At 39.9% G+C, this 72089-nt stretch overlaps 3 protein-coding genes across 3 annotated transcripts in view; 2 read left to right on the forward strand and 1 right to left on the reverse strand.

Annotated features, from left to right (window-relative positions):
- Nucleotides 1–325: 325 nt before the first annotated feature.
- On the reverse strand, nucleotides 326–3545 carry LOC148355309 (dead end protein 1-like). Its single transcript, XM_088350217.1, has 3 exons — nucleotides 3265–3545; nucleotides 2477–2598; nucleotides 326–381 (listed from the first exon to the last, which is right to left on the reverse strand). The coding sequence occupies exons 1-3, from the start codon at nucleotides 3543–3545 to the stop codon at nucleotides 326–328; spliced, it is 459 nt and encodes a 152-aa protein (XP_088206343.1).
- A 719-nt stretch (nucleotides 3546–4264) lies between these two features.
- rexo1 (REX1, RNA exonuclease 1 homolog) lies at nucleotides 4265–28365 on the forward strand. Its single transcript, XM_088350168.1, has 16 exons — nucleotides 4265–4568; nucleotides 9557–11301; nucleotides 11393–11488; nucleotides 12556–12769; nucleotides 13815–13936; nucleotides 15190–15327; nucleotides 15401–15521; nucleotides 16496–16621; nucleotides 18184–18324; nucleotides 21223–21336; nucleotides 21404–21477; nucleotides 21574–21684; nucleotides 21761–21876; nucleotides 23073–23211; nucleotides 24634–24754; nucleotides 26921–28365. The coding sequence occupies exons 1-16, from the start codon at nucleotides 4385–4387 to the stop codon at nucleotides 27007–27009; spliced, it is 3651 nt and encodes a 1216-aa protein (XP_088206294.1). The 5' UTR covers nucleotides 4265–4384; the 3' UTR covers nucleotides 27010–28365.
- A 31719-nt stretch (nucleotides 28366–60084) lies between these two features.
- Nucleotides 60085–72089, forward strand: part of dmbx2 (diencephalon/mesencephalon homeobox 2) — a 19452-nt gene continuing 7447 nt past the window's right edge. Inside the window, exons 1-2 of the mRNA XM_088350570.1 lie at nucleotides 60085–60198; nucleotides 66493–66626. Of these exons, the coding sequence (XP_088206696.1) occupies nucleotides 66494–66626 (133 nt within the window). The 5' untranslated portion in view covers nucleotides 60085–60198; nucleotide 66493. The remainder of the gene's footprint in view (nucleotides 60199–66492; nucleotides 66627–72089) is intronic.

A 72089-nucleotide genomic window follows, 5' to 3' on the forward strand; every position in this document is an offset into this window, starting at 1 on the left:
CATTAAGACATTGAATAAGTTTTAAGTTCAACAAATCGTCACCCGCTAAAAAAGAAATTGAGGACAAACCAAACAAAATTCTGCTTTTTTTACTTTTTTGTACCAATGTAATAGTCATAGACGTGAATGGTCTGTGTCATTTGTATCGTAAGATAATAAAACGGAAAATTAAAACGCTTTGTACTTTTATCTATTTAAACCAAAACACTACAAATCAAAAGTAGTCACATGTTCCAGTTTGTCGCTTGAGGGGAGAAAGGACAAGCCTTAGAATGTTTTGATTAAAAAAAAAAAATTATATCACGAGGGACACATAGCCTATTTTCTATTCCCGGAATTTATCAGCAGCATACTGTCCAGGAGATGGCGACATTGAGGCGTCTGTAGACAACATAGTATGGTATGAATAGAAGAACGAGAAAAAAATAATAATTAAAAAAAAATAACATGTTGTTATTGTGATAAGGCAAAGGACATGAAGTTCACATTGCCTGTAAAATATTTACTATTCTTTGTGTACTCAGTGCACAGGAAAAACAGGAAATTGTAGAAGTTAGTGTCACAAAAACCCACTAGATATCACAACTTTTTTTGTGGCACTGCAATTAAGTGCAAGTGGGAAGTATTTACAACCCGCAGTTTGACTTTTGAAATGTTTCTTGGGCGTCATTGAGCTTTAAATATTCTGGACTTTAGTGACTGTTGCCCTCTTGTGGATTTTCTAAATTTTACATGTAAACTCAATGTAGCGTTTTGAAGCCTTTTTTTGATCCAATGCACTTTTTCATTCAAATATCTCGTTGCACACTGTCTGTCAGAAGTTTTAAATTACCATAACTTTATTTCATCATGTTTCTTTAATTGAGTTTCAAATTATTTGTGGTCGTTATGGCTCAAGAGGTAATACATCATTATTCATTTTCATACTTGTCAGGCTCCAGGGCTCCATGCCCTTACAAACTGTGGTATTTTCTCTAACAAAATACAAAATAATATTTTACCATAATTTTTTTTTCAAACGTGTTTATTTATGTAGTTTAACATGTAATGTTGTACATGTGTTTCGTTATATCATATATATTGTTAATTACATTTTATTGTGAGATCCTGAGTTGCTCGACATGAATGAGATGTATTTTAATAAATGTTCACAAATGTAACAGCTTGGACATTCACTGTAGAAGGAAAAAAATACATGCAAATATAATTAAGTAGAATAATACATTTTCTTATTCAAATTATGAATTCATTTTCTGCATTAAATTATTGTTGATAATATACTGATTAAAGGGATAACCACAAACCTGTCTTTTTTCATTTTCTCCTTTTATACTTCCTTTTATTCTTAACTTCTTTTTACGACATAATAATTCGTAATATAATGCATCAAAGGAAGTGAGCCGTTTGAGAGCTCTCTTTAATGAGTTGAGCTGAAAAAAACCAGTTCTCTAAAAAGAGACGGACTTCCTTTCACTACACAACTACCACGGAATGATGCATGATGAGAAATCCCCGGGCGGCAGACGCATACACACAGTAGCATCAAACCGCTCGCTTCGTTTACAGCGAAAAAAAAACATACCGAGATAGAGGCTACCGCGGCGAACTCGTTTGACTTGATTGATTTGCCGTTTCGTGATAGTCGGTGTATACCGGATGGTACCCATAATTGACAAATTTGCGTTTTTCCGTACAGATTTGCTCGTATGTCGTACACGTCTTAAAATGCATAATAAACGTACTTTGCACAGCAAAAACGTACAGGTTGACAGGCATGCATTTTGGTTTCTCGTCTTGACGTAATTTTTGGCTTTTACTTTATTTTAAACCTCCTTTTCTCAATTTTTACTAAGATCTGTTTGTTTTTTTATTTACGAAAACAATACTTTAAAGTTATTAAAAAGAAATAAGAAAATAATAATTCAAATTAAAACATTTTTTGGACTTGATTCATTCGTTTTTGTAGCACAATCTTAAACAAAAAAAGAGTTATAAACTATATTTTCCTACCCCACAAGCAGATATAAAAAATAAAAAATTGTAATCTGCTGCCTCCTCGTAATATAGAGTTCTTTTAGTTACTTGGTTGATCATCAGAAGAAAGCAGACTACTGAACAATGACATGCTTTTCCAAAGACACAATCAGGCATTGTTTTGCCCTCACACAAGACAAGGTCTCACGGCACACTGCATGAAAAACACTGCTCTATGTTTTGAATATTTTTATACCTGTCAACCTGTACGGTTTTGCCATAAAAAAGTACGTTGATTATGCATTTGGAACAACGTGACCTGAAGCCCACTCAGTGAAAATTTTCATTGCACTCAATTAATGTAACTTGTATTCAATCGTATAAAATCCCTTATAGTCAAATGTATAAAATCCTTCAAAGTGGTTCTCTAATGCTTGCACTAGACACCCATTTGCCATAGAAGCATCATCGTGAGAGGCAAAGACAACAACAGCTGACACACTTTCTCTTCCAGGTTTGGTCTTTAGATAGAGGTTATCAACCCCTTCTGTCAGGCGCATCTGAAGCAGCTCATTTTGCTGAGTGTTGGCTGGTAAATTTGCAATGTAGAGATGCCTCTTCTCTATTGTTAGGAATTAAATATCAAAATGTACCATTTACCAAATTGTTCGAATTAGTTATCTGACTCCATTAACCAAACGCAACCTACATTCACCCAACAATTTATGCGCGCTCGGTTTCTTGATGGAAAAGATGAACAAAAAGCCAACATTTTTACACGGGGGCAGATTTAATTTCATTAACAATTTAACTAAGTATACTCCATCGAAAACGGCGGAATTAACGTCGTTGGAGTCTCTGGGAAGCCTTCTTCTGAAGTCCTTTAGCTCTCTTATTATTGGACATCTTCTCCCCGCATAATGGCGTGCCGACTACTCCCATGGGTGCGCCATCGAAGCCCCCTGGGCTTCACCATCTTGGAGAAGAGCGTCGCGATGTCTGGAATACTCAAAACAACACCGAGCATTTCTACGTCATCAGGGCCTTGTTCTCAAAACAACGCCTGCCGTCCTCTGTCTGGATGTGCTGATTATCTAATCAGCAGTACGTCCCGTTCTGTAAACAACATCTTCCACCACTCATGCCTGCCCTGAACTTTCACTGTTCATTTAATAAAGGCACAGTCAGTAACTCACTACAGCATTAAACTCAATAAATGTAACTTGTATTCAATCATATAAAATCCTTTATAGTCAAATGTATAAAATCCTTCAATCCGCAGAGCCATACTTGGCGTATGCAAGTCCCCAGTTCATGCCACTGAAGTTCAACATGAGTCGAAACTCCCACAGTGGCCCCACAGAGCTGAAGAGTGGAATTAATGTGTTTTCGAAAACGTCTGGGGGGGACGTTGAAGATGAAAACTCACAGTTGAGTCCATGGAGTGGCCCGTGCCACGCCCCAAGTGGTCCGCCATACTTTCGCTGGCCATTTACCTGAACATCCCTTGTATTGGTTGTTTCAAGCCAGGTTAGCAGTTTATGCCAATGCTCATTGATCGAGTTGTGCATCCTTCACGTTGCCATACCTGTCAACTGGTTTTGCCGTACAAAATACGTTTTGTATGCATTTTAAGACGAGTACGACGTACAAGGAAATCTGTATGGAAAAACGCTAATTCGTCAATGATGGGTACCATCCGGTATAGACCGACTATCATGTAACGGCAAATCAATCAAGTCAAACGAGTTTGCAGCGGAAGCCTCTATCTCTGTATCGTTTTTTTTTTTTTCGTTGCAAACGAAGCGAGCGCATACCTGTCAACCTCCACGGCTCCAGGCCCGTACGAACTGTCGTTTTTTTCCCATACAAAATAATCGTATACTATATATATGCGATTGACAAATTTGCGTTTTTCCTTTCAGATTTCCTTGTACGTCGTACTCGTCTTAAAATGCATAAAATACGTACTTGTACGGCAAAACCGTACAGGTTGACGGGTATGCGAGCGGTTTGATGCTACTGTGCGCATGCGTCTGCCGTCTGGGGATTTCCCATCATGCATCATTCTGAAAAAAAAAATATGGTGTACGATTATTTTGTATTTTGTGCGGAAAAATACGAAAGTTTGTACGGGCATGGAGCCGTGGAGGTTGACCGGTATAAAAGCCGCGCAGTTTCATTGTTCGTAAAATTGAAATGAGTCGTTCAACCCCGCGAACGTGACGCTCAGCTACGTCCGCGGTCACGCGAGATCTGACGCGAGATTTCACACTCGCACCGATCCAACATGGCGCAGTAGGGAAGTTGTTATTGTCCTAGCATTCATTAGACTTTGTTTTATATCCCGCCAATGAAAGGAGACAGCCCAACGACCCTGGCAGGGGCATGAGAGGAATATCTGGGGAGAATGTTGAGATCCACCGGCTTCTTCCGTGGGCTTGACTGTCCCTTTTACGCTGAATACACGGAGGGCAAAGGCAGCGGCAATGGGTGCAACAGACCCTACTGTCACTTCAGGCACAGCCAACAGAGACGGCAGAGCTACCTGGAGGCTGCTGTCGACAAGAAAAAGCTCGACGACACCCAAAAAGGTAATTCCATGTCCTGTTAGTCTTAAGTATTGGCCAAGATACCGCCGGGGAAATGTTCGCCGACGAGGACGAATGAACCATGGCCAAAGCATCTTCTCACTAATGCATTTGCAACTATTAGTTTGGATGTAATCAATTAAGTCAAGTCAAGTCATTTTTATTTGTATAGCCCTTAATCACAAAGAGTCTCAAAGGGCTGCACAGGTTATTGCACAGACTATTATTACACCATCCCCTGATCTGAAACCAACAAGAGGGCAAGGAAAAACTCAAAAACCTCAACATGAGTAAAATTAATAAACCTTGAGAAGGGACCGCACATGTGGTAATCCCCCTTTCAGGATGACCAGGCTGCAATGGATGCTGCAATTACAAATAATACACAGATATTGTCAACGAAAAAATATAGGTTATTCATATGCTATAGAGTAGAAGTGTGTTTTAAGCTTCGATTTAAACATTTCTACTGAGGTTGCAGATCGGATCTTAGGGGGAAGAGCATTACACAGCACCGGGGCCTGGATGGAGGACGCTCTCGAACCTGCGGAACTCTTCTTGGTTCTTGGGATCACCAGTAGACCACAGCACTTTCAGAACGAACCAGAACATAGGGGGAAATTAAATCTGAAAGATATGAGGGAGCAAGTCCATGCATGATTTTGTATAATACCAAGAGAACCTTAAAATCACATCTTAAGCTAACAGGGAGCCAATGCAGGTTAGCTAAAATCGGGATAATGTGAACTTTCTTGTCTTGGTTAAAATCCTCGCTGCAGCATTTTGTACTAGCTGAAGACTCTTGATTTTGGACTTGGGGAGACCGGAGAGTAGTGCATTACAGTAGTCGAGACGGGAAGTATACTCTCTGCAGTAAAACCGAAAAGATTATTGTCCTGCATGGAACATATAAAATATGCTTAGATAAACCTACACCAACTTGCAGAAACTTGTACAGTTTTTCTTTTTAAGTGGATGGATGAGAACCTACCAAAACGGGTTCCTGGTCTATACCAAGCATTGATGTGCTGTGAGGTTCGTGTCTGACTTTCATATAAATCAACTTACATATTAGTCATGATTTGATGGACAAAGCAAGAAAGCAATATACATTCTGTTGCAAAAGAAATAAATACAAAAATTGTCTTACCTTAACTTGTAAATTAAGTAAATGCATTGCTCCTTTCAAATAAAATAGTCAATAGATGGGTACTCTTCCATGAGGAAGAAGGTCACGAAATCAGAAAAAGCATAACTGTCAACCTGTACGGTTTTGCTATACAAAGTACGTTTATTATGCATTTTAAGACGTGTAGGACGTACAAGAAAATATGTACGGAAAAACGCAAATTTGTCAATTATGTGTTCCATCCGGTATACACCAACTATCACGAAACGGCAAATAAATCAAGTCAAACGAGTTCGCCGCGGAAGCCTCTATCTCGGTACTATCGTTTTTTTCGTTGCAAACGAAGCGAGGGGTTTGATGTAGTGAAAGGAAGTCCGTCTCTTTTTAGAGAACCTTTTTTTTCGGCTCAACTCAGTAAAGAGAGCCGGCTCTCAAACAGCTCACTTGCTTTGATGCATTATATTAGGAATGATTATGTTGTATAAAGAAGTTAAGAAAAAAGGTAGTATAAAATGAGAAAATGAAAAAAGGTTTGTGGTTATCCATTGAATCAGTATATTACCAACAATAATTTAATGCCGAAAATTGATTCATAATTTGAATAAGGAAATTATTATTCTACTTAATTATATTTGCATGTATTCTTTCCCTCTACAGTGAACATCCAAGCTACTTAAGTTTTTAACTTTTTTCTTATAATAAACCTCATTAATGTCGAGCAACTCAGGATCTCACAACAAAATGTTAATTAACAATATATATGATATAACGAAACACATGTACAATATAACATGTTAAACTACATAAATAAAGGTTTGGAAAAAAATATATGGTGTAAGTTTATTTTGTATTTTGTAAGGGAAAATACGACAGTTTGTAAGGGCATGGAGCCCTGGAGCTTGACAGGTAAGGAAAAAGATATCTTAATGGCTTTGCTTGCTGTCAATTTGCTATTATTATCTCTTATTCTATTGTTTTGGGGCTGAAGTGTGCACCATATCAGAATATTTTGTCTCACTATTGCCTTCTTCCATGACGCAAGAGAATTGTGTGACTCGCTCTGCAGAGACTCAGGACAGTAATAAATTATACACTGAAGATAGGTAATCCTTGATTATAAAAATTAAAAAACAAGTCTGTACAACAAGAAAAAAGGACTGCATGGCTTTACTCGCTGTAGCCTTGCAGATACTATAAGCAACTCTATTGTCTTGGGGTTAAGTTTGCGCCAAATCAGAATCCTTGGTCCCACCATCACCTTCTTCTACGAGGCAGGAGAATTGCATGCCTATTTTGCATCTGTGGACACACTGCGCAGAATACCTAAACTAATTGTATTAATAATATCCATAATTCAATGTGAAATATTCGTGATTTTGAAAAACGAAATCCAGGAATTGTGTAGATCAATTATAAATAATTGTTAATTATATTTTCAACTGGGGCAGCACGGCGGCGCAGTGGTTAGCGCGTGTGCGGCACAGTTCTAAGGTCTTGGGAACCTCCTGTGGTCGTTCAAATCCAGCTACTGGACTTCCTTTGCGGAGTTTGTATGTTGTCCCCGTGCTTGCGTGGGTTTCCTCCGGGCACTCCGGTTTCCTCCCACATTCCAAAGACATGCACATGGATTGGCCGGTACAAATTGTCCCTAGGTGTGAATGAGCGAGCGAGTTGTCTGTCCCTGTGTGCCCTGCGATTGGCTGGCAACTAGTTCAGGGTGTCCCCTGCCCACTGCCTGATGATTGCTGGGATGGGCTCCAGCACCCCCGCGACCGCGACCCTACTGAGGATAAGCGGGGGTGCCTCCTGAATGCACATCACTGATACACGGCCTCATCTAAATATATTGTTATTGTCGTTTCACAATCCAAAATTGGGAGTTAGAAAAAGTGAAGCTTGTCATGCAACTTTGTAGATTTGTTTTTTTCTTAGATAAATTAGTTTGGGATTGAGGTTTTATAGCAGAATAGGATTACTTATGTTGCTTGGTTTCAGTAGTGGTGACAATTTGAGTTGAGCGCTTGTATGTTTCTGAAAAAAGTAGTATTGAACATCCCTTCTTGGAAATTTTACAAATATACTGGAAAAAGGCATCATTATTATTTGTTAAAAATATATTAAATCCTGTGTATGTGTTATGGGGAGGCTTGGTTTGTACCGACTAGTCGCTAATTGCAGAGTGCTCAACCCTTCAGGGTCCCCCTGCTTTCTGAAGCAGAGCGATGTTTCTACCTATCTGAGGCCTGATCAACGTTCATGCCCTTTTCGGTGTGGATCGCAAGAAGCAAATGGCAGCCCTTAAGATAGATATAAACGTGTAGCATTTGCTTCTCAATGCAAAATTGCTAAATGTTATTATTTATCAAACCTCCATTTCTAGAATAGTTGCGCCTAGAGGTGGGCGTTAGGGTAAAAGGTAATATCACCATTTTGACAAAAATGAAATCACTGTCTTGATTCCATAAGGATTCTTTTTTAAATGTTTTTTTTTCCCCTGATTTGCTTATTTCTGACCATTTTCCTATCATAGTGAACAATAAGAAAAATAATAGACATATTAAGCCAGCTATGCCATCCAAACTGGTTTTAATTTGAATAGTGCAAACATATAAATTTGTATCCAATGTGCACGGACGTAAACAAAAAGTCTCAAATTGAAACCACACTACTGTATTTCTGCTCAGTGCACTTTAGCACGAGCTGTCTTCACTCTACCAAGAAGGCACTTAAATGAAATAAAACGACTAAATGATTGTTAAATGCATGTACGTGCCCTGTTTGTGTGTGTGTGTTTTACGGTGCTGCTGTCAAAATTAAATTCAGTTCAAAGATTAAATAATAGCACAATTGAACCTAAAATAAAAATAATGAATTATTTTATCACAGATTTAAACTCAACTGAACAGAAGGGGTTTTAATAAATAAATAAATGGTCTAACAATCTCGTACTTTTTATAATAGTGTACTTTTTTTATTACAACTTAATCTCGTTAATTGTCCTACTAATCTAATATAGTTATATCACCCACCCCTAGTTGGGGCCCGTTCAAAATACAGGTATAACTTATGAACAATCCTTTGAATTGATTTTGGCTTTAAACTGTCCTATGGGGAAAACAAGTTGCTTACGAAAAGGAAGAAACTAGAGGGTTATTTCAGAAAAGGAGCGCAATGTTACTGATCTGTGATCGTTACCAATATTATCATATCATCATCACATTGTTTTTGTTTTCTGGCCTATGTGCACATTCGTCAGTGTTCAGTTCATATTCTTATTGGGGCGGCAGTAGCTCAGGAGGTAGAGCGATCGTTTTAGGATTAAGGGATCCCAGTTCGAATCCTGGCTTGTCCGTGTTACATGCCGAAGTGTCCTTGGGTAAGACACTGAAACCCCAATACCCCCAATAAGCAGGTTAGCGCCTTACATGGCTGCACAGATCACGGCCGCTATTGGGAAATGTGAAGCACAATGTAAAGCGCTTTGGGAAGTCATTGACTTGAAAAGCGCTATATAAATGCAGATCATTTCAAATAAATAAATGCAGATCAGATCATTTCATTATGAATGAATAGCCCATGCTTTTCACTCCCATAGCATTAATATATGTGTCAGGAAACTAAAAGAAGTATTTATTTTATGGGATGAATGTAGCATTGCCATATTCCTGGGCAGCAATCTCCACAAACTCAGCCTTTTAAGGTAACATTTTGAGGGTTTTTAAGACACGTTTTGATTTCGGAAAGTAAAATTTGAAGCTCACCACTGGTTAAAAATAACACACATTAACCATGAACCCGAATCAGTGGCAACTATGAATTATTTTTGGTTGGTTCTTAAAGTATCTTGATTTACTTCCTGCAGATCAAGGTTATGACCCATTCAAACCTGAAGTTGTGAGGCCCCAAGAGCACGAGAATGGAATTTCGCCTCCCTCGGAAGATGTCACGGACATTGTCTCTGGTGCCCTTAAAATGGTCAACAAGGCTATTGAAGAAGTCCGAAATGAGGTGGAGAGGAAGAGGAAGACGCTGTTCAGGATTGGGGATGAGCCATACAGTCCCAGCGGAGGAACTATGTCTTCGTCTGATCGTGCTCAAGGTCAAGCAGGAACAGCGCACTTGGCCTACGATCCTGACAGTTACCAAATTACGTCACAAGGATATAATCCCACCCCTGGTTGCAGCAAGTACACGCTTGATTCGGACATTGCAGAAAGCAATAGTAACTGCATGGAATATGTTCCTACTTCATTAAAAACAAATCCATCTCGAACTCAAACGCCTAGAGTACCTTCACCACTCACAAGTACAAAGTACACATCCAGGATATCTTCCTCAACATGTAAATACACTTTGGATACATCAAGGCCGTCCACAGACATGGAATATGACCCACTCTCCAATTACTCTGCAGGGATTGCAGTCAAGCGCAAGAGCAATAGCAGTGCATGCAATGTTATTTCAAAGAGAAAAGATACTTATAAACTCAACGTCTCAGATAATGCTGGTCTCCAGGCTGTGGGAAAAGCAAGGCCACTGAGTGTAGACACAAACAAATACACATTCTCCGACTCTGGGGATGAGAGCTCTGGAACTGAGTATAGACCCACTTCGCTGAGTAGTCTTCAGCAGAAAAAAATTAATAGCATGACAAAAAATGGAGACAGTGTTGAGACGGAGAACAAAGAAGAGGGCACGAGTTTGGAACATGCTAACAGAAATCGGGAGGACTTGGAGACAAAGATGGGGCCAGAGAAAAAGAAGGCAAAGATTGAAAAGTCCGACAAGGCAAAAGTAGGCCAAACATCTCTTAGCAAAAAAAGGAGCCAAGATAAGAGCAAAGACTCAATAAAGAAGTCAGAGAAAAAGGACAATTTAAAAAAAGAAAACAACACTTCTGTTAAAAACAATGAGAAAAAGAACACTGTAAAAGTTAAAACCCCTGAAAAAGTTAACAAAGAACGCAAACCAAATGATGAAAAGATAATTTCAAAAGTTAATTCCAGCAAACAACTGAAGGTAATGGAGAACCACGCAAATAAAAGCAAGAAGTCTAAGACTTTGAACGAAGAGCAAAGCAAGCCGAAGAAGGAACACAAAAACGGTCAACAAGGTAACAGAAAAAAATACAAAGATGTTAAGAAAATTAGCAAAAGCAGCTCTTCAAGCACCAGCCCAAAGACCAAAGTTGTTTCCACCAGTCGAGGTAAAACGAATAAAAGCGCCAGCCCTAAAAGAGTTAAAAGCGTCACACAAAAACAAAGACCTTTGTGTCACGCTGATCTTTTTGGAGATGAGAGCGCAGAGGAGGCAGAGCCGATCACGGTGGATGTTAGCGATGAGTCGGAAGAAGAACTTGTGAGAAAATCGGCTGATTCTTTGAAGAGAAGACAGTTAAATAAGGGACAAGCTTCAGCGCTTGCTCTGTCTTTCTCCAACAACGAGGAGGACAAAGCAGCAGAGGAGAGCGGGACAACTACAGACGACGTATTTGATTTGTCACTTTTCCAGGATGAGTTTGACTCAGATCCAATGGAAGAGTGTCTACGGATATTCAATGAATCCAAGGATGTCAAGAAGGAAGACAAAGGACGCCATGCTAATCAGGTATTGTTGTATTTGATCTATTTTTAATATGTGTTAAATGATTATTTTGGTAAAATGTTTGAAGTCGCATGTTCTTTGTGTGCAATCTCAGCCATCCAGAGAGTCCGAAGATAACACTGAGAACAATTTAACCACGCTCTTCCCTGGTCAGAAGAAGAGAGTCTCACACTTTGCTGCCAAGGGAACTGTAAGTTGACCTCATCTTTATTGTGTTTCCAGATTCTATCTATCTACCCTGGTCTTATCCCTCGAGAGTGGTGACCGACAGCAAGACAAACACATAAAGAAAAACATAGAAAATAATAAAAGGGAAGAAAAACACACCATGGCCAACCCAAATGCCCAAACACCCAAGCAAGTTAAGCACCTCGGCACCCAAGTTGGTCGTGCTTTTGTCCCTCCAGATGAAACGGGACACAAGAAAGCGGCCATGTCACTTGGGTCAGGGTGACACAACACACTCTTCTGTTCAACAGCAGGGCCCGACAGCTTTCACTGGTTTACCCCTGCCGCATCATGAAGGTGCCTGCCCATTTCTTAGAACACGTCTAAACATCCCACTATCCTTTTACAACACCTCCCCTCTCATTCCTATCAACAACAAGAGGTCTAGCTTCCACTATATTTCGACTCATAACACCATCCATCCACGTCAATCGCGGCGCGACATTTACATTAGTCAATGTTATAAGCCTAGCAGGCCACCAGGCTTTTGTTGCCTCCCCCTCCTGGATATCAGGATTTTATATTGTGCAAACAAATGAAAAAAAAAAGAAAATTAGGATTAGCAAAAATATTGTCCCTCTTAGAGTTAATATTTTATACTTTGCCCATCACAGAGCAGGTGCATTTAAAATGAGACGCACTCTGTCATTATTAGACCTTTAGGTCGACATTGGATCATTCAGAAGTCATCATGGAACTTCTGGAGTCAGTTGGCTGGGCTGACAGAACAGGGGACCAATATTTTTGCAAAATCTACTTTTAAGTTTTTCGTTATAAATATAATAGAAGTTGTTGAAACAACTTGGTGTCACTTCAACATTGTGTCTCACATGTTGGTGATTCTTAGAAAATGTTTTCAGTTTTTTAAGCTTTAAGTTTTGAAGTGTGAAATGTGGCAATATTAGAAATTTTCATGGGGGGAGCACTTTCGTTAGGCACTGTATTGATGAAGAAGTTAGTGCAGAACCAGGGTTGATCACAGAGGCTTCATAAGCACCACGTAGAGAATTATTTTTCCTTTTTTGTAAGGCCGACGCACCGCCGAAGACTGTAGTGCGGCCGTACAGGAGACCTACAGCTCAGGAGGTTTGCTATCAGCGCATGCAGATGGCGCAGCAGCAGGCTGCTCAGCTTTCTGCTTCAATCAAGCCATCGACACCGAGCACACTCAACCCAAGCTCTTCAGGAGAGAGGAAGAGGATCGCACACCGTCCCATGGCATTGTCATTATCCTCAAAGACAAGTACGTTATGTCTTATTACCCATGGATTTCTATTGTAATAATACTGTATGCACTGTGCTCTCTTCTTTAAGACTTCATATAATCGTGTATATGTTACAAGGAGATTAAATGCAAGAGGCCTTGCAGAATGTTTTTGTTTTCCTGGAAGGTTAGGATTGTCTTGGTGGTAGTTTTCAGTGTAGTAGTGATATAGCTACCAGTACATCTTTTTTTCCACAGTAATTGCATTACCTCTAAAAGACAACATATTTGAAAACTTCATTGAGTACAAATCTACTGTGAACATTACAGTTGAATCTAGTTTTATAATGTGCCATTAATGCAAAAACGTGCAATTTTTTTTTTTTTTTGGGGGGGGGTATGGTTTGACGTGTTTGTTACTGTCTCTATACTAGTGTTTCTTAACATTTTAAAGCCAAGGCACATTTAATCAATAGGAAAAAAATAAGCACACCACTCATAAAACTTAGGCTATAATGCAGCCAGAGTTTAAAATTTAAATATAAAGTTGTTCTTACCAAGACATCTTCAACAAGTGCCTTAATTAAGATTCCTTCTTTTGTCTACCATAGCCCAGGAAAGTAGTAGAGGTAAATCATTTTGGTAATGTTGTAAATAAAAACAAAATTGTATACTCTTTAACTTTTTCTTTTTATATAAAGACAATGAAACTTATTTTCTGGTATAGTGAAATATATATACTAATGCTGGAAATGGCATACATTATCTCATGGGTCCCAGCAAAGTCAAAATGTAGTTAATTTGCATTAAGTATTTAAAATGTTCCATTTTTTTTTTTATACACGGCAACTTTTTAAAGGTCCACGCTCTTTAAAATTAAAGATTTTTAACAAAAGTGCCTGTTTTGACAAAAAGTTTGAATAATTTTGGAAATTAAACCAGCTGTGTCATTGCATCCTTGTGATACATATTGAAAAGCAATTTAAAAAAAGATATTTTAATGCCTAATTTCCTTGAATGCAATAGTTATACATTTCCACTAAAGCGAAATATTTTGGCTTACTTACACTGAAAATTTGAGCAGGTTCGTCTGATGCTAAACCAGCGGGCAGCTTGCCTGTGAGGACCCAAACCACTGCGGGTATTATGTCCAAGACTACCACCACCGCTCAACAAAAACGAGTGGCTCATACACCGACTATGAAGGTATCTCCTCTCTTAAATCCCCAAGACACGATCCAAACAATATAGTTGGAAAATCCTGTACATGTTCCATTATAACTTTGACAACTGCTGTCAGATATCTCCTCTAAATCCCTTTTCTACTACCTATATCTGATATGGTGCTATTGTTTGTAGCAAATGTATGAAATTTACCATTCCCCTATTGAACGACAACCTTGTAATGTTCTCTGAAATCACTTGGAGCTGAAAGAATCAATACATATTTTTGACATTTGCAGAAGGTTCAGTATTTGACGGAAGTGGCTAACTCAAAATTTACATTTATGTATAATCTTATTTGTGTCCAGATCAAATTAATACTGTATTTATGTTGATTGACGATTCAAAATAAATTTGTTATTTAATTTTAAATTTTAATAAGGGCTTGGAAATATTTTCAGTCATTCAAAATAAACCCAATGGAATATTGGTGTTGTAAACATCATGCAGCAAAAAATGTAAATAATTACTAAAATACAGATACATAATTTTCACATCCCAATGGCATTATGCAGTATTTACAGTATATCTTTGGCCTGATCACAATTACACACCAAATATATATTGCGATTTTATGAATGTTAAAAGTTTAGTATACGCTAAAAATTAGGAGAGAAGACCTCAATTGATTTAGAACTTGCATGGAGAACTGGAGAGAGCCCAAACATCAGATATGAAATTCCAACTTGTTTTAAAAGCCTTCCCCTGGTCCCTTTCTTTTTATTCAAGGGTTACAAAAGGAGATCTGCCCTAAAGGGTGTGCATATCAAAGAACAGCAACATGATTGGCCGATTTATGTAAACAGTACAAATAGTCAAGAAACGAGCAACAGTGAGGTGTAAGTTAAAATAACGAAATTGCATCCTATCCAATCTTCTTTAAAGGTGTTCAATATTAAAAACTGAACTAACTTCTCAAAGACTTTCGAGTTAGGGTTACAGTTTTAAAATGGCAAATTAATAGAATAATGTGATTTATTGCCCTGTTCTATTTTGAATGTAACTTCCTTTTAAGGTATTTTAGTGACCAAATTGACCATTGTGGGGTTCTCTATTTTTAAGAACTGTGCACTCTTTCTGTCCACTTGTGTAAAAAATAGCCTAAGTAATATAAATACATTTCATAGTGGTAACATGAAAATCGGTGAGTGAACCGAGGCTAAACAATGTTTATTTTTCGCATTGAATATGACCTAATTCCATAACAAACAATCCCTGTGTTCTTACTTAATCAGAGTTCTTCAATGAAACGTCCAATCCTTCCTATCGAGTTTGGCACCAAAATCCCAAACATTATCCGCCAGCGCTACCTTAACGTTTTCATAGATGAGTGCATCAAATTTTGCCCGTCAGAGGACGTCGCCTTCCAGATGGTAAATATGTCGGCCATTTTTTCTAAAAAGTGTCTACCTGACACAGTTTAATTAAAGTCTTCTTTTATTTTAGGGTCTGGATGAGGAAAAACTGGTGTATGATCGCAGTAACGACAAGAAAATCTATCTCAACCTAGCTGTCAACACACTTAAAAAGCTCAGGAGCCAAAACAAGAACTCTTTGAATGCCATCAGTATGTCAGCACAGTCATTCATTGAATCACAGATGTCTATGCTCAATCATGAAACAGAGATTCCTTTGTTTTCGCAATTAATTAGGAGCAAAACCAACCGCGAAAAGTGAAAATCTGGGAAGTAGTGTCGCAACTTCAAAAAGGCCCCAAAGCGTTAAACTTACCTCAAGATTACGTCATTACGGACTTGACGTCCCCGACTGTAACGCAAATAACAACTTTAGATCTACAAATAACACACAACACATAATTGAGTTTGAATGGATAGTTTTATTGTCATTATACAAAAGTAAAACAAAATTGGAGGGCTTTTTCTTTCAGAGTAAGATTGCAGTTGTGAGTGGGTGGCTAGTTGCGCGCTAGCATTGAGTATATCTTGATTTGACCAAAGTGTCTGCAATGATTAAAATAAAAGCGCCCGAAAAGTAACAGTTTCCCACGGGTTGTAGCTCCAGGTCATTTATTTCATGGTTAATGGATCGGGCATTGCTAAAATACAGGCTCTCCAGGGGCGGTTTGTGAGGGTTGTTACCCTAGCTGAATCTGCAGCCTTGCTGTTGCCTTCTCTCCCGACGCCGCCTCAGTCGATTCCCACACCCGATAACAATTTATGCAGCACCCGGTGGTGATCAGCCGTTTCTTTGCGCTTTTCTGACTTTTTTCAGACTCTGATTTAATTAATGAATTTATTTTCAATGTAATAAGCTAGCTCTAGCTGTAGCCGTACGCTGATGTTGTTATGATTCAGAGACGTAGACATGCCCACCCTGGATGTTTGACTGACTGTTCTCTCTCTGATCACAATAAACAATTACTTGATACCTTTATTAATGACAATAAAGGCGATTCAATTACAGATTCACGAAGTAATGAAACAGCGATGACCGAAACGCGAAAAAGCGAGGGGTCCTCTGTACCGTTCGTTGTTTCTTCTTTTTTTTATTTTGAATGCATATGTCTATGTTGTTTCACAGAAAAGTCAGGGCCACCTCTTTCTCGGAAAGCGCAGTCTCATCAGGAGGTTCTCGGAGGCCGTCTTGCAGCTACGACGAGTTTCACTGTTAATAGGATGGGGAAACCGCAAGAAGAGAAGCTGAATGGTGAGTCTTGATTTTTATATTTTAACTGCTTTTTTTCCGTCCACCGTACAATGCCTTTAATGTGCTGTATGGAATTTGTCTTTTACTCACTGCTGCCATGTCCTTGCTTGTGTCATCATTGTAGCCTCTATCAAGTTCCTCATGTTGCGCTTGGTTTTCTTCGACACTCTCACATATTTCTTCTTTTTTTGTCATTTTGGAGGGGGTCGGGTTCGTATTTGGACTGTATTTGACACAGGCCTTTTCTAAATTTTATCATTTGCATGCTACACTGACAAAATCATTTCGGAACAAGCATGAATCCTTCTCCTCCCCCTCCTTTCTTCCACCAATTACTTTTTCCTAATGTGTTCCGCCCCTAACAGAAAAAAGTAAGAAAAAGGGTAAGCATGGGCTATTTGAACTCAGTTAGGCTTTCATAACACATACTTGATAGAGTAAATATTCTACTTTCAACTTTTTTAAGACACCTTAAGTGACACACTCCACCTTTTAAACTTCGATTGAAATTCTGAACAGAACAATACGCAGCCATTCACTGTAGTGTGTATTCCGATTATATCGCAAAATAAACGTGCGCAATGCCATTTGTGATTCATTTTTACACACCACGACTACGCCAGGGTTTAAGAAGTCAAACATTTACAACTCTTTCACAAAGTCTAAAAAGTCTTATACACAGTTGCAAACATTTTAGTGCTGTTAACTGGTAGTCTCCAAAGGGCCATTTTTGGAAATGGCGAGAAAAATGTGTAAAATACAATTGTGTGCTCTGTCGCACCTGTTTTCAGTTACACTACACAGTACAGTGACATCTAATGGTCAAATAATACCCACTGTCCCTTTAAAGCCCTTGTGTGTCATATTTGACCAATAGATGGCACTGTTGTCTAATGCGAACAAAATCCAGAGCCACAACAAGCAACAACACGGCAGTCAAACATGCCGGCGACTTGACTTTGAATTCCACTATTTAAAAGAAAAAAAAATCTCTACCTAATGATATTTTTATATAATCTTTAATGTATTTTTGTGTAATATTAAAATCAATGGGTTTTTTTTTTCTGAATAAAAGCTTTTTTGTACCACTAGGAGAAACTAAGTTTTACACACTGTCCCTTTTAAGTAAAATAAGTTAATTTAATGAATTATTTTCAGAATTCTTTAAGTCAAAGGGGATTACTTTGATCTTTTCAAGTACAATTTTCTGTTTTATTGGGAAAAAATTGGAATTGTGGAAACCTTCAGTAGTTGTTGCCTTATATAAGTAGGCAATACAACTTTAAAATGTAGTAAAATAATGAAAAGTTTTTGTTGCCTGATACAATACATCTGGTGGTCAAATATTCCACATATTTTAATTTTATTTTTTAATACCTGTGGTGCAATAGTCCACAATTTGAATATTTGTTTTCGTGACATATTTTTTGTAAAGCTATTGATAAGCTCCTTTTGTTTGCTAGCAAAATACATTCTGTATAAATGTGTTTGCGCTGAAACACAACAAAGGTTTGTGAATCAAAATCACCTCAATTGAAATTTTTACTCTTGATACCTTTTAGGAGCTGCGCTTTACAGGAAGTTAAAATCATATTTGATGACAGAGGAGCAGCTACAAGAGCATGGATATCCTCGAATAAACCCCAAGGTTGCGGGGAAGGCCATTATATTCAACCTCCCAGAAAAGAAGGTCGCCACGGACCGTAAGTAGATATCAAATAGCAAGAAATGAATTATTGGGACTTTGAACATAAATTTGATTGTTTTATTGGCGAAGGTTTAGAACAGCCCGACTTAAGTATCTTAATTTCTCTGTAAATAAAACAAGCTTGGTAACTTTGCCAGTCGCAATCAATTTAAGGTAAGTTTGTTTTTTGTCTTTCTTGCTATCAAACACGCGTCTAGTATGAAAAAAGAGATCTCATGCTGTTATTGGTTTTTATACCTGTTTTTGTTTGCTCTTGAGAAAAATGATCAGAGTGAGTAAACTCTCCTGTTATTTGTTAGGGCTCTTTGAGGGATGGGTCCCCATTGTTGTGAGAGCCAGTTAAAAATAATAAAGCCATTTTCTTACAGACGCTCTCCTACTTACCAACATTCGAGTTACGAACAACGGTACATACAAACCTTTTTTTTTCGGTATGTCAAAAATTTGTCGGACATTGCTGTAAGTTAGATTTTGTGTTGTGTGCGCCTTTATCTGAGTAGAGGACAGTGCTGTAGTGCTTCTTTCCGCTGGGTGGCACTCTGAGAGGTCACCCAGCATCCACAGCAAAGAAGAAATCCGGCTTCTACTTCGTGGTTTGTGTGTATATACACTGCACTGTATCTTTAGCACGCTTAGAACTTTAACATTTTTATCGTTTCATATCTCGTGCATCCATTCAATGGTTGGTGTAAAGCTTAAAGAAGAGGCAAGCCATTTCTTTTGAAAAGAAAGTGGAATAAGAAAGCTTGATGCGGTTGAGAAAAGGGTTTGATTGCTTTTTTTCGTCTACTTTTTATCACGGTCTTCCTAAAGTAAGTTAAACTCAACTTTATTTATTTTTTTAGTCAAGTCATGTTTGTTTGTTTAGCCCTTAATCACAAGCAGTCTCAAAGGGCGTCACAGACCACAGAATGTCAACGCTTAATGTGTAGCTTTGTTTTTCAGTACTATGCTTTGTAACGTTATAAAGCATATTATTTCATTAAACATTTTTCAGTTTAAAAACAATCCAGGTTACTTATACAAGCCTTAAACATACTTATTTAATCCTTACAAAATATAGCACTGAAGCAACTTGCGAACAATCAACTTACGAATGATCGTTCATAAGTAGGGCAGCGTCTGTACAAGCATTTGACAAATTAAATGAAATGACAAACAACTAACTGTCTGGGATAATATTTTTTTCATAAACTAAATGTTATACGGCCTATTGCTCTGCAGAATTTAAAAAATGTAGTCATATATTATTTATCGATGTAGTTTCCAATAAAAAGTGAAAAAATAGTTGAGAGACAGAATATGCGTCGATTTTTGTGGTTTACCTTGTTGTTTTATGTTTATTATTCGGGATGCATCATAATTGTTTTTAATACTGATACCTGATACAATCTAGTCTGTAGAGACTAAACAATAACAATACCTTTTTTTTCTTTACTGCTTGCAATATTTTAATTATTTTAACAAAACTCTCAGAATGTAAACATTTTTATGCGTGTCTTGATTTGGTTTACGGTTAACATGTCTTTGACAAGTAGTAGTGTTAAACACTACAGCTTTACTTTATCACTCAATCAATCAATAATTACTTTGTTGGTCAATAATAACTAAAATTACTATAATAACAAGATATTGTTTTAAGCACCGTAATACTGACATGGATATTGCAGAAAGTGCATACGTCTATGTTTATGTGTGTGTTCATCATTTGAGAATGCATCACTTCTATACTTTATACAAGTCCCCCTATACTGAATAGGACTCATGCCTTGGCTATAAAAAAATGTATTACTCATTCCTATCAGGTGGCGTTTTCTTAGCTCAACTTAGTAATTCGTAGCTAGTATAAACAGAAAATACACACAAATATGAAACTACATTCAGCAAGATTTGGCCAATTATGGTCATGGAGGTCTATCATAGCTGCGCACGTGAAGTGCATTAATGGCAATACAAAACATTAAGTTAAGCACACTATAGTTTTTGCCTGTGTAGTAAAGAAAAGTAACGCTCTCTTCCGGACTTCATCCACGACTGTCAAATATAATCGATGAGCGCAGCCAAGCTGTCTATCTTACTTACATCCGGGTTCAAGCTCTTACACGCATTCAGGCCGGCTAGCCAGCTGGCCAGCTAGCCGACTGCTAACGGGGCTGACCTAGACAAACTGGAAGCCTTCAGGAGGCCGCACACTCACTGGGAGCTATCTGAACAATAATGTATGAATTTCAACACAAGCGACGAAAAACATGAGAGGAAAAGTCACAATCACATACCTAAAATGAGGCAAAGTCAAAAAAGGAACACATGCTGTACATGGTAAATGTACCCTTTGATAAGAAACTCTGACAAAACAGTCAGAAATCCCCCAGTAATAATGCAAGCAAAGTTCCAATTACTCCAAGCTGAAATTAGCCCTATGCATTCCCTGTTTACTGCGTTCGCTGTCAGTTTTTCAACGGGATGCGCAGTTTGTTTTGCTTCGCGTTGTCTTCCTGTGACGTCACAGCTCTAAATGGTATAAGGGTAAACTGTTTACTTTGATAATTAATTCCTTGAGATCCATGGCGCGTGGAATATTTTGCAACATTTCTGCATGATTGTTGGGAGAAACACGTTACGTTCTGTGCCTAATTGAAAAAAAGGGTCTTTCATAAATCCTTTAACATTGTTTAAGAATCACTTTCCACTGCCTCTCTTACATGCTATTAGAGAAGCATTTTCAAAATTTGAAGATTCCCTCTTATCCATTCTGAAATGTATTTATTTTGTATAGGTTCTGTGTCATCTTGAAATTCTAATCCGTGTTTTATTTTCATGTATGTATAATTGAAAAATGTTTACTGTCTGCATAGTTGTGTTTAAGTCTAAGTTCTCTTTAATATGCTTGTAGCATTCAGCAAGATTTGCTGCAGATGTGGTGCAGAATATAAAGTCAATGCCAGGGGAAATTGCCTACGCAAAGAAGAATGCGTTTTTCACTGGGGACGTTTGAACAGGAAGAAAAGTAAGAAGCCTTTGATTTGAATTTTGAAAAAACTTTGAGGTCAGTTTTCACCGTTGTCTGGCGGCAGTTGCCGGAGCCTGGGAGACCGTTTACAACTGCTGCGCAGGCGCCGTGGGCTCTGCCGGCTGCCAAACGGCCCAGGTATCCTCCTAACTTAATTTCAAAGATATTAAAAATGCATTTTCATGTGATTGTTGTGTAAATGAAGCTGGATTTATTGGATTATTCTCCACACAGCAACATGTTCAAGATGGCCGTAAAGAGTCATTAGATGGCTTTGTGGCAACATTCAACAAAGATATCCCACTAGATGGCAATGGAGGAGTATTTGCTTTGGATTGCGAGATGGTAGGCCACATATGATATTTGAAACATATTTTTTTCATGTGAAAAGTGTCTTTGACCTCTGTCTCTTTGTAACCAGTGCTACACAAAGCAAGGCCTGGAGCTGACACGAGTAACGGTCATAAATTCGGATTTGAAAGTCATCTATGACACTTTTGTCAAACCTGAAAGTCAAGTAGTTGACTTCAACACACGGTACGTTCCTTTGCGAAATCCGAAAGACACTTTTCTTCTTTTTAATGTTTTTGGTGTGTGTGTGTAGCTATATTTCAGATTGATCATAAGTTTTGCAGCGGAATTCCCGAAAGAATATCTAAAAACTGTTGCGACGCTCCAGAATGCGAGACGAACGTAGTACAAATATTAAGTTTGCCTCTTTAATTTGATATGTTACTTGTTAAAATAATGTATTGACCTCCTAAAAACTCTTAAGCAGTGACACATTTCAACATTACAACAATCCCTCTCTTGGGCTCTAAAAGCCACAATTTAACCCTGACTCCTTGCATTGTTTATAAGTTCTGTGGGTAGTTACGAGTTACATTTTCTCCATTACATTTACTCAAGTAAGTTTTGGGACATTTTTTACTTCTAACAGTATTTTCAAATCACTATACTTTTTTACCTTTACATGAGTAATATTGTGAAGAAGAAACTTTACTCTTTCTCCACTCCATCAGGCTACATTGAAGCCGTTACCTAAATACCCTCCACGTAAGTATGCGTCTGCCTGTCTCTGCTAAGGCGCATTTATTTTGTCAGAGACCTCGTTTCTTTTATTTATATTTGATCAGTGACCCAAACAACCACCGGGGGGCACTTGTGAGCATGGTTAGGGGCGTTTTGTTTTTTTTACTGTTCAGTATGCGCATTGTATATAGCTGTAGCCCCATACATATATATTTATAATAAATTGATCCACTGTTACGTCGTTACTGACATAGTCAGGCATGTCAACCATGTAACTTTCGTATACTGTGCACTTATTCAGGCCGTTGCTCTCTAATTTATTTTAATTTTAGATTGCCTTTCAAGTTTAACATGTAGGTTTTTGCTGTTGGACTTTATCAAATAAATTTCCACCAAAACTACAACATATACTCCAGGGCAATCTATAACTATGGAAAATACAGTAAATGAATGGATGTATCAACAAGTTGTGTTTTTATCACAAAATAAATTACTATACACTATAAAGTGGATTAAATATGATTAAATACAAGAGATGAAAATGACTTGAAGAATAACTTATGTCTGAAAACTCATACAAGCATGACTAGATAGGCATTGACAAATTTCTGTATGACAACAGACTAAAGTGACTATCTTTACTTTGTAAATAGCATTGTGACAAAACAATATTTTTAGTTTTTTGAACTTCTTTTTTAAAGATTTTCTGGCGTGACAGCGGAGGACTTGGATGCCACCACCATCACCTTGAGAGATGTCCAGGCTGTACTGCTCTGTATGTTCAGTGCAGATTCCATCCTGGTGGGGCACAGCCTGGAAAGCGACCTGCTTGCTCTCAAGGTACACACCCACTGCTTTAAAAAAACAAACAAACAAAAAACAGTAGTCTGCCTCTTGCCTTAATTGAGATGGAATTTATGTCAGTTTACCATATTTTCACGACCATAGGGCGCACCATGTTAAAAGGCGCAGTCTCCGTAGCTAGTTCTATTTCTGTATTTACACAGGGCGTACAGCATAATAGGGTATAAGTGCCCTCTGCTGTGCCTGCAAAATCTGACTCCCCTTCGGGAAAACTATGCTGTGTTGGTGAAGTTTGCATATTAATGAACTCATTTTATACACTGCGATCGCTTTTTTTGTCTTATTCACACCAATCAATATGCCTTAATAAACACATTATACAGAATGCAATTGGGACATGCACGCCTGTCGGAACTATAGTGCGCGTTCACGCGAAGGGGAGTAAGATTTTACACTGCCTTACACAACACAGACAAGCTTACATGTGTGCGTATTTGAAAATACAACGGGGGCAAAACTGAGTTGGGTTGCGGTTTGATTAAGTATTGTTTACAAAGTAGCCCTGCTACTGCCTGGCAACCAGTTCAGGGTGTTTCCTGCCCACTGCCTGGGGATAGCTGGGATGGGCTCCAACAACCCTGCAAACCTACTATGAATAAGTGGTACATATAAAGGATGTTTACAAAGTTAAACACACAGATAAAAACTTGTCGGAGTTCTTTTTTTTAGCTTCATCCGCTTGCAAACTATCGATTCATTAATCTTCAATTCTCTCTCGCCTGCTTGGTTTTCATGATTAAGGAAAGCATTCATTGTAGGGAAAGTGAGGTTTTAGCACAATACAATATGGCGTTAGCATCCATGAGTACTTCTGCAAACAATGGACGCATAGCGAGTGACGTCACATGTCCTCTTTTGCACAAGTGGGACACTGTTGCAGTTACACTAAAGACACATAAAAGTCACAGGGAATCGCATACAAATCACATTTAGTTGGAAACTTGAACAATCTCACAAAACCATCGGATTTTACCCAAAAGTCTGAATTGAGCATTAAGCTCTGCAGTGTGAACCTAGTCTTATATACACGCCCACACTTCACCCTTTAGCGGTTACGCCCACTCTTCCCACACAGCCACATGGTGTCCTCACCTACGGCCGCCGCTTTATACCACATACACAGCACAGCACGATCTGAAGAAAATCTGAGACTTTTATGTGCGCCATATGGTCGTAAAAACACGTTAATTGAAATCTTAAAGAGCCACAACCATCCCGGTTTTGAACTTTTCCCACTGCATAAGCGCCTGATTCATAAGCAAGCTCCACAGAAAGCTGACTTAATGAGAGGAGCCTGTCAAACATGAATGGATTCGGCCCTTCAGGGCCAGATTTTAACAGGTGATAATGGATAAATGAATTGATTCATTTTTCAATATCTGCTTTGATCTATTTCAGCTTATTCACAGTTCAGTGGTAGACACAGCCATCGTGTTCCCTCACAGACTCGGTTTACCCTACAAACGCGCCTTGAGGAACCTGATGGCCGAATACCTCTGCCGCATCATCCAGGACAGCGGTGAGGAAAATGACTTGGGAGCAAAGATGTTTACTGGTCTTGGCTTTATATTGATACATTATGTGAAATACGTTTGAGCCAAGTGCCCCCAAAACATTTTTGGTAGCCAACTGAAAAACTGAAACACTAGTGACACAAATTCTGTAACAGTTTGTGAAGATAAGAAATATTGCCATTAACTGCACTCCTTTGTAAAGAGTTGTCAAGAAAAATCAAAAAATGATGCGTTTATAGTCTAGTAGACACTCAAAATAAGGAGAGGCGATATCAATTGATTAAGAACTTGCAAGGAGAACAGAAGAAAAAACAAACTTCTGGTAATAAATTCCAACCTGTTTCAACAAATCTCCTAGGTTACAAAAAGCAAATCCACCCTAAAGGGTGCGGGTATCAAAGAACTGCAACATTGTTGGCTGATAGTCACGATAATGAATAACAGCGAGGTATGATGGTCAAAATGAATATTGGCCTCTTTTGAAGGTGTCCAATATCAAAAACAGAATAAACCAGGGGTTTGGAACCTTTTGGACTCAAGGAGGCATTTAAGCATTATATATATATATATATATATATATATATATATATATATATATATATATTTTTTTTTTTTTTTTTTTTTTTTTTTTTTTTTTTTGGGGAGTGAGCCACACCATATATTTCAAGACAAAATTCAACAAAACCACAAAACTTGCTCTCTAGAAAAAACAATTCTCCAGCACATTTATAAAACTGATGATTTGATCAAATCTATGAAAACATAATAATGCCAGAGCCTGTGTCCCATACCAACAGATATACCACTTAACATTTGTCTTCCTCCCGTTGTTACTTTATGATCATTGAGGCTCATTTTGACCATAATTTCTTCCGTAAATAATGGCTTTGAAACAAGGTGCAATCGAAGTTTGTTTGTAAAAATGTCCCAAAATTCAGCAAACCAGACGTATGCTAATGTATTTACTTTATGCACCGAAGAATTCTGGGCGAGAAAAGAAGGGGAACGGGATGTGTGGCCAGAGATCCACCAACCCCAACCGCTTACCCAATCAAATTGCTCTGAGTGCTTGGCTGACGTTTTTGGGTGCTTACTTGTTGTTATGTGGGTTTTTGATCATAAAGTGTCCCAACAGTGAATATACATTGCTCGCTACAACGGGTCAGGTGCAATCGACATTTCGTTCTGTGTACATTGTTACACAGAATGACAATACAAGGAAATTATTATTATTATTATTATAAATTATGATGCAAACGTGCCTTTTCTCAAAGGTGGTTTCTGTAACTTCAAAATATTCTGCATGCTGACACCATCTTCTGGCCATAGCCTATGATGGCCTGTATTTAAAAAAAAAGGTATATTACCTAATTTGGCTGCAGAAATCTTTGGTCAATAGTGACCAATAAATTTAGGCAATTTTATGGGGTGTATTCAAATCAGAACCGAAGATAAACATGTGTATTGCAACCCGGGATCTATTTTGACGTGCGATTGTCACGCGCAAATGTTCACAATCGTTGATTGACTTCTGGAAAGAAAAGTCAAAACATTTACAACTCTTTCACAATGTCTAAAAATTGGCCATGAGAAAAATACACGATTGCAGAGGTTTTAAAGCTGTAAACTGGTCATCTTTAAATTGCCACTTTTGTAAACTCATAGACCTAGCCTTAAAAAAAGGGGAAAATACTATGTTAAGTTTTTCAGATGGTGATCAGATTTGACCTGCGACCAGAGGAGGCTTCATGCTATTGTCCCAGTTGTTTTCCAGCTAAGATGCCTATGCTACACTCTTTTGCAGGGATTTGATTGAAAAGAAAAATGGGCGAGAATGAAAACCTATTTCTGTGTGTTCCAACTCAGATTACTCAATGCTAGTAGCACTTGCAGTGATTATGTCAGTTTTACACAAAAGAGATTAAAAAAAAATGCCAATATTCTCCAAACAGTTCAAGAACAGTATTCAATTTACTTGGATTGGGGTTTTAGGTGAATTTCACAGGATTGTTAAGCGGTTAATTATCCTTGAACTGAATTCATAGAAATCCCAGGACAAGTTTCTAAGGACAAATTTTGGCAGTCACGTGATCTCATAATAGATTTCACTACTTTCATTCATTCAGTGCTATTTTCCAAAATAGCTCTCATTTCTCTCTCTCGGTTTTCAGTGGATGGCCACGACTCGAGCGAAGACGCGCGTGCCTGCATGGAACTGATGATATGGAAGCTGAAGGAGGACGCAAAAGTCAAGAGATGACCTCACGCCGTCCCTTCCGGCCTCACATTATGCCGAAGAAGGATTTTGGCAAAAACCGGCACAGGTCCCCTTTGTCTTGAGCACAAACAGACCAGAGGAGAAGCAATAGAAGTACTTGTTATCAGTGTTATTTGTGTTTATAATTCAGTCCCCATCTGTGTGGGAGTCAAAGTGCATTCGCTCGTTGTTATTTCGAGACAATTTTTTGCCTAAGGCGTTCGACAGCAGTCCGATCAGAAACGCCTCGTTTTGTCCTCAGGAGAAGGAAAAAGGAGTTTTCTCATTTCTAAGGCAGGCCACGTTGCACAAGATTGGGGTGGCCAGACATTTTGATTTGGTAGGCCGCATTGAGTTCAAAAATCTGGCACAGAAAGGATTGATTTGAATTTCTGTATCCGCAGATGGAATCGAAACCAGTATCTCGGCAATACGTTAGGAAAACACATAATGTGGGCCTATTCCATTTTTTTTTTTGCATTTGTGAATAAATGTCCACACAGAGATACATGTATGCATTTGTTAAGAATAGAACACCTTTTATTTTCTTTACACAGTGTTATGAAATTCAAAACTGACATAATTTTAAAAGTAGTGCAATTAGCAATATGCGAAGGAGAATACTGTATATCAAAATGTACCCAACACAAGATAGGACACAATACAAAAACCCAGTAGGCAGCAACTGTGATAGCAGGACCAGTGATAAATATATATTATGAACAGATTTTTTGTCAATAACCTATTTTTACAAATAGACCGTTTCATAAATTAATGTTTTGGAACACTCAAAAGTAATATTTACATTTTTTTAAGCAGGTCCTATGATAATATTCATTCATAAACTGACAAATGAGACTTCAAAAAGTTTCATGAATAGCTCGAGAAATTAATGAAAAAAAGAAAAAAAAACAGGACAAAGGAAAGGTAGCAAGCCGTTCTAATTTCGGCCTTGAAACATTAAGGTTGCATCAAAAATACATTTTTATGGGGCATGAGAAACGTGAAAGGTAACCCGGGAATAACAAGGCAGATTTGTATTCAAACTACTTGTCTGTTTTTCACCATTTTCATTTGGCAGACCGGATTAACTCATTCACGACCAAAGACAACTAAAGACGTCGAAAACCAGATTTGAATGAAGGTGCCGGTTTTAGTTGTCTATTCTCCATTTTCCATTGATGTAGGTTGAATAAAGGCTCTTGTGGCAATATGCGTTACTTTAATCACATTTTTAACTTTCGTGAACATATGGGATGGTGCCGCATAAGCAGGGCTCCCCAACATGTGGCCAGGAGGACCGTTTTAGGCCCCTGAGTTTATGTAAAAGTTAAATGTATGTGTTCACCATGCGATTTATGAATTGATTGATTTATTTTATAAGGAAAATGATTACAATGTCTGTTTAATGTATCTATAATGCACAATGCCATTAAAAAGTGCCATCTTGAAGTGTAAGATTATATACAAGATCTTAAAATATATTTGTGATCATGTTTTTTTACCAGAGCTTTTGTTGTGGAAAAACATAGACCCTCACCCAGACCCTACCTCCAGCAGCCCCCAAGTCATTTGAGTCTGAGACCCCCCTGGACTAAAGCCTTTATTTAATCTATTTAAATTGAAAATAAAGGGTTGAAATCTAAAGTTTTCAATGGCACCAAATATAACACCGATTTTTTTAGGGGGGACGTATTAAGTCAATGGTATCAAATGAGTTGAAGTAAAAAATGAATGAATTCTCAAAATTAAACTACGCTTAGCCTCATTGACTTCATGCACGGTTCCTTCTTAGCCTAGCCTATGGAAGTGGAGGTTTGTCTTCTAAATCGGTCAACGACACTAAATCCAGAACTGATTTTCGAAGTCTTCAGTCGTCAGTGATAAAAATTAAATGAGTTTGCCAACCTCTGCACTAGAAAAAGTGTCTTGAGTATAAGTTCTTTATTTGTGTTAAGTGAACTCGTAAGGCAACCAGTTCAGGGTGTCCTCTGCCCACTGCCCGAGGACAGCTGGGATGGGCTCCAGCACCCCCGCGACCCTACTGAGAATAAGCAGTGCAGCTATTGGATGGATAACTCGTAAGGAAGTCATTTATTTCTTGTCCTAAGTGCATTGCTCCCTTGGCCTGTTGAAGCGTTACCACGGAGACACATCCACTTCCTGTTCCTTTGGGGATCATTTATCACGGTATCAAGTTGTGGCTGAACGTTTCCTACTTGACTAAAATTTTCAATGATGTTTAGTTTGTTCATGACTATTTAATATATTTGCAGGACAAGATTGTACTTTTCAGTGCCGTGTGCTCTGCTCTAAATTTATGTTGAAAGGTGAGTCTCGCTGTTCTGTATGATAAAATTGGGTCTGTACGAGGTTTGTTTGGTGGATAATGATCGCACAGAATTTTGTAAATAAGCTCATTTTTTGTATTTCTGTCATCTGGGTTGTTTACCTTTTCCATTAAAAGGGTATGAGTAGAAACCCTGACTATATCTCAATTTCTCTCTATTCATCTATTCATATTCTTCTTTTGCTCTTAAAGGGACAGTGTGTATTATTTAGCGACTCCTAGAGGTAAAAAAACAACAATATTGATTGGTAATTGCGTTGTTCTTTTTCAATTTAAGGGTTCTCACTTATGAATGATTTTAATGTAGCTTTGGTAAGTGTCCTAGATTCTGTGGCGCCCGTATGGCATAAATCCTGACGCACGCCTTGTTTTAGTGAAAAAAACGAGATCACATAAACATTGTGGCAGGAAATTTGAATGAGAATGGCTCGCTAACAAGCGTCCAGCTACTTTTTGTTACTAATCAGCGCAAAGGGCATCCAGTTTGATATGCATTTCTAATATTACAACTTATAATGTTGTCACTATGTGTTACTATGTAATACCGATTTCATTATTGGAATTTGGGTTAAATAGACTTAGTCAAACTCTAAAGTCATAATTCTACTAGAAAATCACAATGACCCAGCTTGGGTGAGCTATTTTAAGAACAGGTCCGCGGGCCCCTCGGCTATCGTCAGGGGCACCACCTTAAAGACCGCTGCTCTAAAGTAATTGCTGCTCATAAAAAGAATCCCAGAATCTTCTTTGACACCATAACATCAATCATAAGGCAACAGATTATTCCCGATGGTTTTATTATTGTAGTCTGTACAGCCCTTTCATACCTCTTGTGATTAAGGGTTAAGACAAGTCCAAAGGCTAGCGCAGACTATTGCAAACTACAGCCTGTTATGACACCATCCCCTGATCTAAAACCCACATGAGGGCAAGGAAAAACTCAAAAACCTCAACATGAGGAAAATGAAACCTTGAGAAGGGACCGCACATGAGGTAATCTTGTTGCAAACAATGTACACGACATTGTTATCAATCACAACTAAGATAATTCTATTCTATTCTAATACCCAATAGCAATCCTGATGAAGTGTGTTGGAGTGGTGTATTATTTGTGTATTATTTAGCACCGCTTAGTGGTTAAAAACAAAAACAAAACATCATTTAGATTTCAAATGTTAATAGTCTGCATTCATATAGCACTTTGGAAGTCAATGAAGACTTCCCAAAGGGCTTTACAATGTGCTTCACACTTACCCATTCACACACACTCACACACCGATAGCAGTGTCAGCCATGAAGGCAGGTGCCTATCGGGTGCATTCGGGATTTAGTGCCTTGCCCAAGGACACTTCGACATATAACACCGCATGATATATTCACGAATATTTTTCAACTTCAAAAAACAAAGTCAGACTTTTGGACTTGCTAAACTTGCTCTGGAGCCATGTAGGGCTTTTTGTCACTCCATAGTGGCTCCCTGGCGCTTTTTAAAAAATGATTGATAACGGAAAAATCTATGGTTTCTGTAAAAGGGCAAACAGGACGTATTATCCAATGCAATGGGTATAGATGGATACAGTATGTGTTTTCTTCCTTATACCACGTATATAATTCTTTTGCCGCTTCAGACATGTTTTTGTTGTTGTTGGTTTTTTTTGGGGTCCTATGTTTTTAGGGTCCTATGCGGCTTCTTCAACATTTTGGGTTACACAAACGATCATATTAATGTGCATTTAAAAAATACTTGTATGTTGAGAAATGTGTATTTATTTTCCATAAAATGAGGCTGACCTAGAGAGAGCTGACATGATTTTCCACAGTCATGCTGCTACACCACCCAAGAAAAGGGTAAGGAGATTAAATATGACCACCATCTTTCACAGGCAATCAGAAAGGTTACTCCAGATGTGATAACTGGCCCAAAAAAGCTGTCTCTGCATTTTTGGTTTTGCTGACTCAGCAGCTTTCCCTGAAAGACTTTCTACTTTCTCAGGCCAAAACAAGTTTGGCCAGAATCACAATCTTTTACAATAATGAGGTTGGTCACTCTAAAGAGGGGGGTGTCAAACTTGGGGCCCACATAGTAAAAGAAAAAGCTCTCATGGGGGCTGGACAAGTAGATGAAAAAAAGAAAAGGAAAGAAAGAACGAGAAACATTAATACATGGAATGAAAAGAGAGGAAGAAAGACAAAAAGGAAAAACAAGGGAAAGGAAGACAAAGAAATGAGAAAGGGAAGAGAAAAAGAAAAAAGATAAAGAAATACAAAGAGAATGAGAAAGAAGAGGAAAGAATGGAGAGGGAAAAGAAAGACAGATAAAGGGAGAAAGAAAGACAAAAGGATAGAGAAAAATAAGAGAAAGAGCGTGAGAAAAAGAAGAAAAAGGATAGAAAGAGAGTAAGTGAAATAGAACAAGAGGAAAAAAGACAAAAAGCGAGAAAAAATACAGCTACAGTTGCTTTGGTGGTGGTGCCTGGCTACATTTAAAACTGCAGTTGTAACTTGACATTTTTCCCTCTTGAGCTTCTCTTAGCCTTGTCTCACAGGCCGGATTCAATCTGTCAGCGGACCGCATGTTTCACACCTATGCCCTAGAGAGCAATGACTCTGCAAAAAAGAGAAATGCCAACCGATTCAATGCAGGCGATGCTCTTATGGGGCACAGACATTCTAGTGAGCAATGTTCCCTCTAAGCTGCGTGTGTGCAAATGCACACTACCCAAAGCTTTTCCGCGCACAAGAAAATCTAGCCAGCTCACAAAAATCATGGCTTGAAATTGCTAATTAAGAAGCGAGTTGAGTCAAAGTTAGTGCATGAAGGTAAAAATACACGGGTTCCCCTGACGCTGTTTTCTAAATTCTGTATTTTGAAGTCAAGGTCGAAGTAGAACGAAGTTGAGTAAAGTCAGTCGAGTTTTTCGAGAACCGGCTTCTTCGGCTCGGCTGACTAAAAAGAACCGGCTCTTTCGGGTCCCAAACGGCTTTTCAGATTGTTTTTGCTTCTTTCATCCCTATATGACCAAATATTATCTAAAATTATGCACAAAATGACTTAAAGGAAGGGGGAAATAGAACAAAAATGAAAATACGAAAATGAATAAGTAGTGAAAAGATGAGAAAAAAAGAAACAAAAGGAGGAGAAAAAAGCAGAAAAAATTCAGAAAAAAGCCAGAAAAAAAGAAAAGTAAATATAGAACAAAAAAGTAACAGCTAGGAAAAAATAAACACGAGATTTTTTTAAAGGAATTTAAAAAATAGTAAAACCAGGGAAAAAGAAAAAAAAGTTTGTGTTGCATTCAAATAATTTCCAATGATATCAAGTGAATCTTGTTGCAAACATTGTACTTCCACTAAAAATGTGATTAAATACAGTTCTGTTTCGTGCAACCGACTAAATAAGCCCCCAAAAGGGTTCGTATTATGCGACAAAAGATAACAGGAATAAAAGAAATGGAAATCTTGTGAAAGAATTGTTGTAAAAACAAATGACGTTTGTAGGCCGAACAACCTTTGCAATAGCAAATGAGTCAATTCATTCAAAAAAGAAAAATAATTTTGCATTGCCGGAAACTCAGCTATATGTAAGTTGATGTCATGTTTTGGACATGTTTGAGAATGACTTAGTTGCCACACTTGGGATTGCTGTTGCTCACTGTTGTTTCAAGCGTTACTCACCGACTTTCTGTGAACACTCAGACCCGTGGAAAATTAGAGGGAACATTGCTAGTGAAATGAAATGAAATGATCTGCATTTATGTAGCGCTTTTCAAGTCAATGACTTCCCAAAGCGCTTTACAATGTGCTTCACATTTCCCAATAGCGGCCTTGTATTGCAGCCATGTAAGACGCTAACCTGCTTATTGGGGGTATTAGGGATTCAGTGTCTTACCCAAGGACACTTCGACCTCCTAAACTACTGCCACCGTGAGCCTCCGTTTTTGGTTGCACGTCACAATACAGTGACATCTTGTGGTCAAATAACACTCTCTCTTTTACACTGGCTAAATATGAGTGTTTCATATATTTGTATGTGTTAACAAGGATGACAGAGGCACAGCTTTCATCTGCCTCATCTGACTCCCCTGACTTCACGTCACTGCAAATACGTATTCAGACTCCTAATTCTACACAAGGTAAAAAGTTCAAGTGTTTCTTTGTCCGGGCTCAGCCGGAGATAATGGAACTCTGCATCCCTCAGCGTGGGGTCCATTTCAGAGCCCCAGTCGGCGGGACCCTCGCTCGTCAAAGGCGATAAAGGGAAAGAAAAGCCAGCATTGATCCCGTTTCGTAGTGAAGACGAGCCCTCTAAGCCGCTTTGCTCGCCAGGAAGCCCCCCTTCCTTGTCACTGCCACATTGTGTCGCTATCGATCGCAACTATCTGCTTCTTTTCATACCTGAGCTCTCTCGGACGGCAGGGGGAAATGCACCATGACACGCCACGTGAAGAGCTTAACAGGCCGAGGACGGGCCTCCCCGTTTAGCCTTTCACTCCCGTTGATCACATTTTCTGGAGAGACGAGTTTAAGAAGAGCTGCAGCTGCTCAAAGTGGATGCGCTGCAAGAGATCCGACTGTAGAGAATTTATCTTTCCACATCCAACCGTCATAAAACTTGGAAGGTTGTTGGATTATAAGGCGCACCACCAATAAATTGTCTTTTCCGATATATTTTTCATACAATTGACTTCCGCCATAGAAAATGCATCAGACCTTATCTCATCATAATAGTATTTTTGACACAACACTGATTTGCATAGTCTATTCTCATTGATAAAACAGTCTCTCCCCTTCATCTACAGTGGCTTGCGAAACTATTTGGCCCCTTGAACTTTGTGACCTTTTGCCACATTTCAGACTTCAAACATAGAAATATAAAACTGTAATTTATTGTGAAGACTCAACAATAACTGGGACACAATCATGAAGTGGAAGACACTTTATTGGATATTTTAAACTTTTTTAACAAATAAAAAACGTAAAAGTGGGTGTGCAAAATTATACAGCCCCATTGAGTTAATACTTTGTAGCGTCACCTTTGGCTGCAATTACAGCTGCAAGGCGCTTGGGGTATGTCTCTATCCGTTTTGCATATTGAGAAAATTATATTTTTGCCCATTCCTCCTTGCAAAACAGCTCGAGCTCAGTGAGGTTGGATGGAAAGCATTTTCAGTTTTGAGTTCTTTCCACAGATTCTCAATTGGATGGAGGTCTGGACTTTGACTTGACCATTCTAACACCTTGATATGTTTTTTGGTGAAACATTCCATTGTAGCTTTTGCTTTATGTTTTGGATCATTGTCTTGTTGGAAGACAAATCTCCGTCCCAGTCTCAGGTCTTTTGCAGACTCCATAAGGTTTTCTTCCAGAATAGTCCTGTATTTGGCTCCATCCATCTTCCCATCAATTTTAACCATCTTCCCTGTCCCTGCTGAAGAAAAGCAGGCCCAAACCATGATGCTGCCACCTCCATGTTTGACTGTGGGGATGGTGTGTTCAGGGTGATGAGCTGTGCTGCTTTTTTTGCCAAAAAGTTCGATTTTGGTCTCATCTGATCAGAGCACCTGCTTCCACATGTTTGGTGTGTCTCCCAGATGGCTTGTGGCAAACTTTAAACGGCAATTTTTATGGATATCTTTAAGAAATCGCTTCCTTCTTGCCACTCTTCTATAAAGGCCAGATTTGTGAGGTATAAGACTGATTGTTATCCTGTGGACAGATTCTCCCTTCTCAGCTGTAGACTTCTGCAGAGGGATCATAGGCCTCTTTGCTATATCTCTGATCAGTTTTCTCCTTGTATGAGCAGAAGGTTTAGGGGGATGGCCTCATCTTGTTAGATTTGCATTTCAATATTATTGCTTGCACAGTGCTCCTTGGGATATTTAAAGCTTGGGAAATCTTTTTGTATCCAAATCCAGCAATAAACCTCTCCACAGCAGTATCTCGGACCTGCCTGGTGTGTTCCTCGTTCTTCATGATGCTCTCTCCGCTTTAAACAGACCTCTTAGACTATCACAGTGCATGTGCTTTTATACAGAGACTTGATTACTCGCAGGTGGATTCCATTTATCATCGTTAGTCATTTAGATCAACATTAAATCAGACATCATCACTGAACTTCTGGACAGCGTTTGCTGCACTGAAAGTAAAGGGGCTGAATAAATTTGCACACACACTTTTTCGTATTTATGTGTTAAAAAAGTTTAAAATATCCAATAAAGTGTGTTCCACTTCATGATTGTGTGCCACTTATTGTTTATGCTCCACAAAAAAATAGTTTTATATCTTGATGTTTGAAGTCTTGAAATGTGGGAAAAGGTCACAAAGTTCATGGGGGGAAAATAGTTTTGCAAGCCACTGTATGAGTTGTAAAATTCGTTCGAGACAGAGCTTGTGTGGTATGGTCACGACGCAAGATGATCCTCCAAGGGGGCAGGAGGTGAGGAAGACCAAAAACGATCTGGGGACTGGTGCCAACTTTGCCACAACCCAGAAGCAGGACAAGAACCATCAGCAGCTGAGAAAGCTATCCAGAGTTTCAACCTCAGTGGCGCAGAGACCACCCTGGCAGTTAATGATCCGCAGGGTTGGGTAGGGTTACTTTAACGTGAATACTTTCTATTGCTTTTGGATTACTCCAATACCAAATATGCTCATAAAAGACAAAACTAAACTAAATATGAATAAAATTACTAAATTTTGTGCAGGCTTGCGGAGTAACGGAATACATGGAGCGGCAAAAATGATGTTGGCAAGCTGTTTGGATTTATTTTCATTTTGTTTCTGTCGCATTTTATGTTAGTTTTGCCGGAGATGAAAGAGATCAAAGCCAGGAGAGAAAGCTTACCACGTGTTGTGAGTCATCATTTTGTTCATATTTAGTTTATTTTGTCTTTTATTAGCATATTTGGTATTGGAGTAATCCAAAAGTAATTGAAAGTAATCCAGTTAAAGTAACCCTAACCAACCCTGATGATCTGTTAACTGTGAACAAAGTATTACCTCAAAGGGGGCCAATATTTTTGTAACATCTGCTTTTCAATTTCAATTTGTTAGCTCAATATAAAATGTCGATTCAATTTGGTTTCTTTTTGATTGTGTCCCATGAGCTTTTCTATAAGGTTTGAAGCCTGAAGTATGGCAATAAGTCAAAAAAGGGGGTGCAATCCTTTTGCAAAACACAATATTTTCGCCTGTACTCACTCATGAGCAGATCATTTGTTTATAAAAAGAAATCAAGTCACATCTATTTGTATAGCCCTTAATCGCAATATGTCTCAAAGGACTGCACAGGATTCCAATTCCACCATCCCCTGATCTTTAACCAACATGCGGGCGAGGAAAACTCAAAAACCTCAGCAAAATCAAAAGAAGAAACCTTGAGAAGGAGGCCTCAAAAGTGGCAACCCTACCCCCACCCACTTTCAGGATGATCAAAGTGCAATAGATTTAGCATTGTGTGACAGAACACAAAACATGGTGAACATCAACAAAAAAACCTAGCTAAGTTGTAAAAATGTGTCCAAAAAGTCCATGACAGCAACGACGCAGCTTCCATCTTTGCCGGCTGGTCCATGCAGACATGCTTCAGGTCCAGGTACTGGTCTGCCGACTCATCTCGAATCGTCCTTCTCCCTCGTATCACCACCAGCCAGGCTGCTGGAAAAAGGCAGGAAAAGACAAGTACGAGGTGGGCATCAATCATAAGCTATTGAATAGTAGTGGGTCTTAAGCCTAGATTTAAAAACTTCCATTGTGGTTGCAGTTCTTATCTCCAGATGCAGAGCATTCCACAGCATCGAGGCCCGGACGGAGAATGCTCTCGAGCCTTCAGACTTCTTCTTGGCTCTTGGAGTCACAAGTAGACCGGCGTTTTCCGAGCGGAGGCTCCATCCAGGAGCATAGGGGGGAATCATATCACAGAGATAATAGAGGGCAAGTCCATGCAAACATGTGTATGTTAGTTAGAGAACCTTAAAGTCACAACTTAAGCGGTGTTGGGAATTATATATTAAAATGTATCGTTTACTAAATTGTTCGAATTAGTTATCTGACTCCATTAACCAAACACAACCTACATTCACCCAACAATGCGCGCTCGTTTCTTGATGGAAAAGATGGACAAGAATAGCCGACATTTTCACACCGGGGCAGATTTAATTACATTAGCAATTTTACTAAGTGTACTCCATTGAAAATGGCCGAATTAGTTGAATTAGTGTCGTCGGAGTCTCTGGGAAGCCTTTTCTGAACTCTTCCAGCCTTTCTCCCTCGGCCCACGCCTCTCCGCAAGATAGTGTGCCGGCTCCTCCCATGGACATGCCAATTAAGCCCAACCTGGGCGTCGCGATGTCTGAAAAACTCAAAAACAACACCGAGCGTTTCTACGTCATCAGGGCCTTGTTCTCAAAACATCGCCTGCCGTCCTCCGTCAGAGTCCTGTTATCAGAATTCCCCAGTCAAAATATTCTGCATTTGGACCGGCGCGACCTGTCGTTGAACTATAGCCTACTCGGTGAAAATCTTCATTGCACTCAATAAATGTAACTTGTATTCAATCGTATAAAATCCTTTATAGTCAAATGTATAAAATCCTTCAGCGGACTAGTAGTGCAAGTTGGCTAATTTTGGAGTGATTTGCTCAAACTTAATCGGTAATCGGCTGCTACCTAATGATCTGAACGAATGTCGGGTACTCTGCTGATCACTGGAAGAAAGCAAAGATACCCAGCGAAAATAAAATGGGGCAATTTCCTGTGGCACGCTAGACGAGCTCTCCCAGTGAAGGATTTTACACATTTGACGATAAAGGATTTTGTACGATCGAATACAAATTACATTTAATGCAAAATATATTCACTGGCGGGGCTGTGGTGCGAGATCAGTGCAACCTAGTGGAGAATATTGTTTACAGGAATGGCGGGAACGGGACGTGAGGCTGATAAGATAATCAGCGCATCCAGGCGCGTAGGGACCCTGATGATGGAAGACAGCAGGCATTGTTTGAGAAATGCTCTCCACTGTTTTGAGTTTTTCCAGACATCGCGCCGCTTTTCTCCGAGATGGTAGAGCCCATGGGGCTTCGTTGGCGCGGCCACAGGAGGAGCCGGGACACCATCTTGCGGAAAGACGTGGGCGGAGAGGAGAAAGCTAGAGGACTTGAAGAGAAGGCTTCACAGAGACTCAGACGACACTAATTCGACTAATTCAGCCATTTTCGATGGAGTTCACTTAGTTCAATTGTTTAAGAAATTAAATCTGCCGGTCTCTTGTTCATCTCTTCCAACAAGAAATGAGCGCGCATTGTTAGGCGGATGTAGGTTGTGTTTGGTTAATGGAGTCAGATAACTCATTCAAGCAATTCGGTAAGCGATACATTTTAATATATTTAATTCCCAACCCCAGGCACACGGCTCGAAAAGGAGTGAGCGATAAGCACTCCGCGCCAATTAAGGGACTCCGTCTTTTTTATCGATCTGCTTCGCGAAGGCTCCAGGGTGCCCGACTCGTCACACAGAGCTAATTGGAAAGGTACGAGTATCAAGAAACACTTATAAAAGGATGACTAGAATAGTCTCGGACAAGTCGATATCAGACTCTTTAAGCCTTTAGTGTCATAGCGTGATGCAGACCGCTTAAGAAGATCCACCGATCCACCGCGCTCCCGCAGGTCAAAGGCCAGCCGGCCTTATCGATTCCTCCACCCAAAAAGGCTTTAGCGCCACCGCTCGCCTGTGGCCCTCCGGCCCAACTGTCCCTTTAGCGACGGGGCCCTCTCCCCAAGGCCCCTCGATTGTGCTCGATCGATCGGGCCGCCGTCCGAGGGGGCCCTCTATTCACGGGACTGACAACTACAAAGACCCCCTCTTGACACGTCGTATCGATAGAAATTTCCACTATTGATAAGTGGTTAGAGAAAGCCGCCGCACGAGGGGCCTTGCTTTCAAAAACATCTGTTAAACAGGAGACTTTAACAATGGCGGAATTAAAAAAAAACAGCAAAAATCAAAGAGACACAGAAGCGCCTCATCTTTCCCATCTGTGCTCTATTTGTATTCTCAAGCAGTTTGCCGTGAGACTATTGTGCCGCAGGAAATTGCCCAGTTTTGGAAGAAAAATCAGAGCATTTTTTGCTATTTTTGCTTTCTTCTGTTGATATTACGAGTACCGGTAAGTGTCACGTTCATCCATATAAGTAGGTGGCGGAATATATTCTTCTTTCTCCTTTTATTGACTAAATATCTACTCATGAATTAGTACAATAATCTCTCTTTTTTTGCTGCGGTTACGTTTAAAAAATGTCCTGCCAGGTAAAAACATGTTTTTTTTTCATTTACTCACTTGTCTATGTATTTATTTAGTTAATATATATTTGATTACTCAAGAACAAACCCATGGTGTTGGAATTGAATGATCTGATCTGGGAGAATGAAATGTCTTTCTGGGGAGAACAAGATAGATTTTCTTCTTTTTTTTGTTTTAGATTTTTTTCACATCAAGGGTAACCAACCTGACTGCCTGTGTAAGATGGTGTCGATATTCAATGTTCTTCTAGCCTGGGGGAGTGGAATGTCTTTCTGGGGAAACATGCCGAGTCAAAAAAAAGTGTTGAGTCAGGTTATGGGCATTTGTCATGTCTAGGGTAACCTCCATGACTGCCTGTGAAAGATGGTGTTGATGTTCAATGTTGTTCTAGTCTGGGAGAGTGGAATGTCTTTCTGGGGAAACATGCTGAGTCAAGAAAGTGTTGAGTCAGGTTTTGGGCCTTTGTCACGTCTAGCGTAACCTCCTTGACTGCCTGTGTAAGATGGTGTTGATATTCAATGCTGTTCTAGCCTGGGGGAGTAGAATGTCTTTCTGGGGAAACATGCTGAGTTTAAAAAAAAAGTGTTGAGTCGGGTTTTGGGCATTTGTCACATCTAGGGTAATCTCTATGACTGCCCATGAAAGATGGTGTTGCGATTCAATGCTGTTCTGGCCTGGGTGAGTGGAATTTGTTTCTGGGAGAAAATGCTGAGTCAACAAAAACAAAAGTGCAGAGTCAGCTGTCTGGGACAATTTTCGCATTTAGGGTAACCAATTCAACTTCTTGTCAAAGGTGATGTTGGTATTCAATTTCATCCTGGATGGGGACACTGGAACGCCTTTCTAGTAAAAAAAAATGCTGAGTCCACAAAAAAAAGCGTTGCAACAAATTTTGGGCATTTTTCCCATCTAGGGTAACCAACATAACTTGCTGTCAAATATGGGGTTTTGTATTCAATGTCATCCTGGTCTTGGGGAGCGGAATGTCTTTCTAGTAAAAAAAAATATTTTAAGTCAACAAAAACAAGTGTTGAGTTAGTTTTTGATATTTTTCACCTCTAGGGTAACCTCCCGTACAGTCTGTCAAAGATAGTAATCATATCAAAACTACTTTCCTCTTTACTTGGGTGGACAAACAAACTAATACACTATATATATATATATATATATATATATATATATATATATATATATATATATATATAAAACAGTGTAAATCACCTCACTTGCGGGTGATAGACAGTACTGAAAAGGTCTCATAAACACAGGCCAAGAATTTGAATGACTCCTGGCTGAGAAGGCACCTCATACGATTACATTTCAGATCCTTGCAGAACATTGTTAATGAACCAAATAATTTTGTATTAAAATTCTATTATTTTTTTTTGTAAGTTCCAGTTGGGTCGATGCCACAGGCATTTTTTGTAATTGATCTATGGCTAAGCCTTGCCTTCAAACGCGATGAGCCAATTTCAGTGCGCAGAGCAGACTTACACTTACTCAAACTCTGCTGGCATGTCCAATCAATTGCATTGCAGTTCATCAGTTTTTGTTTGTTTTTTTGCATTTTTTTCTTACATTTTAAACTTTAAAATGGTCAAACGGTATGCATGGGGTACATGCAAATCTGATGTGAGGTACCCTGAGAGGCTGGGCTATGGAGGGTATTTTCTACCCGATTTAGCCACATCTAAATCGTGACAAGTGTTTGCTTTGGATAATGTTATGCGTCAACCACAGCACCAACTCAACGTGGATAAAGTTAATAAGGTTAACATCAAAGCAGCTTTCCAGCAGCTACATGTTATTTCGCACTTTTTGTGATTTATTGTTTTAAGTGTCTGCTTCTATCTTCGGTGTTTTTTGTCCCATTTGACAACTACACTTTAAATTACTTTCTATACTATCGTTACGGGTTTTAACGCACAAAAATGCGTTTATTTGAGGAATCAACTCCTTTCCCTGAAGAATTCTTGTGCTGGCGTGATGAGGGGGTTCTATCGTGGATGCAGAGCCGGAGCTAGCTAAGCGGCTAGCGGCGTTATAAGTCTTCGGTACCGTCCGTAATCATGGTAAATGTGAACTCTCTACCAAATAAGACCGATGAACTGGCTGTGCTGGTTACAAACATCAAAGTGCACAGGGAGTGCAGTTTGCTGTGTTTTACGGAAACGTGGCTTACGTCTAGCTAACGTGGAGCTATCCGGAGCTACCCGGCTTCAGCGCTGTTAGTCAGAGACACGAAAGCCTGCGGGAAGCGGAGAGGAGGTGGACTTGCTAACACGAGGTGGTGTATCCCTGGGCTCTCCATCTGCTGCATGGACGTCGAACTTTTGGACTAGGTTGTGACGTCATCCACTCCGCTGTGGCTAAACTACAACAAAGCACCCCGAGGGCATCCTGTTAATTTGTTAATAAACAACAAAGGAGACTGCTGGAAATGTGATTTTTCCTACGGGGATGAATAAGGTCTTTCCATCTATCTAGCTAGCTAGCTAGCTAGCTAGCTATATATCTAAGGCAACTGTATCTGTTCTGTGGTAAGTCAACATAATATTTGAGGCAACATATTGTTACTTTTCTGTAGAGAAATATCAAATTATTTATTAACAACTCTTATGTAGCTAACGTTAGCTCTTGGCTGCGATGTACATCATGTTTGACAACTGGGATTTCAGCGGCCTGTGATAGCTTTTGTATGTTGGTAATCATGCGTGATTGTTAGCTATTGTCCAAAGGGCTCTAGTCATTATCAGATTTCACCAAATACTCGGAATTAAGTATTAAACTCTGCAGTGTGAACCCGGCCTATACTTTAACTTTCAGAGTTTTGCTTTTTTTAACTTACCTGTAAGTAATGAAGATAACAAATTACGGCAATGTTATGCTAAATGATTCAACGTAAATACTGTAGAACCAATCTAACCCCTGGTAGCCTACAGATGGTAAAAAGGCTTGTCCTGGGAAAATATACATCTTCGACTTGGGTTATGGTCACACTGCAGAGCGTAATGCTCAATTCTGATTTTTGGGTAAAATCCCATGTTTTTGTGAGATCGTTCACAATACCAACTAAATGCGACTCGTATGCTCGTATACTTCCGAGTGAACACGCCAGAACTGTCACTCATGCGTAGAGGAAGTACTCATGGATGTTAACAGTGGAATGTTGTCCCCCACAAATATTGATTAAATTCAAAATTCTCGCTTTACCCCATTGAATACTGTCTGTTTGGTAGAGTTTGAATGTAAATATTATTTAGTTTTAGAAGATGCTATCCCTTTAAGAATAAACTCGCCCAACATGTTATGAGTCGGCGATGCAGTGTTGGCTGTTTTCTGAGTTACAAAATAAACAACTGTTCATCTTCCATGAGTGTGTATTTTAATAACAGTTTTGGCTGCCGTGGTTGTTGATTTTTCATCATCCTCCCACACTGTCGAGGCAGAGTAGCAACGTCTGCCGCGTATCGATGACGTGTGAGTTGCATGAATGCACCTTTAGAGGTTCACGCAGCAGTCGCATTCCAAAAGATCGGATACGTTTCGGATTTGAGACCACATATGTAAGTGGCCTGGGCCTATGTAAGTGGACTGGGTCTGGTGTGATAACATTGGATCCATCCCATTGAAGGATTTTATACATTTAACTATAAAGGATTTTATACAGTTCAATACAAGTTACATTTATTGAGTGCAATGAAGATTTTCACCGCGTAGGCTATACTTCAATGACAGGTTGCGCCGTTCCGAATGCAGAATATTTTGTCTAGTTCTGTTGATAACAGGACTCTGACGGAGGACGGCAGGCGATGTTTTGAGAACAAGGCCCTGATGACGTAGAAACGCTCGGTGTTGTTTTGGTTAAGTCCAGACATCGCAGCGCTCTTCTCCGAGGTGGTGGAGCCCAGGGGGCTTCATTGGCGCGCCCATGGGAGGAGTCGGCGCGCCGTTGTGCGGGGAGAGGATGGCCAATGAGAGGAGAAGCGAGAGGACTTAAGAGAGGCTTCCCAGAGACCAGTGTTCTTGTTTGCCCGCGTCCCTACGTCCTAGACGCATCATTTTTGCTGGGGACGCATTGTGTCAAATCAATGTGCGTCCCGGGACGCAACTTTTTTGACACCAAATTGTCATTATTACCCGATTAGTTTTTTTTTTTTTTTTTAACAAAGATTTACCGCACTCCAAAATTTTCGTCAGGCACATCCGCCATTGTTGTTTTGGTCTCGCGCCGATCTCGGCAAACGAGATCTCGTTGCTTTGAGATGACGTCATTGTTTTGGTGGTTGTCGAGTGAAAGAGAAGTATGCCTCCGTAAAAACAGTTGGTATTAGGTGCAAATCAACAATAAATGGGTAATTTCTTCAGTGTTAGTAATAAGTCGAAACATAATACAGAAAGTGGTAACAACGGCAATAATTCTGGCTCAAAAATACGGCGAAGAAATTCTTTAGAAGACCGCGAAGGCAAGGAAAACACGTGTTTTGAAGCGAACAATTCGGCGAAAGATAAACAAAAGAATACTCCTAGCAAGAAAAGGACTTTTCTGCCACCAAAATGGACTCAATTATATTCCTGGTTACGCTATGAGAAGAATGATAATGGAGGCTACATGTTCTAATGCGTGCAGCCAGCGTGACAAAAAAACTGGATTGCATAAATCATTTCGCAATACGATCTTTTAGAAAAGCACATTAGATCGGCACAACGACAATGAAAACCACAAATTAGCTATGGAAATTTCGTTGCTGCAATTGGACCTTGAGAAGGCATTACAACTGTGGCGGGACAGCAAACCACGAAGAATATATGAACTGAAAAATCTGAAGTGATTAAAACTGCATGAATATATAGATTTATCTCATCTCATCTCATTAGCTGCACCGCTTATCCTCAGTAGGGTCGCGGGGGTGCTGGAGCCCATCCCAGTAATCATCGGCAGTGGGCAGGGGACACCCTGAACTGGTTGCCAGACAGTCACAGGGCACACAGACGGTCAACAACACTCACCCATTCACACCTAGGGACAATTTGGACCGGCCAATTAACATGACATGCATGTCTTTGGAATGTGGGAGGAAACCGGAGTGCCCGGAGGAAACCCACGCAAGCACGGGGAGAACATACAAACTCTGCACAGGAAGTCCGGTAGCTGGATTTGAACCCACACAGGAGGTCCACAAGACCTTAGAACAGTGCCGCACACGCGCTAACCACTGCGCCGCCATGCTGCTCTATATAGATTCATATATTTATTTATATATTCGTCGCCGATTTACAATTTCAACCTCGATAACACTAAATTTTGGGGACCCATAGATCTCTGTTGGGACCCATAGATTTTTGAGCATGCGAGTCCCCGGGACCCATTACTTTTCAGAGGTAAAATGAACACTGCAGAGACTCAGACGACACTAATTCGACTAATTCGGCCATTTTTCGACGGAGTTCACTTACCGTATTTTCCGCACTATAAGGCGCACCGGTTTATAGGGCGCACCCTGAAAAAATAGTTTTCGGTCCTATATTTGACATACATAAGACGCACCGGATTATAAGGCGCTACAATGGGAACGTGGACAAAACAGTCAGATAGTTCAGTCAAACTTATTACCCCCTTAACATTCCCAAAGCTTGCAAAGAAGCAAATACGTGTCTCAGACATATATGGAAACAGTTTCTGTACGATGTCACTCAAATGCATCGTTCCAAATATCATTCGGAAGGTTAAAGTCTTGGGATTCAAGAAATGCCAACCATTCCTTAGTTTCTATTTTCTTTTTCGCTCGCAACTTTACCGTGCATATGACAATAAACACTTGGAATTGAGTTTAATTTAAAAATAGACACTCCATTCCATCCATTATCTGCACCGCTTATCACAGAAACATCGAGTTCAGTATGAAACAAGATACAGGGAAAATATATAGCCGGAGTAGCTCACCGAAGGCGTTGTGTTCAATAATAATGTGCAACCATGGTCCTCTTATATCCGTGAGTGTAGTAAATTCAGGAGAGTAAAATATTTACAAATACAGTACAGAATAGTAAAATACTGTTTACTCTATGCCGTCAACCCAACTTGCCACTCACATTCATCTTTTTCGGCCAATTGCAGGCTTTGTTTTGCCCCTTTAGCCTATGCCAGCCTGTAAATGATAAAAAGGATCCGCCCGCTTTACCTCCGAATAACTTTAGCCAATAGTGATCGATTCAAATGATGATTGACACATTGGTTAGCCAATGAAACGCCGGTAAATAAATCCCAGCATACACCGCGGACGACTTCGCGTTCGGGGGAAAATCTAGTCTAATTTGATAAACGATACATTTGAATATTTAATTCCCAACACTGTACAGACCGGATACAGGTCGTGTCCCTGCAGTGCAAACCTAGCCTCAGACTAGCCGAAGCTTTTCATTGACATTCTCCCCCTATGTTCCCGGACGGAGCCTCCGCTCGGAAAACGCCGGTCTACTTGTGACTCCAAGAGCCAAGAAGAAGTCTAAAGTCTCGAGAGCATTCTCCGTCCAGGCCTCTGTCAGGGATAGACATTATTAAAACTATTTAGTGGCTATATTTGCACAGATAAAATACATGTATATAGTTTAATACTACATGATGGTGGAAGCAAAGAACTCACGTCCATGTTGGCTGAGGTCCCGAACAGAGAGAGGGAGTGGTTTATTTTCGTCATGGAAATCATTACAGACAAGAACATGACTTCAAAATAAAAGACTACCAGATTGATAAAGGTACAAGAGATATAATTAGACTCATTGTTGAAACGTTACTTTATGTGTGTGTTTGTATGAGAAACATTGTTTTTATATTTAGTAATATAAAAACAAGCTAATTACCTTGAGACAGAAATTCAAGAGATTTACATTGAAAACCTGACAGCCTCGATGATGTGGAATGCTCTGCCTCTGGAGATATGCTCAACTAAATCATCAGTATAGGCCTCCAATGCATAGTTCAGACCCTTTGGGTGACTTTGATATGATATGTGATCTGCCAAATCTCTCCGACTATGACACCTACGACAGCACTCTTCACAGAATGTTTGTCTTAGTGGATAAAGTGGGCGGGGCTTAGAAGTGTCATTTTTAAGGGAGTTCCACACCAAAAGATTCCCACTTTGTCATTAAGAAGCCAGCTAGGATCCAATATATTGAGGTCCACCAACGTCTTCACCTTCTCATTTGACGTGACTGGCCTTTTGTCTTTGTGGCACTGTAATCCGCGCTTGTGTAAGCGGAGAAGGGGATCACTGTTTTGAAGCGCTTTTACACCCGACAGCGGAGGAGGAATGGGGAGGGGGTCACTGGAATCCCCTAACTCCTCATTTTCTCACCCTTAAGTCTTCAAGGCAAGCTACTTATGTCCTTGTGATTAAACTATGTACTGCTGCTCTTCACAAAAAGTCTTATTTACACAGGAGGCATTCTGTCATGAACTTGGTACACTTGGTTGTTTCTGGGAATTATTACCGTAAATTCCGGACTATAAGCCGCTACTTTTTTCCCAAATGTTCAGCCCTACGGCTTATTCAGTGAAGCGGCCAATTTATGTACCGTATTTTCCGCACTATAAAGCGCACCGTGTTATAAGGCGCACCTTCAATGAGTGATATATTTTTAAACTTTTTCCATACATAAGGCGCACCCCATTATAAGGCGCTATAAGTGCATGCTGGTTTAAGATCAGGTAATTGTGCAATTTTGTAATTGTAATCCTGTGCAGTCCTTTGAGACATTTTTGAGATTAAGGGCGTCATAAATAAATGTGACTTAACTTGACTTGGCTACAGTAGAGGTTGTAGTTACGTTATGCAGCCGTTAGATGGTGCCGCGCTAAAGGGAATGTCAACAAAACAGTCAGATAGGTCAGTCAAACTTTATTAATAGATAACAAACAAGCTTTCCACAACTCCATTCAGTCCCAAAATGAATAAACAGCTGTTTTATTATTTTCTCTGAGGTAAAGCATTTTCGTGACACATCTTTAAAATCTTTGAACAACAGCAAGGCATAACATTTTACTTTTCCTCCAATTAGTCAACACGCAAAAAAACGTCTGATACTGTTATGGTAAATTAAACGTTAGTGCAATCGCAATATAGTGACACTCGTAATGTGCAAAAACAACAAGTGCAAAACAATAACAGTAAAGCAATAACATAAAAACTGTAAAATGGAAAACGTTGTAGTGGGTTTTACATAATTCACCCATGGAACCATTGTTCAGTTAGCGAGTTCCTAGGGGGACTCTTAATTCTGCCGGCTCGAGCCACTCTCGTGTTCAATTCATTAATGTTGAACTCTCTCGCTGCTGCTCTATTCCCGTGTTCTACTGCGTGACTGATCGCCTTGAGTTCAAACTCTGCGTTGTAAGCGTGTCTCTTAATAGGAGCCATTTCAGGGTCTTTATACAAACGCACAAATAAAAGAGAATCGTTGTTTAATATTTCCCAGTATGCACAGCGCACTTCTTCTTCTACGCGAAAAATGGAGTCGTGGCTGCTTACCGTAAATTGCGAGACCTTGTAATTCAATATTGATCCATATATAAGGCGCACCGGATTATAAGGCGCATAGTCAGCTTTTTAAAAAAAAAATCTGATTTTATGTGCGCCTTACAGCGCGGAAAATACGGTAATTTTTTTAACGGCCACCCGCGGCACTCGAGTACAAAAGGTAAGATTTAGACCAATGGAATTGTGCACCGAGGTAGACTGCATCTGCATCCTCTTAGTTTACGTTCGAATTGTCCATATGACAAAGGTTCGTTCCGATTATGAGGAAAACGCCTTTGATGGCGACAGTTATAAGGAGAAAGCTGAAGACGGTTAAACGAAATACGGCTTTTTTGAACAGCTACGATTTGTGCGTTGCGAGCGTGTTAGGAGTAGCGTGTTGGTACCTTTCACAGGCACGGTTTGTGATGAAAGTTATATTATTATTAAAGCTTTGTAAACTCTCCCGGTGTACCGTCTTTCTTTGTAAATATGTGTAACATGTATAATATGTATTTGCAACTGTATATTTTTGTAATGTATTTATTTTAGAGACTTATTGTGATATGTTTTCTAGGAGCGAATCAAAAAGAAGGGGCGGAGCAAACGCGGGCTGACGGGAAGTGGGGTAAAACTGAGTTAAATCTCTTTGTTGTTGCAGCGGACAATAGTGGATATATATTTTTCTCACCCTTAACTTTGGAAATATACATTTTTTTCATTGGATTACTTTCAACGGGACCTGGACTTTAAAGGTTTGCATTAAATTCTAACCACCGTTATCATTTTCCGTTCATGTTGCCGATTGTGGTGGATGGAATGTGTACTATATGTGCAGTTACAATCGTGGCACCTAAAGTCAGATTTGGGTTAAACTTATGACTGTGTTACTTGTTTAAATGTTGGCGCATGCAGCTTATATACAGGTGCGCTCTATAGTCCGGATTTTACGGTATATGGAATTACCTTGAATTACTTTTCCTTTCATCGCACTTGCAAGGGAATTTCATTCCATTCAACCCATCAAGGGTAAGAAGAAATGGAGTCCAACAGGGGAATAAGGATGGAATGGCCTTTCATGTGTTTGCTCACCTAAGTAACAATAGACCAGGGGTCGGCAACCTATGACACGCGTGCCACTGCACGGCAAAATAATAATGATTATGTTTTAAAAATGTGCATTTTTAACTGAAATTTAGATATTTTCAGTTGCGCGCCGTGTTATTTAGAGGCTTTACGTTAGCGCCCCTCCTCCTCTGCTTCGTGTGTGAATGCGTGTCTGTGCCGCGCCTCGCAGAGGAGGAAAGATCCGCGTTTTAACGCAGCCACAGAAACACCGTCGTGCGATAAATGAATCATGATGGCTCCTCCGGCAAAAAAATCTCGTTCTTTCCAGCCAGCGTGGAGAGACGAATGAGGCTTTGTGCAAAAAATGACCGTGCTGTTTTGTGCATTATGCCCCGAGAGCGTTGTACCTCGCATAGCGAGTGTTAAACGTCATTACGAGACGAAACATGAACATCATATCAGTGTTTTTCAACCAGTGTGCTGGGACACACTCGTGTGCCGTGAGACCTTGTCTAGTGTGCCGCTGGAATTTGCCCAATTTTATCTTTCCAAAAAATCAGACCGTTATTCGGTATTTTTTCAATATTCAGACAAAGTACTGTAATAGTCATCCATATCAGTAGGTGGCAGTAGATTTTTTTAATACTTTTTAAGTACTAATTATCTGCTCTTGAGGTAGCACAGTACATTTAATAACTTAATTTGTTTAACAAAGCGGTTTAAGATTGCACTGTAAAAAATGAAAACACAAAGCACATCATTCCTTATAATTTTAATTATTATTTTCTTCTTTTTATTTACTAATTGTCTGCTTATGAGGTAGTACAGTGAAATATTTGACATGACTTCATTTTCAAACATTTTCGACGGACGGTGTGTCATGTCCTGCACGGTTGTCATGGCGTCCAGCTGGCCCTGCCCCTTGACACCGGCTGAGACGCATTGGAGTGATTGCTTTTGGAGTATTTAAACGCTACTTTTTTGGACTCCCCGTTGCCAGATCATGGTTTAACCCTTGTTGAAACCCTGTTCATGCCCGTTTGATCTGAGTAATGCCTAGTTTGTAGTTTTGTTTGCCTTTGAACCTGTTTTGTTTTTGGTCCGTTGGTGTGTTGGACAATTTTCTTTCCTAAATTAAAGTGACAGATCCTGCTTCCCGGTCCGTTTCTTGACAGAACATTTTGCAACTCTGTGTGTTTCTCCTGATATCCCGTTCATTTAGAACTCTGCTTACCCGATTCTGCCTGCCTCCGATCCGACCTGTTTCTGTCCCACGCTTTGATCTCCTCTCCAGCCCTGGTAAACACGACTTGCCTGACTTCCGCACTACGATTCCGGACTCGTTCCGAATGATGACTCACAACACATGGTAAGCTTTCTCTCCTGGCTTTGATCTCTTTGATCTCCGGCAAAACTAACATAAAATGCGACAGAAACAAAATGAAAATAAATCAGTTACTCCCCAAGCCTGCACAAAATTTAGTCATTTTATTCATATTTAGTTTCTTTTGTCTTTCATTACCATATTTGGTATTGGAGTAATCCAAAAGTAATTGAAAGTAATCCAGTTAAAGTAACCCTACCCAACCCTGTCCATTGACTCTATATACCGTTTCTACATTGTTCCAAGTGATATCTGGTTTGCTGTCACGGAGAGTCCTCGAGTCTTGCCCTGGATCTTGTCATGGCATCTGTGGAAACGAGCAAGATCATGTCTGAACAGGACTGAGGTAAGGACGCGGTTTTGGGAATTTTCCACTAACTTCAGGTTTGGTTCTTTTCAAACCATGCCTATTTTCTATTCAAACGAGATTCAGCCATTTTGTTGACACTCTTGTGGAGAACTCAGGGCTCTGTTCTGGATTCACAAGCCCAGAATGTTAAAAACACTTGTTTTATTGTAATAAAAACTTCAATGGAACTTCTTCGCCTCTGGGGATTATTTAACTCATCAAATGTCGCAACCCAGACTCGCTTAAACAGAGAACTATTAGAGCTGGCATCTATGTAAAAAGAAAATCTATGTCGTGAGCCACACTGAATTTCACCAAAACCCAACATCCATTGCAGTCTGGTCATCCTGGAAGGGGGATTACCTCATGTGCGGTCCCTTCTCAAGGTTTCTTCATTTTCCTCATGTTGAAGTTTTTGAGTTTTTCCTTCCCCTCATGTAGGTTTTGGATCAGGGGATGGTGTAATAATAGTCTGTGGTTTGCAATAATCTGTGGTCAATGCAGCCCTTTGAGACTCTTTGTGATTAAGCGCTATACAAATTAACATGACTTGCCTTGACATAACATGAGCATCAGCTAGAGCAGGGGTCGGGAACCTATGGCTCGCGAGCCATATATGGCTCTTTCTATGAATATCTATGGCTCAGAGACAAATTTGATTGCATGCAAAATTTCTCCATCCTATTCGAAACTTGAATAGTTCGTCCTATTCAGGTACACGCAAAGCCAATCCAGAACTAAGTCTTGTGGCGTTACTTCGCAGTATATATAGGGCACGTTTTTCACTACAATTTACAGTCAAGGTGTCACACAAAAAAGGTGGGAAAAAAACTCGTTTTGGCTGTACAACGCTAAAGAATCCTTTATATAAAAGTTCACTATATAATCTGTGTTCAGTGTTCAGATACCTTATGATGAATCCACAGAACACACTGTAAATACGCCAAAACACCGGAAGAGAACTTAGTCTTTTGATTGGGTGAGTGGGAGGGATGGGTGGAGCCATGCAAAAAGCGCAAGCACTCCCTCCCATCTCTCGCCCTACGCCATCTGCGCCGAAAGTGAGCTCATCAGGCTCCCTATTTGCAGAATGTTGTGACGTTTTTACACAATAACAGCTTGCATCTGGTTTTGAAACCAATATGTATGAAAAAAAGGGTCAAAAGGAGTTTAACCGATCTTGAGTAATTGCAAGAAAGAGACAAGTTTAAAGTGGTATGTTTGTTGATTTTGGGACAGGGGCTCTGGCATTATTCTCTTTTCATAATTTTTATCAAATCATCAAAAATAAATGTGCTGAAGACTAAGCTTTTGTCTGGGGTGCGGGTTTAGCAATTTTGTAAATTTGTCTCATAATATATGGTGTGGCTCTTTCCCAAAATAAAATTAATATTTTTTGCTTTTATGGCTCTTTGAGTCAAAAAGGTTCCCGACCCCTGAGCTAGAGGGAGCTGACATGATTGTCCGCCATCTTGCTGCTACAGGTACAAAAAAATTGATAACCTTGTTAAAGGTTGGACTAAAAATTGAGAAGAAAAATGGTGCGAAGCCTCCGAACCAGAGCCAGCAGGCTCAAGGACAGACTCTTCCATCAGGTCGTCAGGACTCTGCACTCTGCTCTATTTAGATTTCGGCTTATACTTTGCACATTTTTATTCTAAACCTTATATATTCTTGGATTTATATATGCATACTTTGTTTTACTTGGTAGTTTTTTGTATTTGGGCCTTATATATCACACGTTTGCAAGCGAGGGAAAATAAGTAATTACATGTGCTTTATGTTGTGCATACTTGAAAATAAAGTTGTGTGGCTTACATTTATATTGTCACTTCCAGAAAGCTTCTCAAACAGGGACAGAACTGCATTCCCAGTTAGTCCATCTTATTTGACATGGTAATTAGTTAAGTCTCCTTCTTTTGTCAACTTTAGCCCAGGGATTAATTGAAAGAGGTACAACATCATCAGGGACGGGCATGTTTATTTAAAAATACTCAGTGATAGTTACTTATTACTTCTTCCATAAAGTAACTGAGTTAGTAACTGAATTACTCTATCGTCAAAGTAATTAGCTACCAGGGAAAGTAACTATTTCTGTTGCTTTAAATATAAGTTGTATGTCCAAGAATTTGAAGTTTTCTGAGCAGTATTTGGGTCAGTTGGCTAGAGCAGGCCTATTCACGGCACAAACGGCCCTTCAGGTTGTTTATGTGGCTTTAATGCATATATTACCAATTATTGTGTGATAATATACACATATTGACCTAAAAAGGGGGAGAACTCACCTGGTCCGTGAACACTGCATCACTGGTGAAGAGGGCACAGCAGCGCCTGTACTTCCTGCGGAAAATGAGGAGAGCCCACCTGGCCCCACCCACCCCCACCCACCCTTACCACATTCTACAGGGGCACCATAGAGAGCATCCTGACCAGCTGTATCTCCGTGTGGTGTGGAGGCTGCAGTGCCTCCGACTGGGGTAGTGTGAGGAGGGTGATGAGGACAGCAGAGAAAATCATCGGGACTTCTCTCCCCTCCATTCAGGACATTGGCCAGAAGCGCTGCCTATCCCGAGCCAAGGACATCATTAGGGACCCCTCTCATCCCCATCATGGGCTGTTCACTCTGCTAGCCTCTGGGAAGAGGTACTGCAGTGTGCGGTGCAGGACCACCAGGTTCTGCAACAGCTTTGTCCCCCTGGCCATTAGACTGTTAAATGGTCAATCACACACACAGTAAGCCTACACAGCTGCTAATCTGTACATCTGTTTGTTTTGTTTTTTTGCACTACTGGCAGTTCTCTTATACCTAGCCACTCCTTTGCACATCTGTTCTCCTCTGCACTATCGTACTCCAGTGTTATTGTTATTGTATAATGACTTGTTTACCTGACTGCCCATTTTGCACATCTGGTTAGCTGCTCCTCTTGCACTCTTTGCACTACTGTATAATACTATACTTAGCTATAAATTATTTAGCATATTATCAGTACTTCAATACTCTAACTCAGTACAACATTTATTTATATCTGTACACTCAAGAAAACTGTGCGGGTCAGATGTATCGACATTTCGTTTTGTATACACGTGTACAAGAATGACAATAAAGTATATCTGAATCTGAATCTGAATCTGAAAAAAGGACAAAAATAGAAAGAAAAGAAAAAAACAATAAAAATGGAAAAAAATGGATAAGAAGATGAAAAAGGGATAAAATTTACATTTATTTAATCGTATTAACATTGAAAGAATGTAATTAAAATATATATAAATGTACACAAACAAGGACATAAAAACGATTTTATCATTTCTATGCTAAACAAATTTCAAATTAACAACACAGAATCCCCTAAAAATTAAGAATGGACCAATCACATGATTGGTGGGGAGCTCAGCCCTCATTCGCTTTTTGCATACTCTTAATTGCTATCGAACTATATGCTAGTCGCCATTTTGAAGGGTGACATGATCTGAAAAGACGTTACGTAAACAACTCTGAGGAGAGCGGAAAACGGTTTTATCTAAGGTAATACGGCGCTTTTGACCGGTGGTAACGGCAAGAAATATAAGTTCGATTACCGAAACAGAAAATAATAACATAGTTATAAATAATGGTGTTATTCCGAAAACTGAACATCATACATTTGTTGTTGAAACCTCAAAAAAAGGCTCAAAGCTTGTTGAATTATTCATACCTGTCAAGCTCCAGGGCTCCATGCCATTACAAACTGTCATATTTTCCCTTACAAAATACAAAAACCTTTTTTTTTCAAACGTGTTTATTTATGTAGTTTAACATGTTATATTCTACATGTGTTTCGTTATATCATATATATTGTTCATTAATATTTTGTTGTGAGATCCTGAGTTGCTTGACATGAATGAGGTTTATTATTAAAAAAAAAGTTCAAAAATAAAGTAGCTTGGACGTTCACTGTGGAAGGAAAAAATACATGCAATATAATTAAGAATTTTCTTATTCAAATTATGAATTCATTTTCTGCATTAAATTATTGTTGGTAATATACTGATTAAAGGGATAACCACAAACTGTCTTTTTTCATTTTATCCTTTTATACTTCCTTTTTTTCTTAACTTCTTCATACAACATCATAATTCGTAATATAATGCATCAAAGCAAGTGAGCCGTTCGAGAGCCGGCCCTTTTTAATGAGTTGAGCCGAAGAAGCCGGTTCTCTAAAAAGAGACGGACTTCCTTTCACTACACAACTCGAACTCGTTTGATTTGATTGATTTGCCGTTTCTGTCATGGTCGCCTTGGCGACCGGTCTGCCCCGCCCCCTGGGCACCAGCTGAAGCAGTTCAACTAATTGCGTGTCTGCTATTTAAGGCTGGATTGTGGGTTTTGCGGGTGCTGGCTCATTATATACCTTTTCTGTTCTGTCATGCCTTGTCCTGTTTAGTTGAGTTGGAAGAAACCTGTGTTTGCACGTTTTTGTTAAAGCCTGTTTGTTCCGTCTTGTCCCTGAGTTTTGGACAACTTTTATTTTGGTAAATAAAAGTTTTTGATCGTCACGCAATTGAGTTCTCCCTTCCTGCCTCCTGCCTCCGTTCCGGTCCGGTCACCCCTTCCACCCCATCTCGTGACAGTTTCGTGATAGTCGGTGTAAACCGGATAGTACCCATAATTGACAAATTTGCGTTTTTCCGTACAGATTTTCTTGTACGACGTCTTAAATTGCATAATAAACGTACTTTGTACGAGAAAAACGTAGAGGTTGACAGGTATGATTATTCGCAGCCGGTTTGTACATGGTGGGAACTTCCAGCATCTGGCCAATAAGAGAATCAAGAAGAGACTCGATGACAAGGAGATGAACTCGGCCGAGACCTTCGCGGCCTTCCCAAAGGGTAACGGCGAGAGAGAGGAGGGGGTGCCGGTTGCGTGGATTGGAGTCAGTGCTGGTGGCTGTGAGATGGGAGGGTCACACACAAGCGCACCCTTTGTGTGCCTTTAATCCCCTGGACCAACACATCTTTGGCCAGTTTTCATGATGAAAGTACCATGAAATAACTACTTTTTTCTCTCCCTCTCTCCTCGCACTAAATCTCCCTTAATCCCAGGGGCTGCCGAGACAAAGGCCTCCGGGCCCTAATCCTGGAGCTTTGAGCGGGGCGGAGGGGCCGGCCGACAGAGACTCTTCTAAATGACTTATTTCTATCGGACGCTAATACAGCTTGACAGCAAAGAGCGGCCAAAGAAGTAAGACAAAAAGGCCAAGTTTAGGAAACGGGTTGCAGAGAGAAGTCCAGAAACGTTTTCAACTGTTTACAAAGTCTGAGCTGTTTTCTATGTAAGCGAATGGAAGAAGCCAACTCGGTAAAGTATCGGTATTTACGCTCTTAGTCGATAACAAGGTAGACAGAAGCTTCGCACTTAGATATGATTGTTTTTTTTGGATAAGAAAAATATAGAAACCATTTGGGAAATAAAACTAAAACATAATGTACAGTGGAACCTCGGTTTTCGAACGCCTCTCAGTTCGAACAAATCGGTGTCCGACCAAAAATTTCGAGAAATTCTTGCTTCGCTGTTCGGTCGAAAATCGGAGTTCGAACGCCGGTAATGCGTGAGTGCGTACGCTAGGGTGCGATGCTGAGCGGCGTGACCAACTGTTATCAGGTGCGGACGTGCTTCGTTTTGCTTTCGCTTTTAATACAGGTGTACGAAGTCTTTTAGCCCCTAATTATGCCTCCGAAGAAAGTCAGTGCAAGCAGCAAAGTTGCTACAGGTGAAAAAGGAAAAGTAGTGCGTACAACTATTGCATTTCAGAAAGAAATAATAGCTCCACCGTTCGCCTGCGCCTTCTGCTGACCACCACAAAGGTAAGAAATCCTATTCATAATTCTTTTCTTTATCCTTTTTTTTTTTATACGTTCATGTTAGCGTAATCTTTCGTACAGAAGATCACGATAACGCGAACGTACGATTAGCCTGGGTTAGCTTCATGTTTACATGAAACATTCAGGGCGTTGGAACGGATTAAAACGATTTACATTATTTTAATGGGAAAAATGATTTCGGTGATCGAACCAATCGGTTTTCGAACAGAGTTCTGGAACGGATTATGGTCGAGAACCGAGGTTCCACTGGAAAGTTCTCACAAAGTTCTTCCAAGCATTCCTTCATCATGCTTGAAAACTAGCAGAAATAGCACCCTAAAACAGTCTAAATAAGCACAATTTTACAAATAAAGATGTTTTTTTTTTTTTTGTATTGTCTTGACCTGATCAAGGATTTTGACTATGAATTTAACAGGGAACTTGTAAACAAATGTATTCAGCCTACTAGGCACTTGCTTATGTACTGTATAATATTATCATATTTTTCAGCTGTTTTTATTTTCGTTTTGTGCAAATAATTTGTTTTTCCCTTTTGTGAATTAGTAGTCGATTCAGGTCTTTTTTGTGTGCCTTGTGCACAATTAAACATCATCCATGCGTTCATTTAATGTATTTTGTTTTATGCTGATCAAAAAATTTTACACAATTACAAAATTCATTTAGTTGTTTTGAAAGATATTTGTGATAATTTGCTATTATTTTTTCTTTTTACATGTTCTCTATTTAGTATGTGTTAACACTGTCCAACTGAGTAATGTTTTATTTTGCACCGTGTATCTACTTTAGTCTTTTTTTCCACCCAGAGCTGTCCGGGGTGTCACGAGGTGGAAGGGGTGACCGGACCAGAACGGAGGCAGGAGGCAGGAAGGGAGAACTCAATTGTGTACGATCAAAGCTTTTATTTACCAAAATAAAAGTTGTCCAAAAACTCCGGGACAAAACAGAACAAAAACATTCTTACACTCAGAATGGTCAGGTACATGTTTCCTCCAACTTAAACTAAACAGGACAAGGCATAACAGAACAGAAAAGGTATAATGAGCCAACCACCGCAATACCCACACCCCAACCTTAAATAGCAGCCAAGCAATTAGCTGATCTGCTTCAGCTGGTGACCAGGGGGCGGGGCAGAACGGTCGCCAAGGCGACCATGACACGGGGCTGGAAAAAAACCAGTAGGAGGAATGGGGTCTTGACATGGTCGGAGATAGGGCTACAACAACTAATCGATTACATTTATGAAAATCGATTATGTAAAGCATTGGCAACTAATTAGATAATTGATTTCTTGTATCACGTGATTTATAGAATAGAATATACCTTTATTGTCATTTTTACGAAATGCGTTGAACATATTGTGACAATGAAATTGGTGGCAAACAAGTTTGCCGCGGTAGCCTCTATCTCTTTAACGTTTTTTTTTCGTGAATACTCAGTGAATACTAGGCAAGCCTTTTTCGACCCTGACTCCCACTGTCCTGTTTTTGCTCCCGTCTGTCTCCTGCTACGACCTGTTTTGCTCCTTATCACGTCTGTTCTCCTGTCCCGGCTTACGACCTCTTTTTGCCCCCGACTAAGTCTACTCTCCCGTTCTGGCTTACCACTCGCTTCTGACCTCGACCACGCCTTGCTCTCCCTGTCCCGGCTATCGACCGTTTTTTTCCTTCCCTCACACCGCCATCGCTCGCTACGGAAGATCCACTTCCGTGTTCGGATCACAATCAGAGTAAGAACGCGACTTGCTTCCCGCGTCCAGCGAACACCGGATCGTGGGCGCAGCCATTCTTCTTTTCCTTCAATAAAACTTGTGAGAAACGTAACGCAATTGGGTCCCGTTTTCGTTCTGGTCCTGAAAAATGTAGATATTAAATTTGTGGACATGGGATTATAAAAAAAAAAAAAAAGCAGTCAAACTCAAAAGGTAGGCATGCAAAACGAGAAATTAGAAAACTAAGTGCTCCAGCCGGGAACATCCTTAGGTGTGTTTGCTTTGAAGATATTCAAAAGAGGTTTGAGTTGGGATTATACCTTCACTCGGTGACAATTTATAAGTGGAAATATTGTGCTCCAGGGCTCCATGCCCTTACAAACTGTCGTATTTTCCCTTACAAAAAACAAAATAATCTTACACCATATTTTTTTTCCAAACGTGTTTATTTATGTAGTTTACCATGTTATATTGTACATGTGTTTCGTTATATCATATATATTGTTAATCAACATTTTGTCGGGAGATCCTGAGTTGCTCGACATGAATGAGATTTTTTATAAAAAAAAGTTCAAAAATGAAGTAGCTTGGACGTTCATTGTAGAAGGAAAAATACATGCAAATATAATTAAGTAAAATAATACATTTTCTTATTCAAATTATGAATTCATTTTCTGCATTCAATTATTGTTGGTGATTAAAGGGATAACCACAAACCTGTCATTTTTCATTTTGTCCTTTTATACTTCCTTTTTTTCTTAACTTCTTTATACAACAATAATGATTCGTAATATAATGCATCAAAGTAAGTGAGCCGTTTGAGAACCGGCTCTCTTGAATGAGATGAGCCGCAAAAGCCGGTTCTCTGAAAAGAGACGGACTTCCTTTCACTACACAACTACCACATGAAATCCAATGATGAATGATGCATGATGGGAAATCCCCAGGCGGCAGACGCATGCGCACAGTAGCATCAAAACGCTCGCTTCGTTTGCAACGAAAAAAACGATACAGAGATAGAGGCTACCGCGGCAAACTCGTTTGACTTGATTGATTTGCCGTTTCGTGATAGTCGGTGTATACCGGATGGCACCCATAATTGACAAATTTGTGGTTTTCCGTACAGATTTTCTTGTACGACATCTTAAAATGCATAATCAACGTACTTTGTACGGCAAAAACGTACAGGTTTACAGGTATGGTTTTAGCAAAACAACCCCCCAGGAATAGAGGGGGGGTACAGGGGGGGGGTGTCACGGCAAAGGCCATCAAAAGCAGCAGCATGACAAAATAAAGGTCGAGTAAGGAAAAAATATGCTATTTTATTTTAATCCGGGCTGCCTGAGAGATTAACCCTCCATATTGTTTTCATTGTTTTAACTTGGCATAAATCTCCCAAGTTCAATAGTTTCACAAACTTGAGCCCCTCACAACCCCCGAATCCTCCCTCCTTCTCCCCCATCCTCATCCTACCTAATCCCAGCTAATACCTTTCTTTCTATTGGCTAATAGTAGAAGAGAGCCCGGCTAAACGCTTCTTAAAGAGTGCAGGCCGACAATGCTCCGGAGCTGCCGAGACACAGTGGGAGCTACTACACCGGAGATACACGCTACGACTTCACGGAGAACCCCGAAAGATTAACGGAACAGGTAAAACGCTTGGACACGCTCACAAAAACACCTGAGATGAGTTTTTAATGATCGCCATCATTAAAAATGATCTCGTTTGGCTTGTTTGGTCAAAAAGTGTAGCACTTTCATCCTGGAATGCTGTTTAGGACCAGAGTTAGGCATGTTACTTTAAAAGAGTAATTAGTTATAGTTACTCACTACTTCTTATTTATTATTATTATTTTCTCGGAGCTTAGTGTATGTGATCTGAGATCATACATTTTAGCATCATTATTCATTCAGAAAAGAGGGAAATTATAACTTAAGGGGCTGTAGTGAATTCATGATCCCAAAGGTGAGAACCACCAGGAAAAGTATGTGTGTGTCTGTGTGTGGAGTCAAGCTCTGGAACGGTTTGCAAGACGAGGTCAAAGAATGTCCAACTATTCACTTGTTCAAATTTAAATACAAAAAAACATTCCTGGCGGAATACAGAGAAGAAGAAAATCGGGTATGTGTCAAGGCGGACCAGAACAGAGCAGGAGACCCCAGAGCGTTCGTTACAAGTCTTTTATTTGGGGAAGCGTACAGGGTTAGCGGGAGACGCGATGACCGTCGAACGTCAGCAGCAACGCCGTGAAGACAACTTCGGGACACGTAGCCAATCGTAGCGTGGGACGGAAGCAGGTCGAGTTTACCGGGACTGGAGAGAAGATCGTAGCGTGGGACGGAAGCAGGTCGAGTTTACCGGGACTGGAGAGAAGATCGTAGCGTGGAACGGAAGCAGGTCGGATCGGAGGCAGGCAGAATCAGGTAAACAAGTCAAAAAGACACAGGAAAATCAGGCAAGTCAAACGGGGTACAGAAGTATCCTCAGACGAAGAGGTCTCCGCGTAGCGTGCTTAAAAAGGGAACATAAACCAATCAGGGAGTGCATTCCAGCGCGTCAGATGATTACCCCAGGTGGCTCCAATTAGGTAATCATGACAGTATGAGTGATACGAGAGATTGGGAATAGTGCGTCTCGTTGTCTGTCTCTGTGTGCCCTGCGACTGGCTGGCAACCAGTTCACGGTGTCCCCTGCCCACTCTCTGAAGATAGCTCCAGCACCCCCGTAACCCTACTGAGGATAAGCGGTGCAGATAATAGATGGATGAATGTATTATCTCCTGAGCCATAGTGACCACAAATGATTAGAAAAATGGTATACTGTCAGTTTAGGCAACCTGTTCATTTAAAACAAAAACAAAAACAAAAACATGAAAGTGTTGCCAGGAAATAATTTTCAAACTTTTTTAAAGGACAGAGTGCTTTTATTATTTTTTCACTTTTTCTGAAGTTTGATATATAAATATGTGTCTTTTATTTTGAAGCGGAAATCTGTGGATTTTTTCATTCTATGTTTTCCAAATATGCCTGAAAAATAAGCAATTTGAAATGTTATAATTTTTTCACCCAAGCGGTATCTAGAGCTTATGAATGATTTATATTACATCTGTGTATTATTTGTTATTGCAACATCCATTTTTGGCCTGGTATTCCTGAAAGGGGGATTACCTCATGTGCGGTCCCTTCTCAAGGTTTCTTGATTCTCCTTTTGAGTTTCTCCTTGTTCTTATGTAGGTTTTAGATCAGGGGATGGTGTAATGATAGTCCGTGGTTTGCAATAGACTGTGGCCTGTGCAGCCCTTTGAGACTTTTTGTGATTAAGGGCTATGCAAATAAACATGACTTTGTCATGGTTGCCGATTCAGAGCACCTGCGACGGCTTAATTGGCGCCAACAGCCCGGACAGCTGATTGGCTGATGTACTCCTTTTAAGCCCCCGACTTCCAAGAGATCCCTGTCAGATCGTTATGCGAACTGTTGCCACCAGCTCAGTTAGCCAGTACGTCCGACTCTGTTCCTGCCCTGCTTTTCTATGCCTGATCTTCGTTGCCGACCTGTTTCCAGACCTGACTTTGCCCCGTTCTGCCTGCCTGTTACCCGATCTGTTTTGCCCCGTTACCTGCCTGCCTCCTGTTACCGACCTCGTTTCCCAACCTGACACTGCCCTGGCTCTCCAGTCCCGGCTAACTACTTGTAATTCCCGCCTGTCTTTGACCCTCCTCGATAGACACGGAAGTGCCACTTCCGCATCTCCTGCTCCTCCTGTCCGTCAACCACTGGATCGTGGGAGCAAGCCCTGCTCTCCCTCTCTATTAATAAAAACTGAGAAAACAAGCGCTATTTGGTCCTGCGTCCATTTCTGGTCTGTGACAGACTTGACTTGACTGTATCTCTATTTGGCTTAATGATCACCTCGTTTTGAATCTATCTCTCATTTATATCAACTTAGTTTACATGGAGATGTGTTGTAAAAGAATAGTGCGATGTTTAGACGTGTTCTAAGGGATGGGCAGGGCACCTGTATGATGCGGCAGGGGTAAACCAGTGAAAGTTGTCGGGCCCTGCTGTTGAACAGAAGAGTGTGTTGTGTCTGTCGGGAAACGGGCCAGGAAGCAGGAAGTGTGAACTCAAATGCATAGACGAACTTTCACTTTAATTTAGGAAAGAAAAGTTGTCCAACACAAACGGACCAAAGACAAAACAAAACAGGCTTAAAGGCAATCAAAATTACAAACTAGGCATTTACTCAGAACAAACAGGCATGAACAGGTTTTCCTCAAGGTTAAGCAATGGTCTGGCAACGGGCAGTCCCAAAAGGAGCGTTAAAGTACTCCACAAGCAATCAATTCAATGCGTCTCAGCCTGTGTCAAGGGGCGGGGCCAGCTGGGTACCATGACGACCGTGTAGGACATGACAGTGTCACTCTTACCCGAGGGACATTGCCGCTTTTTTGTGTCCTGTTTCATCTGGAGGGACGAAATCATGACCAACCTGGGTGCCGAGGTGCTTAACTTGTTAGGGTGTTTGGGCATTTGGGCAAATACCGTCTATCGATACATGAACCTATTGAGCCTATTGAATGGAAACTACATCTGGTGAAGGAAATTGAGCTGGCAAATAAGAGGAAGTAACCTCCCACCCGAGCCCCCTTTAATTTTTTAGCGCTTTCTGAAAGCTGAGTTGATGAGGATAAAATCAGGTATCACAATGCTACATCTATTACTCACCTCTGTGGGTTTCCTGTCTGCTTGAACCAGCTAGGAGTCAAAGATGCGCGGGAACGGCCGGAGTATTATGAAGAGATATACTCAAGAGCACATATACACTGTTAGGAAATAAACTATTAAAATGTATCGTTTACCAAATTGTTTGAATTAGTTATGTGACTCCATTAACCAAACACAACCTTCATTCAATAATTTAACTAAGTGAACTCCATCGCATTAGCCGAATTATCAGAATTAGTGTCTCTCTCGTTCTCCCTCGATCTTCTCCGATCTTCTCCGATCTTCCCACATCTTTTCATAAGCTGGCGTGCCGGCTCCTCCCATGGGCGTGCCGACTCATCCTATGGGCGCGCCAGGTGCCAGCTTCACCACCTCCTCGCCAAAGGGCATTGTGATGTTTGTCCTCATGCGTCTGGCCTTCTCCCGTCAAGACTCACAGGAATCAAAATACGTCTGATCCATTCCAGACAGCCGAACTTTCTAATGTACCTAGAAGAAAAACAGTCAGTGAATCTCTCTACTGCATCAAACTGAGTACATGTACTTACGTTGTAGTTAATTTTATAATATCCTTTATAGTCAAATGTATAAAATCCTTCAACACTCACAATGATGCTAAAATGTATGATCTCAGATCACATACACCAAGGGTGTCAAACTGGTTTTAGCTGGGGCCACAAATGCTATTAAAGAAAATCTCACGGGGGCCGGACTAATAAATTTAAGAGAAAGAGAAAGGGAGAAAAAGAGGGAGGGAAAGAGAGAGCGATAAACAGATAGGGAGAAAGAGTAACAGTGAGAGAAAAAGAGAGAGCAGAATAGAGATATGAATGGAGAAGAAGGGGGAAATGAATATAGAGAGAAAAAGAAAGTGAAAAAAGAGAAAGATAAAAAGAATAAGAGAAGTGAAACGACAGAAAAAAAAGAGTCAGCAGGAGAAAAAGAGACAAAGTGAGGTGAGAGAGAAAGAGAGAGAGAGGTCGGAAAGGGAAAGAAAGAGGGTGAGAAAGAAAGAGAAAATGGAAAGAAAGAGAATTAAAGTGTAAATTAGAGAGAGAAAATAAAAAGAGAGCAAGACAGAGAAAAAGAAAGAGTGAGAGAGTGAGAGAGAAGAGAGAAAAAGAGAGAGAAAGAGAGAGTGAACAGGAGAAAAGAAAAAGAGGGAGAAATAAAAGAAGTGAGTCAGAGAGAAACGGAGAAATACGACCACAATTGTTTTGCAAGTGTTAACTGGCTTGGGTGACATCCCGTGGGAATTTTTAAAACTACAGCTCATTTTCCTCTTGCGCTTCTCTCACTGTTGTCTTGCGGGCCGGATTTAAAGCATTGGTGGGCCTGATCTGGCCCGCGGGCCGCCTGTTTGGCACCTGTGACATACACTAAGCTCCAAGAAAATAATAATAAATAAATAAATAAATATTGAATTGCTGTAATATGTTTTAGAAAAAGAAAGCAAAGTTAGCTTCTCCCCATTTCTGAGTATAAGACGCTCAGTGACTAGAATCTCAAGCAATGTAAAATATCAGTTCAAAAAATAAAATGAATAATTGGATTAGATAAATAAACATTTTCTTTATCCATGGGCAGAAAGTTTTGATCATTTTAACTTTAATAATACTAATAATTATATTATTATTATATCAGCGCTCTCTATCTTATTATAACAATCATAATTATTCTTATTGTTTTCATCATTATTTAACTTGTTGTAGTTTTTTCATTTCTTGTATATATTTATACTGGGAAAAGTGCAGTAGAAACATTCAGTAAGAAAAAAATGGAATAGAAAAACAACGTACATGAGGAAAAACTTGCCAAAATGCCTTTTTTTTCTTTTTAAAACTCAAATAATTCCGATATTTCTGCACACAATTTGTCTCATTCCAAATATTGTTTTTCTTCTTTACTTGGCTTTTTTTACCTTTACGTGACTATCATTTTTGGTATTGTGGACCAGCAAGAATTTAAAGGGGAAATACAACAAAATAAGAAAAAATGTGTGGAGAAATGCTATTTCGGGGGAGTGTGTATAACCAGGGGCCCCTTAGCCTTTATGGGGTCCTAAGCAAAATTAGATTCGGGGCCCCCGATTACTTGATCATTTGTATACCTACTAGAACTCATTCCGTGTTCTACTCCAGGGGTGGGCAACTATTTGGAGTCGGGGGTTGCACTGGGTTTCAAAATTTGGCCGAGGATCTTGGAGACAGAGCCAATGTTTTCATTTACTCTTTTTCTCTCTTTCACTCCCTCTCCTATTATCCGTTTCTCTCTCTCTCCTATTATCCGTTCTCTCTCTCTCTCTCTCTCTCTCTCTCTCTCTCTCTCTCTCTCTTATCCACTCTCTTTCTTTCCCATTCTTTACTTTCCCTGTCTTTCTCTCTTTCTCTATATCTCTGTTTCTGTCTTTCGGTCTCTTTCTTCTCTCTCTCTCTTTCTTTCCATCTTTCTTTCTTTTCCTCTCTTTCTCTCTGTCTCTTTATTATTCCTTTCTTTCTCCCTTCTTTTCTTTCTTTCTCCCTTATCCACTCTTTTTCTCTCTTATTATCTATTTATTTATCTCTTTCTCTCTCTCTCTTATCCACCCTCTTTCTCTCTCTCCCTCTCTCTCTTTCTTTCCTTCTCTCTTTCTTTTCCTCTTCTTGCTTTATTATCCCTTTCTTTCTTTCTCTCTTATCCACCCTTTTTCTCTTTCACTCCCTCTTTCATTATCCCTCTCATCTGTAGTATTTTTGTAATAGTACAAGTTTTGTGATTTATTGTGTATTATTGTTTTTGGTATTTTTGTCGTATTTCTGTTGTAATGCATTGTATTTCCATCGTATGTTGTTTTGTCGTATATCTGTAGTATTTTTGTGATACAGTCATACTATAGTTTTGTTTTAGTAGTATTTTGTCATATCCCCGTAGTGGAATTTTTGTAGTATTCCTGTTGTTGTATATTTGCAGTATCTCTGTTGTAATACGCCTATAGTAATAATTCACGAGTAGTGTTTTCTATTATAGTATTATGTAGCAGTATTTTTGTAGTATTTTTGTGTGAGTATTTGGGATTCTCAAAGATTGCCAGTAGTTTTTGTAGTATTTCCATAGTTGTCATTTTGTATAATTTGTTTAATATTTTTTTAATATGACTGTAGTTGTTTTTTTTTTGTAGTTTTTCTGGGGTAATATTTCTGTTATACTGTATAACATGACCTCGATGTGTTTGGGCAGCATGTTCTCCCTGCCTGGGGTCAACGAAGCGATGCTGCAGGAGCTCTACCAGCAGGTGGCGCCACAGTACAATGGCATCTACACAGTGGCCAGCCCATCAGCGCACACTCTCTCGGTGGCTGAGAGACTTGCAGGTACTCAACTCGGTAGTTTTAAAGCACAGTTGTCAGACCCGTGGGCCACACTCAGTGAAGCACAAGAGGAAAATGTACTGTAGTTTGAAATCTATTTACTTAATGTTGACAAAGCCAGACGCCACTCGCAAAACAACTGGAGCTATATTATGTTTTCTCTCCCTCTCTTCACTCTTTTTCTTGTGCTCTTTCTTTCTATTTCTATCTCTTTTTACTCTCTCTCTTTCATTTTTTTCTCTCTTCCTCTCTCTTTCATTATATATCTGTCTCTCTCTTTCTTTCTTTTCTCTCTTTCTTTCCCTCTCTTTATTATCCCTTTATTTCTTTCTTTCTCTCTTTCTCTCTCTCGCATCCACTCTTTTTCTCTCTTTCTGTCCCTCTCTTTACTATCCCTTTCTTTCATTTTTTTCTCTCTTTTTTCTTTAACTCTCCATTTCTTTTTTTCAATCCCTCTCTCTTTGAAATGTTCGCATTCTCTCTCTCTCTCTCTCTCTCTCTCTCTCTCTCTCTCTCTCTCTCTCTCTCTCTCTCTCTCTCACAAACACACTGTTTCTTATCTCGCCCTCTTGCGCTCCCTCTCTCATTCTTTCTCTCTCTCCCTTTCCTTTCTTTCTTTCTCTCTCTCTCTTTTCACCTGTCTCTTTCTTTCTCTCTATTTTTCTCGTTCTCTTTTTTCTCTTTCTTTTTCATCTTTCACTGTTTCTGGCTCTCTCTCTCTTTCTGTCCTTCTCTCTCTCTCTCTCTTTTAGTCTCTCTCTCTTTCTCCGTTTGTTTGTTTGTTTTTTCCTTCTTTCCTTCTTTCCTTCTTTCCTTCTTTCCTTCTATATCTCTTTAATCTACTAGTCCAGTTGTTTTTTACCATTTGGCTTCTGAGCCTAAATTTTCATCACCCCTGGTTTAAAGGGACAATATGTATTATACATCACCTCCACGTACTTAAAAAAAAAACATGATTCAAATAGCAGCACGGCGGCGCAGTGGTTAGCGCCTGTGTGGCACAGTTCTAAGGTCATGAGATCGAACCTCCTGTGTGGAGTTTGCATGTTCTCCCCGTGCTTGCGTGGGTTTCTTCCCACATTCCAAAAACATGAATGTCAGGTTAATTGGCTGGTCCAAATTGTCCCTGGGTGTGAATGAGCGAGCGATTTGTCTGTCTCTGTGTGCCCTGCGACTGGCTGGCAACCAGTTCAGGGTGTCCCCCGCCCACTGCCCGAAGATAGCTGGGATGGGCTCCAGCACCCCCGCGACCCTACTGAGGATAAGCGGTGCAGATAATGGATGGATGGATGGATGATTCAAATAATACATAAACTATCATATGAACATGCATTTTTCAAAAAAAATACTCTTAGGTGGAAAAGTTAGCATTCATTCGATACTGTTGTGTTAATAGCTCTGTAGGTTTTTTTTTCTAGTTCAGATTTAGAGGTAAGATTGGGCTCAAAAAATTTAGCCCAACCCAGCCCGAGTCCCTGGTATATAAACCCGAACCCGCCCAAACCCAATGGATTAACTTGCTTTGATAACCGAGCCCGAAATAAACCCGAAGCTTTAATTTGCCGCTAAAGTAAAGAGACAGCTCTACCTCGGCCATGCGTACTTCAGCGCCTAACTGTGTGTTTCGGCTGAAGTACGCAGCTTGGGGTTTACTTAGAGCCTAGTCCCTCAAATCAAGTGTGCACTGAACAAAATTGCATTGAAAAGAAAATTTTATTCTGCAAATTACAAGCTGCACATAGTAAAAGATTTGGCTGAAAAGCAGAAACAAAGTTTGTAAAGCTTGTAAGGTATTGGCAAAAAGTGAAATGACGTCTGACATGAGGGAGGAGGAAGGAGGAAGCCGCGCGTCTTGTAACTCAACACCGAGGAGGAAAATTTTGGGGGATTTAGTGATTTTGAGTGAAGGATTTTATACATTTGACTATTAAGGATTTTATACGATTTACTACAAATTACATTTAATGCAAAAGATATTCACTGTCTTGGCTGTAGTTCAATGTCAAGGCACCCTAGTGGAAAATGTTGTTTACAGGAATGGCGGGACATAAGGCTGATAAGATAATCAGCACATCCAGACGCAGAAATGCCCTGATGACGTAGAAACGCTTGGTGTTGTTTTGAGTATTCCAGACATCGCGATGCCCAGGGGGGGCTTCCTTGGCACACCCATGGGAGGAGTCGGCACACCATTATGCAGGGAGAAGATGGTGAAGAGGAGATAGCTAAAGGACTTCAGAAGAGGGCTTCCCAGAGACTCCAACGACACTAATTCGGCCGTTTTAGATGGAGTACACTTAGTTAAATTGTTAATGAAATTAAATCTGCCCCCGTGTGAAAATGTGGGCTTTCTTGTTCATCTTTTTCATCAAGAAACCGAGCGCGCATAAATTGTTGGGTGAACGTAGGTTGCGTTTGGTTAATGGAGTCAGATAACTCATTCGAACAATTTGGTAAAAGGAACATTTTGATAGATAATTCCAACAAGAGTTAAACTGATAGTTAGGTAAGCATTTTCTTTATCTGAATAATCACTTGAGTAAAAGTAAGTGCATGCTGTTGTTAGGGGAAAAACTACATTACAAATGTAGCATTTGCCAAATTGTTTGAATTAGTTATCTGACTCCATTAACCAAACACAAACTTTCTTCTCCTAACAATGCATGCTCATTTCTTAATTTTAGGGAAACATATTGACAAGAGACAGGCTTTTCCACACGGGGGCAGATTTATTTTGTTAAAGTATTTATTAAGTGAATTCCATCGAATTTAGCCAAATTATTGTCGAATTAGTCTAATCAGTCTTCGTCGAACCTCCCATTTCTCGTCTCTGCTCCCGTCTCTATTTGGGCTTGCTGACTCCTCCCCTGGGCGTGCTGACTCCTCCCCTGGCTGACTCCTCACGTGGCCTCCACCTAGTCCCCACCTCCTCGCTGAAAGACGCCGCCATGTCTAAAGGACTGATAAAGTTAAAACTTATATAAACTCTACGTTGGCAGAATTAAACAAATAAAAACAAGCATTAAGGTAAATAAATTTATTAGCTCTGTCCGGTGACCCATCGGGGCCATCACCTCTCGCCCCGGCCAGGGCTGCGGCCACACTGCGCGCCCCCGTGTGTCTAGTTAACTTTAGTCACACAGGAAACAGATAAATACACCGGAAATGCAACTTCAAAATAAAAGAGTACAAAACTAATAAACGTACAAGAGATGCAATTAGACTGATTATTGAACCGTTACTTCATGTGTGTGTGTGTGTGTGTGTGTGTGTGAAAGATTGTTTTTATATTTAGGAATATAAAAACAAGTTATATTCACACAGTGAATTCTGAGAAATGTTACAACCAAAACGACCACCTATCAAGGACTCACAACAAGAAAGCTTATCAGAACACTTGTCTCCTTTTCCCGCGTCAGCCCGTCCCTGTTCTTTTTCTGTAAACATCATTCTTGTCTAGGTCACACTGACCCTACGCCTTTCCTGTGAAAAATGTAATTTGTATTATATTAAATCCCTTATAGTCAAATACCGTAAATTCCGGACTATAGAGCGCACCTGATTATAAGCCGCACCCACCACATTTTAAGAGGATAACCGCTTTTGTACCTACACAAGCCGCACCTGTATATAAGCCGCATGCGCTCACATTAAAACATGTAACACAATCACAAAAGTAACCCAAACCCGACTTTAAGTCCCGCTATTGTAACTGAATATAAAGTACACAGTCTAAAAACCACAGCCGGCAAAATGAACGGAAAATGATACCGGTACTTAATGTTTGATGCAGACCTACAGAGTCCGGGTCCCATTGAAAGTAATCCAAGGAAAAAAAGTCTATATTTCCAAAGGTAAGGGTGGGAAAAATATATATCCACTATTGTCCGCTGCGTCCAAAAACATGTCTCACCTTTACTCCACTTCCCGTCAGCCCACGTTGTTTTCGCCCCTTCTTTTTGATCCGCCCGTGGAAAACATATCAGAATAAGTCTCTAAAATAAATATATTACAAAAAAGTACAGTTGCAAATACATATTATACATGGTTACACATATTTACAAAGAAAGACGGTACACTGAGAGAGTTTTCAAAACTTTAATAATAAAAATAATATAACTTTCATCCCAAACCGTGACTGTGACAGGTAGCAACACGCTCGCAAATCAGCAAACGGGTCTGTAAAAAAATATACTGTACTTTTAAAAATCACGGTAAACCGTCCTCATCTTCCTCCTTATAACTGACGCCATCAAAGTCGTTTTCCTCAGGATTTGGAAAGAAACTTTGTCATATAGATGTCGTCTCAAGCTCCCTTATTCCAAAACACGCTAGCAACACGCTCGCAAAGTTAAGTTTACGTGCAATAGCTCTGTTTCCTTTTTTATCGGATTGCTCGATTGCTTTTAGCTTGAAAGCCGTGTCATGTGCCTTTCTTTTTGCAATTTGCATGATGAGGGTAAGTTTACGCTAATTTAATTTGTGCACAAGCTAAGAAGTTGCAGTCTTCCTCGGCGCATATATTCCACCGGTCTGAATCTTACCTTTTGTACTCGAGCGCCGCTGGCGGCCGTTAGAAAGATGAAACGGGACACAAGAAAGCGGTCGTGTCACTCGGGTCAGGGTGACACAACACGCACTTCTGTTCAACAGCAGGGCCCGACAGCTTTCACTGGTTTACCCCTGCCGCATCATACAAGTGCCCTGCCCATCCCTTACAACACGTCTAAACATCGCACTATTCTTTTACAACACATCTCCATGTAAACTACCGTATTTTCCACACTATAAGGCGCACCTAAAAGCCTTTATTTTTTTCAAAAGCTGACCATGCGCCTTATAATACAGTGCGCCTTATATGTGGCTCAATATTAAGTCGCAAGGTCTCGCAACTTACGCAACAGCCGCCGACTCGATTTTCCCCCGAACGTGGAGTAGTCCGCGGTGTATGCTGGGATTTATATACCGGCGTTTCATTGGCTAACCAATGTGTCAATCATCAGTTGAATCGATCACTATTGGCTAAAGTTATTCGGAGGTCAAGGGGGTGGATCCTTTTTATAATTTACAGCCTGGCATTGGCTTAAACGGCAAAACAAAGCCTGCAATTGGCTTAAAAAGATGAATGTGTATAGCACGTGGTTGACGGCATACAGAAAGCATTTTTTACTATACTGTATTTGTAAATAGAATAGAATAGATAGAATAGAATATACCTTTATTGTCATTGTTACAAAATGGGTTAACATATTGTGACAACGAAATTGGGCATGACACTCCAGTTTTACACATTCACAGTGAGGTATGAGCCAAGAAGATAAAGGAACAGAGAAGATAAGGTTATAAAACAAGGGGGATAAGGCTATAGTTATCATTGACATGGTATTTACACAAGAAATGTCGGCATGTGGGATGTTACATACAGTGTTGTCGTGATACCGTTGGTATCGTAAGGGTTGTGCAATA

The sequence above is a fragment of the Urocampus carinirostris genome, chromosome 12, assembly GCF_059441175.1.
Source record: "Urocampus carinirostris isolate Australia breed hairy pipefish chromosome 12, RoL_Ucar_1.0, whole genome shotgun sequence".
Classification (NCBI taxonomy): Eukaryota; Metazoa; Chordata; class Actinopteri; order Syngnathiformes; family Syngnathidae; genus Urocampus; species Urocampus carinirostris.

Coding starts and splice junctions, on each gene's coding strand:
- LOC148355309 (XM_088350217.1), bottom strand. CDS start 3,545: ATGCACAACTCGATCAATGAGCATTGGCATAAACTGCTAACCTGGCTT. Junction 2,599..3,264: donor TGGGGACTTGCATACGCCAA/GTATGGCTCTGC, acceptor ATTCCTAACAAT/AGAGAAGAGGCATCTCTACA. Junction 382..2,476: donor GACCAAACCTGGAAGAGAAA/GTGTGTCAGCTG, acceptor TGTTGTCTACAG/ACGCCTCAATGTCGCCATCT.
- rexo1 (XM_088350168.1), top strand. CDS start 4,385: ATGTTGAGATCCACCGGCTTCTTCCGTGGGCTTGACTGTCCCTTTTAC. Junction 15,328..15,400: donor AGGACGTCGCCTTCCAGATG/GTAAATATGTCG, acceptor CTTTTATTTTAG/GGTCTGGATGAGGAAAAACT. Junction 21,337..21,403: donor ACGTTTGAACAGGAAGAAAA/GTAAGAAGCCTT, acceptor GTCTGGCGGCAG/TTGCCGGAGCCTGGGAGACC.